Source organism: Eleutherodactylus coqui, chromosome 4, assembly GCF_035609145.1.
Source record: "Eleutherodactylus coqui strain aEleCoq1 chromosome 4, aEleCoq1.hap1, whole genome shotgun sequence".
In the NCBI taxonomy this organism is placed as follows: domain Eukaryota; kingdom Metazoa; phylum Chordata; class Amphibia; order Anura; family Eleutherodactylidae; genus Eleutherodactylus; species Eleutherodactylus coqui.
Genome location: NC_089840.1, coordinates 230,113,990 through 230,186,078, shown reverse-complemented (window position 1 = coordinate 230,186,078; position 72,089 = coordinate 230,113,990). Strand labels below are relative to the sequence as shown.

The 72,089-nt window shown below is 47.4% G+C and overlaps 1 long non-coding RNA gene and 1 pseudogene across 1 annotated transcript; one reads left to right on the top strand and one right to left on the bottom strand.

The window, feature by feature from the left end:
- Positions 1-27,625: 27,625 nt before the first annotated feature.
- Positions 27,626-43,315, bottom strand: LOC136626090 (uncharacterized). The gene is made up of 3 exons (XR_010792630.1): positions 42,939-43,315; positions 41,196-41,305; positions 27,626-27,636 (listed from the first exon to the last, which is right to left on the bottom strand). It is a non-coding gene; the product is annotated as an uncharacterized lncRNA (long non-coding RNA).
- A 26-nt stretch (positions 43,316-43,341) lies between these two features.
- LOC136626631 (nuclear pore complex protein Nup155 pseudogene) lies at positions 43,342-47,607 on the top strand (annotated as a pseudogene).
- Positions 47,608-72,089: the final 24,482 nt, after the last annotated feature.

Sequence of the window (72,089 nt, the reverse complement as noted above, 5' to 3'; positions counted from 1 at the left end):
CACACCCTCCACCTTTCTATTACAACGTGTGAGCACGTCGCCGGCAGTCGGTAGCTCGAGGTGCTGTAGCACTGCGGTGGGCATGCGTCAGCAGGCCATGCTGAAACTATTCAGCTTGGGAGAGAAGAGGCACACCGCCCAAGAGCTGTTGCAGGGTTTGACAGAGCAGACCGAGCAGTGGCTTTCGCCGCTGAACCTCCAACCAGGCATGGTCGTGTGTGATAATGGGCGTAACCTGGTGGCAGCTCTGCATCTTGGCAGGCTAACACACGTGCCATGCCTGGCCCACATGTTCAATCTGGTGGTTCACTTTCTGAAAAACTACCCCCATTTGTCTGACCTGCTCACCAAGGTGCGTTGTGTGTGCGCCCATTTCAGGAAGTCCACCACAGGTGCTGCCACCCTCAGGACACTGCAAAAGCGCTTCCAGCTGACAGTGCACTGACTGCTGTGCGACGTGCCCACGCACTGGAATTCTACATTGCACATGTTGGCCAGGCTGTACGAGCAGTGTAAAGCCATTGTAGAATACCAGCTGCAACATGGCCAGCGAAGTGGTAGTCAGCCTCCACAGTTCTTCACAGAGGAGTGAGTATAGATAGCAGACATCTGTCAGGTCCTAGGAAACTTTGAGGAGTCTACACAAATGGTGAGTGATGACGCGGCCATTATCTGCATAACCATCCCGCTGCTTTGCCTGCTGAGAAGTTTGCTGCTAAGCATAAAGGCTGACGCTTTGCGGTTAGAATAGGAGATGGGGATGACAGTATGTCGCTTGATAGCCAGACCACCTCCACGCCTGTTTCTCAGTGTGTATGGGAAGAGGAGGAGGGGGATGAGGAGGAGGAGGGGGAAGAGACTGCTTCCCACACTGCAAAGGGTACCCATACTACTTCCCTCACATTTGTTTAGCGTGTATGGGCTGAAGAGGAGGAGGAGGATTATGAAAGTCATCCTCCTAGTGAGGACAGCGATGTGTTGCATACTGGGACTCTGGCACACATTGCTAACTTTATGTTAAGCTGCCTTTCCCCTGACCCTCGCGTTAGACGCATTCTGGTTAGCAAGGATTACTGGGTGTTCATCCTTCTCAACCCACGGTATAAGGAGAACCTTTCCACTCTCATTCCCGAAGAGGAAAGGAGTATGAAAGTGATGCAATACCACAAGGCCCTGGTGGGAAAGATGAGGCTAAGGTTCCCATCTGACAACGCTGACAACACTAGCGGTACAGGACGTACGTCAGTGGGCCAACTAGCAGGGCACATGCAGGAATCAGGCAGCATGTCCAGCGCAGGCAAGGGAACACTCTCCAAGGCCTTTGCCAGTTTTATGGCTCCCCAGCCAGACTGTGTCATCACTCCCCAGTCTAGGCTGAGTCGGAGGGAACAGTGTAAAAAGATGGTGAGGGAGTACATAGCTTACTGTACCAACGTCCTCCGTAATCCCTCTGCTCCATACAATTATTGGGTGTCAAAGCTGGACACGTGGCACGAACTTGCACTGTATGCCTTGGAGGTGCTAGCCTGCCCTGTCACTAGCGTCTTATCAGAGAGGGTGTTTAGTGCTGTTGGGGGGATCATCACGGATAAGCGTACCCGCCTGTCAACTGTCAGCGCCGACAGGCTTACACTTATTAAGATGAACAAAGGCTGGATTTCCCCAGACTTCTCTTCTCCACCGGTGGAATGCAGCGGAACATAAAGGTTCTTTCAGCCGGAACAAGAGAACCATTCATCCTATATCACCCAAAAAAGGAGAGAAGTTGCTTAGTCTATCCCTTTCTGATCTTCCTCCTCCTCCTCTTCTTAAACCAGCATGTCATCACGCTGAACAGCCAATTTTTCTGAGGGCCAAAAGGCTCCGTTAAAACAATTTTTTTTCCGAGGGCTGCCTCCAGGTATTGTTAGCAAATTAAGCAACTATGAGTTGTATCTTTAAAATATGTTTCTGGGTTTCACCTGCACCGTGGGTAAACCAATTTTTCAGGGGTACACCTGTACTCTTGGTACACACATTTTTACGCGCTTCGTCTATACTCAGAGCAAAACAATTTTTTCTGGGCTTTGTCCAAACTCATAGCAAACTAATTTTTCAGGCCTTCGCCTATACTCATAGCAAACCAACTTTTCCGGGCTTCGCCTATACTGTTAGTAAATAAATGTTGGAGGTGTTTGCCTATACTCTTGGTACAACAATTCTTCAGGGGTTCACCTATACTCTTGGTACAGGAATTTTTCCGGGCTTCGTCCAAACTCAGAGCAAAACAATTTTTTCTGGGCTTTGTCCAAACTCATAGCAAACTAATTTTTCAGGCCTTCGCCTATACTCATAGCAAACCAACTTTTCCGGGCTTCGCCTATACTGTTAGTAAATAAATGTTGGAGGTGTTTGCCTATACTCTTGGTACAACAATTCTTCAGGGGTTCACCTATACTCTTGGTACAGGAATTTTTCCGGGCTTCGTCCAAACTCATAGCAAACTAATTGTTCTGGGCTTTGCCTATACTCACAGCAAACCAATTTTTTAGGCCTTCGCCTATACCCTTAGTAAATAAATGTTTGAGGTGTTTGCCTATACTCTTGGTACACCAATTTTAGAGGGGTTCACCTATGCTCTTGCTACACCAATTTTTCCGGGAGTCAGCTATACTCTTTGTACAGAAATGTTTCAGGGGCTCGCCTATACTCTTGGTACAGAAAGGTTTCAGGGGTTCGCCTTTAATCTTGCTACTGAAAGGTTTCAGGGGTTCACTTATACTCTTGGTACAGAAATGTTTCAGAGGGTCACCTATACTCTTGCTAAAGAAATGTTTCAAGGGTTCGCCTATACTCTTGCAACAGAAAGGTTGCAGGGGTATGCCTACACTCTTTCTACAGAAATGTTTCAGGGGTTTGCCAATACTCTTGCTACAGAAAAGTTTCAGGGGTTTGCCTATACTCTTGCTACAGAAAGGTTTCAGGGGTTCGCCTATGCTCTTGCTACAGAAAGGTTTCAGGGGTTTGCCTATACTCTTCCTACAGAAAGGTTTCAGGGGTTCGCCTATACTCTTGCTACAGAAATATTTCAGGGGTTTGCCTATACTCTTGCTACAGAAAGGTTCAGGGGTTCGCCTATACTCTTGCTACAGAAAGGTTTCAGGAGTTCGTCTATACTCTTGCTACAGAAATGTTTTAGGGGTTTGCCTATACTCTTGCTACAGAAAGGTTTCAGGGGTTTGCCTATACTCTTGCTACAGAAATGTTTTAGGGGTTCACCTATACTCTTGCTACAGAAAGGTTTCAGGGGTTCGCCTATACTCTTGCTACAGAAAGGTTTTAGGGGTTCGCCTATACTCATGCTACAGAAAGGTTTCAGGGGTTCGTCTATACTGTGGGTACACAAGGGTTTCCCATAGCAGTGTTCAACTATCTGACACATACACAGAATAAATTGTGTGGGTACACAAGGGTTTCCCATTGCTGTGTTCAGCTATCTCACACATACACAGAATGAATTGTGTGGGTGCACAAGGGTTTTCCACTGCAGTGTTCAGCTATCTGACACACACACAGAGCGAATTGTGTGGGTTCACAAGGGTTTCCCAGCGCAGTGTTCAGCTATCTGACACATACACAGAATTAATTGTGTGGGTACAGAAGGGTTTCCCATTGAGGTGTTCAGCTATCGGACACATACACAGAATGAATTGTGTGGGTACACAAGGGTTTTCCATTACAGTGTTCAGCTAACTGACACATACACAGAATGAATTGTGTGTGTACACAAGGGTTTCCTAGCGCGGTGTTCAGCTATCTGACACATACACAGAATTGTGTGGGTACACAAGGGTTTCCCATTGCGGTGTTCAGCTATCTGACACATACACAGAAGGAATTGTGTGGGTACACCAGAGTTTCACATTGCGGTGTTCAGCTATCTGACACATACACAGAATGAATTGTGTGGGTACACAAGGATTTCCCATAGCGGTGTTCAGCTATCTGACACATACACAGAATGAATTGCCGTGCTTTGTCCACGCCAACTTCTTCGCGGTTCATACAGCAGTACTAGCATCCGAATCCGCTTTATGCCCACGATTGTTGAGTATGTGGGCAGAGGCCGAGGTCCTGGGGCAGTGGGGGTGCAACTGTGCCAGGTTTGGCCAGTGGAATTTCTTGGTGGTTTATCCAGTCTTTGGAGCGATGAAAGGAACCGTAACTGACGGCACATTGGGTCAACCAGGTGGAGGCTGGGACCAAGTCTGACCCTGGGCCTGCTCACATGTTTCTCACACAGAGGATTGCGGGTCCTACCTCGGTCACAGTTTCTCGGGCTTATTATGCAACCTCCTCCTCCAGCTTGGGGTCTGGGGATCAGCGCTGGTCGACATGTATTTGCCCTCATGTTACCACAGTTATCCGAGACACTGGTTTGGGCCAATCAAAAGAAGCGTATCTGAATTAATGAGATGTTCACAGCAGTACTATCATCCGAGTCTGCTTCATGCCCACGCTTGTTGTGTCTAGTAGTGCGCACTAGGCTTTTGCAAGCATTCCGGCTGTTTAACAGGTCAACTCATTGTACATTGCCTGTCCCTGACAAGCCTGTTTTTGGGTGTCCGCTGACGTATAATGCCAGGAGTTGTAAACTGCCGGATTGGTTTAGGTGTGATAAACGCACGCATCCCTAGGAGTCAGCATTGGTCGGCATGTATTATCTCTCGTGTTACAACTTACCACAGTTATCTGAGATACTGGATTGGAGCGTTCACAGGAAGCGTAACTGATTTAACCCTTTGCAATCCAGTTTTGGATTCAGGGTTTCCTAGGGGGCTTTCTCTTTTTGCCATTATACAATGGCACCATCTGTTGGCTAAAGCCAGTACTGTGGTATGGGACATGCTGGAGAGGCCCCCGACAACAGAGCGGCCAGTAATATACAGTAAGAATACACTGCCGGATGTCTTTTGACATCGGAGCTGTACAGCCTTCAATCAGAATGTCTTCAGACATCAGACAGTGGATTGGAAAGGGGTAATGAGACTTTCACAGGGTAACAGTATACCTGTGATGGCTACTTTTGTGACACCTCCTGCTTCAAACCAATCTTTGGTCTTAGTATGCGCTGCTGCAGTGTGGAGATGTGTAGAAGTACTGGCACCTGAGTCCCCTTTATGCCCACGTTTGCGGCTCCTGACAATTTTGTGATGGAGGTGGCACGGGATTGGAATTATGATTGTACGTTAATTTATTATCAGTTCTCATCAGCATTGTGGGCTATCGCCCACGATTTCAAAGAGGGTCGCTGGCAGGCACTGCCAACCCTCTGCAGTGTGTGTCTCCGGTTCCTCCTCATCCAAGACGCACTTATAAATAGACATAAGGGTAGTGTGGCTATCAAGCGAGCATGTGGCATGAGGCTGAGCCCTGGCTGCTGAAGGTAGGTGAGTATCATTTTTTTTATTTTTTAAACTGTTCTTCATGGTTTTTCAGGGAAGGGCTTATATTTAAAGCCCTTCGCTGAAAAACCATCAACTGCCGGGGCTCAGCCACGTCTTAGCCGCGCTGACCCCGGCTCTGTAGCGCCGTTGAACTTTTTAGCAGGTGGGGATTGAAAATCCCCGCCTGCTGATAGATCAGGACTACAGAGCTGGGGACAGGGTGGAGAAGATGTGGCTGAGCCCCAGCAGCTGAAGGGAGGTGAGTATCATTTAAAGCCCTTCCCTGAAATCCAATAACGGGTGCAGGCAGCAGAATCCTCTACCGCAGCTGTAATGTGTGACAGCTGTGGTAGGGAATTGAAGAATTCATCTGCTGCATCTGTCACAGATGTGGCAGATATAGCAGCAGGGAATTGTTCTTACTAGCAGGGATGAAGGAAACATCTGATGCATGCGATAGATGTGTTCTTCATTCCAGCGGGGGACGCGGCGGCGGGTTCGTTTTTTTAATTTTTTTTCTCTTTTTACACTAAAACTATTGCTTTTCAGGGAAGGGCTTATATGGAAATCCCTTCCGCGAAAAACAATTTAGGGGTGCCAGCAGACCATTGTTTTCAATGGAGCCACTGGCAGCAGCCGCGGCTCCATTGAAAACAATGCATGCTCCGCCAGGATCATCGGTCACCCTGAAAAGTGCTCGACTCTCCCATTGACTTCAATGGGGTTCGTTACTCGAAACGAGCGCTCGAGCATTACAAAAAGCTTGTCTCGAGTAACAAGCACCCGAGCATTTTGGTGCTCACTCATCTCTACCCAGGTGTAATAGCATCCAACACAGTAACTCAGTAGCAATAGTGACCCCCACAGTTTCCCCAGTAGTAATATTATCCCCCACAGTTGTCGCAGTACTAACAGTGACCCCCTCATTAGACTCAATAGTAATAGTGTCCCTTCACAGTAGTATCAGTAGCAATAGTGACACCCACAGTGGCCCCAGTAGTAATAGTATCCCCTACAGTTGCATCAGTTGTAAGAATGACCCGCACATTGGCCTCAAAAGCAAAAGTGTCCCCCACAGTAGCCTCAGTAGCAATAATGACACCCACAGTGGCCCCAGTAGTAATAGTATCCCCCACTGTTGCATCAGTTGTAAGAATGACCCGCACAGTGGCCTCAAAAGCAAAAGTGTCTCCCACAGTAGCCTCAGTAGCAATAATGACACCCACAGTGGCCCCAGTAGTAATAGTATCCCCAACAGTTCCCTTAGTAGTAATAGTGACCCCCACAGTGGCCTCAAAAGCAATAGTAACTCTCACAGTGGCCCCAGTAGCAATAGTGACCCGAAAGTAGACACAGTAGCAAGTGTCCCCCACAGTGGCCCCAGTAGCAATCGTGACCCACACAGTAGACCCAGCAGTAATAGTATCCCCCAGAGTTGCCTCAATAGTAATAGTGACCCCCACAATAGCCTCAGTAGTAATAGTGACCCCACATATCAGCCCCAGTAGTAATAGTATCCCCTATATCAACCCCAGAAGTAATAGTGCCCCTACAGTGGCCTCATTATCAATAGTGTCCCCCACAGTGGCCTCAGTAGTAATAGTGACCCCCACAGTAGCCTAAATAGTAGTAGTGACCTCCTATAATGGCTCTAGTAATAATAGTGTCCCTTATATCGACTGCAGTAGTAATAGTGACTCCCCACAGTTGCCTCAGCAATAGTGACTCCCACAGTGGCCTCAGTAATATTAGTGACTCCATATATCGACCCCAGTAGTAACAGTGACCCCCAAAGTGGCCATAGTAGCAATAGTGTCCCCCACAGTTGCATCAGTAGTAATAGTGACCCCCCCCCCCCCATAGTAGCCTCAGCAATAGTGACTCCCACAGTGGCCCTCAGTAGTAATAGTGACCTCCACAGTGGCCTCAGTAGTAATAGTTACCTCCACAGTAGCCTCAGTAGTAATAATGACCCCCTATACCAATCCCAGTAGTAATAGTGAGCCTCACAGTGGCCTCAGTAGCAATAGTGGCTCCCACGGTGGCCCCAGTAGTATTAGGGACCCCCACAGTGGCCCCAGTAGTAATAGTGTCCCCCACAGTAGCCTCAGTAGAAATAGTGACACCCACAGTAGCCTCAGTAGTAATAGTGACCCCCTATATTGACCATAGTAGTAATAGTGCCCCCTATATTGACCGTAGTAGTAATAGTGACCTCCACAGTGGCCTTAGTAAAAATAGTGAGTCTCACGGTGGCCCTAATAGTGACTCCAACAGTGGCTCCAGTAGTAATAGTGTCCTGCAGTAGCCCCAGGAGCAATAGTGACCCCCACAGTGGACCTAGTAATAATAGTGTCCCCTACAGTGGCCTCAGTAGTAATAGTGACCCCAACAGTTGCCTCAGTGGTAATAGTGACCCCCCACACTGGCCTCAGATGCTAAAGGGACTCACACAGTGGCCCCAGTAGCAATAGTGAGCCTCACAGTAGACCCAGTAGTCATAGTGCCCCCACAGTGGCCCCAGTAGTAATAGCAACCCACACAGTAGCATTTCAGTAATAACATCTGCCACAGTGGTCTCATTAGCAATTGTGACCCCCACAGTTGCCACAGTAGTAATATTATCCCCCACAGTTGTTGCAGTAGTAATAATGACCCTCATGATAGCCTCAGTAGTGACAGTGTCCCCTACCGTAGACTCAGCAGCAATAGTGACACCCATAGTGGTTCCAGTAGTAAAAGTATCCCCCACAGTTGCCTAAGTAGTAATAGTGACCCTCACAGTGGCCTCAAAAGCAGTAGTGTCCCCACAGTGGCCCTAGTAGCAATAGTGACCCCTACAGTAGACCCAGTAGTAATAGTGTCCTCTACATTGGCCCCAGTAGTAATAGTGACCCCCGCAGTGGCCTCAAAAGCAAAAGCAACTCTCACAGTTGCCCCAGTAGTAATAGTGTCCCCCAGAGTGACTCTAGTAGCAATCGTGACCCCCATAGCAGACGCAGGTGCAATAGGGTCCACCACAGTGGCCCCCGTAGTAATAGTATCCCCCACAGTTGCCTCAATAATAATACTTACCTCCACAGTAGCCTCAGTAGTAATAGTGACCCCCTATATCAGCCCCAGCAGTAATAGTGTCCCTAATATTGACCCCAGTAGTAATAATGTTCCCCACAGTGGCCCTAGTAGCAATAGTGACCCCCCACAGTAGACTCAGTAGCAAGTGTCCCCAACAGTGGCCACAGTACTAATGGTGACCCCCACAGTTGTCGCAGTACTAACATTGACCCCCTCATTAGACTCAATAGTAATAGTGTCCCTTCACAGTAGTATCAGTAGCAATAGTGACACCCACAGTGGCCCCAGTAGTAATAGTATCCCCTACAGTTGCATCAGTTGTAAGAATGGCCCGCACATTGGCCTCAAAAGCAAAAGTGTCCCCCACAGTAGCCTCAGTAGCAATAATGACACCCACAGTGGCCCCAGTAGTAATAGTATCCCCCACAGTTGCATCAGTTGTAAGAATGACCCGCACAGTGGCCTCAAAAGCAAAAGTGTCCCCCACAGTAGCCTCAGTAGCAATAATGACACCCACAGTGGCCCCAGTAGTAATAGTATCCCCAACAGTTCCCTTAGTAGTAATAGTGACCCCCACAGTGGCCTCAAAAGCAATAGTAACTCTCACAGTGGCCCCAGTAGCAATAGTGACCCGAAAGTAGACACAGTAGCAAGTGTCCCCCACAGTGGCCCCAGTAGCAATCGTGACCCACACAGTAGACCCAGTAGTAATAGTATCCCCCAGAGTTGCCTCAATAGTAATAGTGACCCACACAATAGCCTCAGTAGTAATAGTGACCCCACATATCAGCCCCAGTAGTAATAGTATCCCCTATATCAACCCCAGAAGTAATAGTGACCCCTACAGTGGCCTCATTAGCAAAAGTGTCCCCTACAGTGGCCTCAGTAGTAATAGTGACCCCCACAGTAGCCTAAATAGTAGTAGTGACCTCCTATAATGGCTCTAGTAATAATAGTGTCCCTTATATCGACTGCAGTAGTAATAGTGACTCCCCACAGTTGCCTCAGCAATAGTGACTCCCACAGTGGCCTCAGTAATATTAGTGACTCCATATATCGACCCCAGTAGTAACAGTGACCCCCAAAGTGGCCATAGTAGCAATAGTGTCCCCCACAGTTGCATCAGTAGTAATAGTGACCCCCCCCCCCCATAGTAGCCTCAGCAATAGTGACTCCCACAGTGGCCCTCAGTAGTAATAGTGACCTCCACAGTGGCCTCAGTAGTAATAGTTACCTCCACAGTAGCCTCAGTAGTAATAATGACCCCCTATACCAATCCCAGTAGTAATAGTGAGCCTCACAGTGGCCTCAGTTGCAATAGTGGCTCCCACGGTGGCCCCAGTAGTATTAGGGACCCCCACAGTGGCTCCAGTAGTATTAGGGACCCCCACAGTGGCCCCAGTAGTAATAGTGTCCCCCACAGTAGCCTCAGTAGAAATAGTGACACCCACAGTAGCCTCAGTAGTAATAGTGACCCCCTATATTGACCATAGTAGTAATAGTGCCCCCTATATTGACCGTAGTAGTAATAGTGACCTCCACAGTGGCCTTAGTAAAAATAGTGAGTCTCACGGTGGCCCTAATAGTGACTCCAACAGTGGCTCCAGTAGTAATAGTGTCCTGCAGTAGCCCCAGTAGCAATAGTGACCCCCACAGTGGACCTAGTAATAATAGTGTCCCCTACAGTGGCCTCAGTAGTAATAGTGACCCCAACAGTTGCCTCAGTGGTAATAGTGACCCTCCACACTGGCCTCAGATGCAAAAGGGACTCACACAGTGGCCCCAGTAGCAATAGTGAGCCTCACAGTAGACCCAGTAGTCATAGTGCCCCCACAGTGGCCCCAGTAGTAATAGCAACCCACACAGTAGCGTTTCAGTAATAATATCTGCCACAGTGGTCTCATTAGCAATTGTGACCCCCACAGTTGCCACAGTAGTAATATTATCCCCCACAGTTGTTGCAGTAGTAATAATGACCCTCATGATAGCCTCAAAAGCAGTAGTGTCCCCACAGTGGCCCTAGTAGCAATAGTGACCCCTACAGTAGACCCAGTAGTAATAGTGTCCTCTACATTGGCCCCAGTAGTAATAGTGATCCCCACAGTGGCCTCAAAAGCAAAAGCAACTCTCACAGTTGCCCCAGTAGTAATAGTGTCCCCCAGAGTGACTCTAGTAGCAATCGTGTACCCCATGGCAGATGCAGGTGTAATAGGGTCCACCACAGTGGCCCCAGTAGTAATAGTATCCCCCACAGTTGCCTCAATAATAATACTTACCTCCACAGTAGCCTCAGTAGTAATAGTGACCCCCTATATCAGCCCCAGTAGTAATAGTGTCCCTAATATTGACCCCAGTAGTAATAATGTTCCCCACAATGGCCCTAGTAGAAATAGTGACCCCCCACAGTACACTCAGTAGCAAGTGTCCCCAACAGTGGCCCCAGTACTAATGGTGACCCCCACAGTAGACGCAGTAGTAATAGTGACCCCCACAGTGGCCTCAAAAGCAATAGTGACTCTTACAGTGGACCCAGTAGTAATAGTGTCCCCCGAAGTGACCCTAGAAGCAATAGTGATGCCCACAGTAGACCAAGGTGTAGTAGAGTCCACTACAGTGGCCTCAACAGCAATAGTGATCCCCACATTGGCCCCAGTAATAATAATATGCCCACAGTTGCCTCAGCCTTAATAGTGACCCCATATATTGGCCTCAGTAGTAATAGTGTGCACTATATCGACCCCAGAAGTAATCGTGACCCCCACAGTGGCGTCAGTAGCAATAGTGTCCCCCACAGTGGCCTCAGTAGTAATAGTGACCCCCACAGTAGCCACGGTAGTAATAGTGACCTCCTATATCAGCCCCAGTAGTAATAGTGTCCCCTATATCAACCTCAGTAATAATAGTGACCCCCACAGTGGCCTCAGCAATAGTGACTCCTACAGTGATCCCAGTAGTAATAGTGTCTCTTACAGTGGCTTAGTAGTAATAGTGATCCACACATTAGCCCCAGTAATAACCTCCTCAGTAGCAATATTAACCCGAAAGTAGCCACAGTTATAAAAATAACCCCCTAAGTAGTATTAACCCCATGTTAGCATCAGTAGTAATATGAACCCCTTGCAGTATCCCCAGTCAGAGGCGTAACTTGAAGCTTCCGGGCCCCAATGCAAAACCTGTAACAGGGCCCCAACTATAATGGTTTAATAATAGTACTGGGCTCCCTATATGGAGAAGAGAGGCCCTTTGGGCCCCCTAAGGCTCCTGGGCCCGGGTGCAACCGCATCCCCTGCACCCCCTATAGTTACACCCCTGGCCCCAGTAATAGTAGTAACACCACAGTACATTGTTACGCCTGTCAGCTCATAGTTTATTTTGCCAGCACACCTCGTTCTGTCCAGACAAGCCAGGGTTAACATCTCCCGTGCCTCCTAGTCAGGTTAATTATCCTGCTATGTGTCTGAGGAGTGTGCTGGTGATTGACAGGTCTATTTACCTATCGGCTCCTCCCGCCTTCCTATAAGATTCAGCTCATGCTGCCTGGAAGTTGCCAATTATTGTTCTGTTGTTCTAATTTTCTTGTCTGTTGGACCTTGCTATTGTCTGCTTTACTTTCTGTTATCTGCCAGGCCTGTCTGCTAGACCTTGCTTTTATTTTCAGTTTTCAGTGTCTGCTGTGTAGTTCAGCTACTCTGATCTGCTGGTAATCTGGCCCTGGTACTTTGTGTCCTTCCCTCAGTCTGCTTGCTAGTCTGCCTCGTTTTGGTATCCTGCTTCCGTCAGCTTGTCCGCTAGACCTCACTGTTATCAGCCACTGTTTTCCAGTCCACCTCTGTTTGTATCTTGCTTCTGTCAGTTTGTCTGCTAAGCCTCGCTGTTATCAGCCACACCTTACCATCTGCCTTTCCTGTCGGTGCTAGTGGGTAGTAGTCTCTTGCATAGGTACTGCGGTCCCTGTCTGTCCCCCCTAGTAAGCGTAGGGTTACAGTTGGCGGCCTGGACGAGTTCACCATCAGGGATATCTCCAGGAAGGGACAGTGGCGTGGGTGTAGATCAGGGAGCCCCGCGCCTTGCATACCTAAGCACCCCACTAGTACCGTAACATACATTGAGTAATAGTAACCCCCTCAGCAACCCAAGTAATAATATTACCCCTTCCAGTAACCCCAGTAATTAACTCCCTCAGTAGTAATATTATTTCCCACTGTAGCCCCAGTATTAATAGTACTCACCCAACCCATATACTTACCTCCTCCTTACAGTCAGCGCCGCTTCTTCTCTTCGAGAAGTAACAGCCGCCTCCCACTGTGGGATAGCGTTGGCTCAGCTTCTGAACCACCGCCATGCACAGGACTTAATTTATGTCCTGTTCCGTTAAGTATATGACAGCTAGGACATAAACTTACGTACTCTAGAGTTAAGAGGTTAAAGGGCCATTCCAGTGATTTTTTCCCCCATTCATTATATAGCTGTCCCTCCAGTATATAAAAGTGAGCTAGTTGATCAGATTTTTCCAAGGGTCAAACCAGGACAAAGGGGTGTGGTCAGGGGGTGGGGCTTATCCGATGTATGATTCTCATCACGTGTTACAAAACGTACAGGGCCCCCACAGTAGCCCCAGTAGTAATAGCGACCCCCACAGTGGCCTCAAAATCAATAGTGACTCCCAAAGTGGCCCCAGTAGATAAAGTGTCCCCCACTGGCCCCAGTAGTAATAGTGACCCCCACAGCAGACTCAGTAGTAATAGTGACGCCAAAATCAATAGTAACTCCCACAGTGGCCCCAGTGGATAAAGTGTCCCCCACTGGCCCCAGTAAAAATAGTGACCCCACAGTAGACCCAGTAGTAATAGCGACTCCCACAATGGCCCCAGTAGTAATGGTGTCCCCTATATCGGCCCAAGCAGTAATAGCGACCAACACAGTAGCCGTAGCAGTTATAGTGTCCCCCCACAGTGGCCTCAGTAGTAATAGTGACCCCCACAGTTGCCGCAGTAGTAATATTATCCCCACAGTTGTCACAGTAGTAATCGTGACCCCCACAGTATCCTCAGTAGCAATAGTGACACCCATAGTGGCCCCAATAGTAATAGTATCCCCCACAGTGGCCTCAAATGCAATACTGTCCCCACAGTAGCCTCAGTAGTAACAGTGACACCCATAGTGGTGCCAATAGTAATAGTACCCCCACAGTTGCCTAAGTAGTAATAATGTGCCCCACAGTGGCCTCCAAAGCAGTAGTGACTCCCACAGTGGCCATAGTAGTAGTAGTGTCCCCCACAGTGGCCCTAGTAGCAAGTGACCCCCACAGTGGCCCTCAGTAGTAATAGTGACCCCCACAGTAGAACCAGTGGTAATAGTGACCCCCACACTTGCCTCAGTAGTAATAGTGACCCCCTATACCGATCCCAGTAGTAATAGTGAGCCTCACAGTGGCCTCAGTAGCAATAGTGGCTCCCACGGTGGCCCCAGTAGTATTAGGGACCCCCACAATGGCCCCAGTGGTAATAGCATCCCCCACACTTGCCTCAGTAGTAATAGTTACCTCCACAGTAGCCTCAGTAGTAATAATGACCCCCTATACCGATCCCAGTAGTAATAATGACCCCCACAGTGGCCTCAGTAGCAATAGTGGCTCCCACGGTGGCCCCAGTAGTATTAGGGACCCCCACAGTGGCCCCACTGGTAATAGTGTCCCCCACAGTTGCCTCAGTAGAAATAGTGACACGCACAGTAGCCTCAGTAGTAATAGTGACCCCCTATATTGACCATAGTAGTAATAGTGCCCCCTATATTGACCATAGTAGTAATAGTGACCTCCACAGTGGCCTTAGTAAAAATAGTGAGTCTCACGGTGGCCTTAGTAGAAATAGTGTCCACCTTAGTGTCATCAGTAGTAATAGTGTCCCCTATATCGGCCCCGGTAGTAATGTCTCTGATATTGGCCCTAATAGTAATAATGTCTCCCACAGTGGCCCTAATAGCAATAGTGATCCCCACAGTATACCCAGTAGTAATAATGACCCCCCCACAGTGGCCTCAAAAGCAATAGTGACTCCCACAGTGGCCCCACTAGTAATAGTGACCCCCACAGTGACCTGAGTAGCAATAGTGATTCCCACAGTAGACCCATGTGTAATAGAGTCCACCACAGTGGCCTCAGAAGCAATATTAACCCCCACAGTGGCCCCAGTAGTAATAGTATCGTGCACAGTTGCCTAAGTAGTAATAGTTACCTCTACAGTAGCCTCAGTAGTAATAGCGAACCCCTATATCGGTCCCAGTAGTTATAGTCCCCCCAACGCATATACTTACCTCCTCCTTGCAGTCAGCGCAGCTCCTCCTCTTCTTGGCGCTGATCCCGGGTACACACTGACAGCAGTGCAAGTGCCCGGAACATTTTTTCCCTTGTCCTCTCCTGCGGAATGAAGGACAGGACTTAGGGGAGGAGGATCCCGAATGCTCACGTTTACATCAGAACATGCGCCGTGATCAGCGCTGCCAGCGGCACAACTATGAAGGGCTCTGCATGCCACCTCTAGTACGCGTGACCTACCCACTGACCTAGGTGTGTGTGAAGACTTATAAGACGATCGATACTCTTTTGGAAATATGCAAAAAGGGAACATGGAACAATACCTCTGCAGCACCACCTATTGGAAGACAACATTCATGCAAGTCATTGTTATAAAGACTTACATAAAGAGTCAGACAATGCCTTGCAGGAATGCTGGTCTCCTCACTGACCTTCTAGGTTATAACTTATAACCTTAAGGAGAAACGATACACTTTCTGAGGGTGCCTTCCCACTTGCAAACGCGATATTGCTGCATTTTTTTAACGCGAATGTCAATGGGACTTTGTAATGTTAAAAATGCATCGCACAAAAATCGCAAGTTTATGCTTTGTGATTTTTGTGCAATGCCTTAACATTAGAAAGTCCCGTTGACATGCACGTTAAGAAAGCGCAGCGATATCGCGATCGCAAGTGTGATGGCACCCTGACCGCCATTCCTATATAAAACACTGACTGGGGAGTGTTTAAATCCACCGAGAAGTGAGCGAGCCAAAGATGATCATTGTGCTGGCTGAAACTGAACAATGAACGATAGGTTAGTCGTTGGCTCGCATTTAAACTGAGCGATTTGTTCACTTTCATTAGGCCTCCTTCACATGGGCGACAAAGTCGCGCGATTTTGTAGCACTGCTACGATGCTACAAATCGCATGTATGAGAAGCCCATGCTTTCCTATGGGTTCCTTCACACATGAGATGTTTTGTAGCATGCTACAAAACGACACACAAACCTCACAGGTCCGGCGATATGCCCGCGACACGCTAGGTTTTGTAGCCCATGTTTCTCTATGGAGCCTTCCTCTCTGTTGCATCGCATCGCACGAAAACGCGGTTTGCATGCGATGCGGTGCGACTTTGACAGTAGCAGATGCTACAAAGTCGCGTGACTTTGTAGCGTCACTTGCGACTTTGTAGCGCTACAAAATCGCGGTATTGCTGCGAGAAAATCGCAGCCATATCATACAGTGCAGCGATGCGATATCGCTGCGATTTTCTCGCAGCGATGCGGTGTCGCCCGTGTGAAGGAGGCCTTAGGCTTAACAATTGTTTGAACGATAATTGTTGCGTCTTAACGCACCTTTAAGCGTACAAGGAGAGCGGTGTGCAATGCATATTCTAACATTTCCTCCCTTATGAAACAAAACTGCTCATATTCCTTATTAATAGATTTTATTACTCTTTTGTATTGTTATAAAACACCTAGAAAAAAATTAAAGAAAGAAACCCCAATACATTTAGGTCAGTTTCACGCGACCAAGAAACTCACATGAGATTTGTGCGTTGCACACAAATCCCGCATGAATATGATCCCTATTCTTTGGAGTCATACGCATAAGCAATGTAAAACGCGCTGCATGTTCTATCTTTTCACGTTCCTTGGAACGCATTGCCATTGTTTCCAGTTGGACAGTAAACCACAGTGCACTTGTCGATCCTCCGACACGGCTGAAAGCTGCGCCGGAGGATCGCTACTTTACTGAAGTGATTTGAGGCATTTTTGCCGTGGATATCGCGTTCGCCCCTGTGTATAGGTAGCCTCACTGATTAGCTATAAAATTAATTAAAATGAAAAGTCCACTGGAGCTCTGTTTAATAAATCTATCTAGTTCACCACAGAGGGCTCTGTTACTTCCTAGTACATCCTACGGACCTCACCAGTCCACACACCTACACATGTCCATCCCTAGGCAGTCACATTTGGCACTATACGGGTCACCCTGAGCGCAGGAGTCATCCTCTTTTTCTCTTTACTTAACCCCTTAGTGACCAAGCCTGTTTGCGTCTTAATGACCAGGCCAAATTTTGCAAATCTGACATGTGTCACTTTAACATGGAAAAACACCAGAAAGGTTTTGCATATCCAAGCGATTCTGACATTGTTTTTTCGCCACATGTTGTACTTCATTTAGGCGGAAAAAAAAGACCGATAGAATTTGTGTTTATTTATTAAAAGCGCCAAAATTGGGAACATTTTGAAAAAATCATCATTTTTTCACATTTCCAACTGCAATATCTCAAATAATCTGCAAACATTATCCAGAAATTTTTGCTGAGATATATATTTCCACCCGTTTACTTTATTTTGAGCACACATTGGAAAAACTTTTGTTTTTTTTAACCATTTAGGAGACGTATAAATTTAACATTACTTTTCAGCATTTTGAGGAACACTTTGTTTTCCTACACAAAGCCAAGATTGGAAAGGCTCATAGGAGTCAAAATGATAGATACCCCCACAAGTGACCCCATTTTAAAAACTACACCCCTTAACATATTCACTGAGGGATGTCATGAGTATCTTAACCCCACAGTTTTTTCTCACGAGTCAATGCAATTTAGAAGGGAAAAACAAAAATTTCATATTTTTGCAAATATGTTATTTTAAAGACAGGACTAAGGATGAGCGAGTATACTCGCTAAGGCACTACTCGTCCGAGTAATGTGCCTTAGACGAGTATCTGCCTGCTCGTCCATAAAGATTCGGGGACCGCTGCGGCTGACAGGTGAGTCGCGGCGGGGAGCAGGGGAGAGCGGGCGGGAGAGAGAGATCTCCCCTTCGTTCCTCCCCGCTCTCCCCCGCAGCTCCCCGCTCCGCGGCGGCCCCTGAATCTTTAAGGATGAGCAGGGAGATACTCGTCTAAGGCACATTACTCGGACGAGTAGTGCCTTAGCGAGTATACTCGCTCATCCTTAGACAGGACGTTTTTCCATAGTACACATGAAAATGAGGATTTGCACCCCAGAATGGATACCCCGGTTTGTCCCGTGCTCAGAAACATACCCATTGTGGCCCTAGTATTACGTTTGTATGCACAATGGGGCCCAAAATGAAAGGAGCAACCGGTGGCTTTCGGAACAGAAATTTTGCTTGAAGGAGATTTAGGCCCTATTGCACACTTGTAGAGCCATTGAGTGACCAAAACAATGGAGAACCCCCACAAGTGACCCCATTTTGAAAAGTAGACCCCTTAACAAATTTATCTAGGGGTACGATGACTTTTTTGACTTCACAGTTTTTGAATGAATCTAAGCGAAGCAGAAGGAAAAAAATTACGATTTTCATTTTTTTGATAATTCTGTCATTTTAAAAGCAGTTTTTTTTGTACAGCACATATATGAATGAAGACATTCACCCCAAAATGGGTACCCCTGTTTGTCCTGTGCTCAGAAACATACCCATTGTGGCCCTAGTATTACGTCTGTATGCACAATGGGGCCCAAAATGAAAGGAGCAACCGGTGGCTTTCGGAACAGAAATTTTGCTTGAAGGAGATTTAGTCCCTATTGCACACTTGTAGAGCCCTTGAGTGACCAAAACGATGGAGAACCCGCACAAGTGACCCCATTTTGAAAAGTACACCCCTTAACGAATTTATCTAGGGGTACGATGATTTTTTTGACTTCACAAATTTTGAATGAATCTAAGCCAAGCAGAAGGAAAAAATTATGATTTTCATTTTTTTTGGCAATTGTGTCAATTTAAAAACAGGTTTTTTTTGTACAGTGTACATAGGAATGAAGACGTTCACCCCAAAAATGGATACCCCTGTTTGTCCCGTGTTCAGAAATATACCCATTGTGGCCCTAATCTACTTAAAGGAAACATAGCTAGGCCTATAATGGAAGGAGCACCTGTTGGATTTCAGGGTACAACTGAATAAATTCCAGGCCCATTGCCCACTTGTAGAGACATTGAGCGGCCAAAACATTAGAGAACCCCCACAAATGACCCCATTTTGAAAACTAGACCCCTTAACGAATTTATCTAGGGGTGTACTGCGTATTTTGACCCCACGGTATTTGAATGAATTTAAGCAAAGCAGAAGGAAAAAATTACGATTTTCATTTTTTTGGCAATTTTGTCAATTTAAAAATTGGGTTTTTTTTGTACAGTGTACATAGGAATGAAGATGTCACCCCAAAATGGATACCCCCATTTGTCCCGTATTCAGAAACATACCCATTGTGGCCCTATTCTACTTACAGGACACATGGCTAGGCCCATAATGGAGGGAATGCCCGCTGGATTTCAGGGTACAACTGAATAAATTCAAGGCTCCATTGCCCACTTATACGGAAAAAAATTGACTTCCTAAAAATAATCCCCCCCGCCATCCCCATTTTTTTTGGCATTCCCTAAATATTAGATAAAAGTAATAATATAAACTGCGTTTTATGTCCGAAGACAGGGGTAATTACAGTGGCTGGTTGGGATGGGCAAATGGGGCAAGAAAACCGGGTATCCCCCCTTCTCTCTCGCTTGGGGATATTTCGTGACCTCAGCGGCAGGGATGGGGGTGTAAAAAGTGGCGCTCTGTGAAGCTTCGTAAGCTTGCTGTGGTGTGGCGGTCTCACACAGAAGGCGCTCAACAAGCTGCTCCTGGAACTGCAGGTAGTCGAGCGTTCCCGGGGCTTCTTGTAAATTACGGATTACAGGTAGCGATCTGAATAACGCCGGGCTCTCACGGCCGTATGCAGAATCCGCTTGCGGAGGCCCGCAGCGGATCCCAGCTGTGAGCCCGGACGTGACCCTGCGTATGGCTGCGTAATGTACTGCGCATAACTGCCTACTCACACAGGCGGTCATGCGCAGTACACCGTTTTTTGTTTATATTTCCCGTGCTGTTGCTTAGAGATGACCCGGGTACCCGCAGCCCGTACACAATGTATTTACACATGGGCTGCGAGTATATCCGCGGTCATAGAGCACAATGGGCTCTAGGTCACGGATATCCGCGGTAAAATATAGCATGCAGTGTTCTGTTTCTGCGAGTGGATTACGTAATTCCAACCCGCTAATTGGGGGGAATTGTGTAATCCAATGCATGTGATTGATCCGTGGATTACCGCTGATCAAGCGCATGCAGAACCCAGAATTCCTCTCCAGTCATGCGTGACCGGCCTAATGTTATATCGCTAATTTATCACATGACCGGGGACCGCTCAACGAGGCCTCCGATCACTGCTGCAAGCACTCAGCGACCAACGCAAGGAGATTTAAAATTTCCTGGGCTCCCCGGCTCCTGTGAATGTGTCCGGCATTTTGCCGGCGGGTGCATACCCAGTAGCCGGCAGGATCCATGGAGGATAATCGCATCTGGATTCAAATGCGGAAGCCTCTGAGAAGATGTTTCATCTCCTCTCACCGATCGCATTGGTGAGGGAAGATGAAACTTCCACTTTTTTAAGAACTTTTACGTGATCGCCATTATGCATTGGATAACGGCGATCACGTGATCAGTAACCGCATACCGCAGCTCCCCGTGACATCTCCAGGCTCTTGGCTACGTTTGGTAGCCAGGAGCAGGGAGATTTTAAATTTCTTGGGCAATCTTTCACTTTTGCGCATGCATCCGCCATCATGCTGACGGGCGCATGCGCCGAAGCTGTGGTAAGGTCCGCGGATCAACATCCCACCAGGGAACAAATCCGGGGATCTTGGGTACGTAATTTCATCCCCCCTTACAGATACGATCCGTAAGCGGAGATGAAACTTTAACTTTATAAACTTTTAACTTTTTTTTAAAAACTTTTTAACGTTATATGATCACCGTTATACGATTGATAACGGTGATCATATGACTAGAAACCGCATACAGCGGTCCCCAGTCATATCTCCCTGCACTCGGCTATCTGTGACAGCCGGGTGCAGGGAGATTTTGAATTTGACGGACGGGCTCACCGGCCTTCTGCGCATGCGCGCCACATCGGCGTATGCGCAGAAGCCAGAGGAGGGTCCCGAGACTGACCGGAAGACATGGAGAAAGCAGGGTGAGTATTTTCACCTTCCCTCATGGATCCGATCCATGAGGGGAGGTGAAGCTTTTCTTTTTTTTACATCTTACTTCCCTTTTCCCCGATCGCCGTTATCCATTGGATAACGGCAATCGCGGTACCGGGGACCGCTCACCGCGGTCCCCGCTGACATCTCCTGCCTCCCGGCGACCTACAGGAGTCGGGAGCCAGGAGATTTTAAATTTCCCGGGCCGCCGGGGCATGCGGCTGACGTAATCCCCCCTGGCGCGCATGCGCAGAAGGCCGGCTTTAGGGCCTGGAGGACCAGGAGAGCGGGGAGCAGTGCGGCGGACTCGGGTGAGTAATTTCAGCTGCCCTGATAGATCCGATCCATCAGGGCAGCTGAATCTTTAACTTTTTAAAAACTTTTTTTTAACTTTAATGCCGATCGCATTGCCGGGGGGGAGGGGGGTCCCTGCAGCCTGGGATGACAGCTCCATGCTGTCGGCTACCTGCGGACACCGACAGCATGGAGCTGTCACGTCCAGAGCCCGAGGGGCTTTATTCTCTGCAGGACACATGTTTTTACGTCCTCAGAGAATAAAGCCCACTTGGGCAGGACGTAAAAACACTATGGGCTGGTCGTTAAGGGGTTAAAATTAAAACCTGTCACACGTGAAGTGTGAAGTGAAAAACATTTTCTTGTTATAATCTCACCTGTCAAGGGGTGGGATATATTAACCCCTTAAGGACATGACCTATTTGGGGTTTAGAGACGCAACGATTTTCTGGGGATTTTCGTTTCTGCTTTTCAAGAGACATAACTTTTTTTTATTTTTCCATCGACACGGCCAAATAAGGGCTTGTTTTTTGCATGGCGAACTGTAGTTTTTATTGGTATCTTTTTTGGGTGCATATAATATATTGTAAAACTTTTATAATGTTTTTTGAGAGCACGGAGAGAAAACATCAATTCTGCCATTCTTTTTTAATTCTCATCAAACAGCATAAATGACACAATATATATTTTTTGCGAAACAGTACGATTACAACAATACCGAAAACATAATTTTTTAATGTTTTCCACTTTGCATAATAAAACCCTTTTTTGGAATTGATGATTATTTTTGCATAATTGCATTCAAAGTCGCATAACTTTTTTATTTTTCCATGGACGGAGCTCTGTGAGGGCTTGTTTTTTTGCGTCACAAGCTGTAGTGCTTTATATACCATTTTGGGGTACATATGGCTTTTTTGATTGCTTTTATTTTGCTTTTTTGGAGGTAAAGGCCGCCTGCAGACAGGCGGAAATTCTGCGGCGGGATTTCTGCCGCTGGAAGCCTGCATAGGATTGCGTTAACAAACGCAATCCTATGCAGACGGCCGCAGTTAGGCTTTGTGAAATCTCGCGTGGCAAACAAACCGCAGCATGTTCTATTTCTGCGAGCCCCGCACAGAAACGTCACTCACCCGCTGCTGGCTCCGGTCTGCGCATGCGCCAGCTGCCGGTACATGAAAGATCCGGAGCTGCGGGGCATGGGTGAGTATGCGCTGCTCTCTGCAGGCGCTCGGGTCGGGTCCCGCGGCGAGAATTCTCGCTGCCGGATCTGATCCGTCCGTCTGCAGGCGACCAAAATAAATAAAATAAGCATTTTGCCTCCATTTTTTTTTACCATTTTTTGCTGTGCAGGATAATTAGTGTGCTCAAATTGGTGCTCAAACAGGTCATTAAAGACACGAGGATACCACATTTGCGTTTTTTTTTCTATAGAAATAGGGGAAAATGAGCAGGAAAGGGTTTGCTTTCTTTCTGTATTTCGGTATTTTTTTACACCATGTCTTTTGTTTTTTACACTGTTTATGTCCCTGAAGGGGACCTCATTCATAACAGCTATGATAGGGCATTGCAGGACTGCTATGGCTTTTCGCTGGTTTTAGCGAACATAGGCAATGGCAAAGCAGGATGCCTGTATCTGGCGTCCTGTTGCCACGACAACCCGACGGTCCTCGCAATTACATTGCGTGGGTCCAGTAATGTCCAGAGGCAGCGCACTCCCTCTGTGAACCCTTTAAACGCAGCGATCTACATAGATTGCAGCATGTAAAGGGTTAACATCGGGGATCACTGTCCCAATGCACCCCCGCTGTTGCAGGCTATCGGTATAAGCCAGCTCCTGCTGCCAGATGGCGCAGGATTGTTTTAGATCCCGCGAGATCCACATGACGTAAGGTTATGTAATGTTGCCTTAAGTACCACCCTGCCATGACATAACCCTATGTCCCATGGCGGGAAGGGGTTAAAGGTGTTGTACCAGGATATAAAGTTATTCCCCTATCCACAATATATGATTGGTTAGGGTCCTAGTGGTTGGACCCTGACCAATCGCAAAAATGGGGGTCCCAATGGTCTCCACGTGAATGGAGCAAAGGACACACGAGCATGCCACAGCTACGTTTATTTCAATGACAGTGCCTGAAATTGTCGAGTATGAGCGCCAGAGATTGCTGAGCGCTGTCACTGAAGTTAATGGAGCTGCAGCACGCATCACACTCATCCTCACATCCAGCCATGAGGGGTTCATCGGAACACCCATTATTGTAATCGGTGGTCGGATCATAATGTTATCCCCTATCCTGTAGGCAGGGGAATAACTTTATATCTTGGTACAAGGATATAAATATTAGGTTAAGTGTCAATCCTGGAATATAGGCAGGTAGGAACTATTAGGGGTTGATCCAGGGAACAGTCTGATTGCCATTAGGGAGTCGGGAAGGAATTTTTTCCCCAAAAGGGCTAATTGACTTCTGGCCTTGGGGTTTTTTGCCTTCCTCTGGATCAACACAGTAGGATAGACAGGCTGGACTAGATGGACAATGTCTTCATTCGGCCTTACATACTATGTTACTATGTTACTATGTAACCCTTTAAGCATCAAGTGAAGAGTCAGCTCTTGGTGTGGGAAGCAGGTAAAATGGGCAAGTGTAGGAAACTGAGTAACTTTGGCGAAATAGTAATGACTAGACGACTGGAACAGAGCCCTCCAGAATACCAGGGAGGGCGGTTCCCAAGATGCAATGGTTAGTACCTACCAAAAGCGGTTCGAAGAAGGACAACTGGTGACAGGGTCATGGGCACCATAGGCTCATGTATGCATGTTGAGAGAGACTTTTGTTAAATGTAAATGAGCAAATTAAAGAAGTATAGGGATCATCGCACTGTAAGAGGTCATTAGATACCTCTACACCCTGGACAGTGGATTTCTAAATTACACTTTAGTTTTTTCTTGCTGGCACAACATTACATCTTTCCTCACAATTAAAACACTAATAAAAATGTAACTAAAATACTCATCTTTATTTTAGAAAATAAAAACATTTAGCAAAAATGTAACATTATACACAAGTTTTCACTGTATACAAATCTGAAAACAATCGTCCCTGTTCATTCCCAGTGAAGGTACAATGGTAAACGGCTTTATGGGTCCGGATAGTCACAAATGGTAGAAGACTTCAACGTGTAGCGATTTGTAGACTAATTCTATGGAGCGGCAACGACTGCAGTATAAGATGCTGGTTTTAGAAGAACAACTGAAGACATGGTAGAGGATGTTGAGCCCTGGTAGTACCTTCTCATGCTTGCACACAACAGTTTAATCGTTTAGTATGGTCCGGCTCAGGGGTGGAAGTGGGCTAGGGGTCATCTGCTTCCAACTCTTCCACTAATCCGGCCAACTTCTCCATCCGGGATACTTGTTGATCTGAAAAGATTAGACCTAAACAAATGTTACTGCAATTAGAACAGGATTCTCTCCAGTCTCTCCAGGTTGCTCCATGATGTCGGGTAATCACTGAGAAGGATCATAAGAAATCACTGCTTTTGACAGGAACATAGTCTTATAACAGTGTACATTGACACTTACAAGGTGCTCTCAAGCTGGTGACAGACTGTCTGAGCAGTTAGAAGACTTAGAAGGTTCTTTAGGGATGCTTCTTTACCCAATTAGTGTAGGCACAGGTTAGACTGTTCATATCTGTGCAAGCGTCTTCGGCACACAGCTGACATAGATTCCCGAGCAGCCTGGCGGAAGCCCGGAGGACACCATGCTAGTCAACTGGGTCCTATGGACATCATTCATGTCAGTTAAGCATGGGGTCCAGCACTTCCAATGTTTAGCTCCTATGATGGAGCCAAACAATGGAAATAATAGTGCAAATGTGAATCCAGCCTAGATTTTGGCTGTGGATGGAGGGTTTATTATACTATCAAGATCAAATATGGCTGGATATTCAGAGGAAGTGGATAGTTTGATTGAGAAAAGAGGTCCATCCAAGTGTAAAATACCCAATTTTTAATTTTGCATAAAATGCCTTTATCAAAAATACAAATAGTGGGTGCCTTACTTGACTTATGGTCAGTAAATTATGGTGTAGCATAAGCAGAGGCAGTCAACGATAGCAAAGTACAACTCAAATGGTGCATTTCCTTGAAAGCCAACAAAATCTTGGAGATTTTCTACAGTGTAATTGGCTGTGAAAATCAAGACTTCTAGACCAGCTTTTCTCAACTCCAGTCCTCAGAGACCCCTGACAGGTCATATAGGGGGGTCCCTGAGGACTAGAGTTGAGAAACACTGTTCTAGACCAGTCAACGCCTTGATGGGCTGCGCCAGCTGTCTTGGCAATGCTGATTGGAGGACCGTCTCTGACTGATGCATATCCCAAGATATGGTGCATATTTCAAAATGTTGGTGCAGAAAATGAACATGGCATGGGGTGGAGGGGGAAGGGGAAGGAAATATCATACTGCAAATGTTCTGCTAATGTAAGCCTTTAAAAAGCTAAGTTGATATTTCTGTTGCCAAATTTTGTGCCTTCTGAAGTGTCTCTCGTTTTGATTGGAAAAATAGCTCTGCATACAACGCTGTTTTTCCAGTCAGAATTAGTGATGAAGGCTCCAAATGTAGCCCAACCTTTGCAGAAGTCCTTACCACCTCATGACATTAGCACAGTCTAGTCTTATAGTTTTCTTAAATCATAAGTCATAGGAGTACAAAAGTAACCAGTCATTTGTAGTAACTCATACCTCTTGTTATAGTTGTATATCTCAAGATCTGTAAGTTATAGCATTAACCTCTTCAGTGGCACGCCCGGAAATTTTCCAGGACTAGCTGCGCTGCCCATAGTGACATAGCCCAGAAGATTTCCTGGCTATGTTTCACTATAGGACCATGCAGAACACAATGCCATAAGCTGTGGCATTGTGCTCTGCCTGCACAGTCCCACAAAGAACCAGTGTAGGACTTTAAAAAAAGAAGCGGGAAGATATAACCGATCTACCGGCAACTTCCCGATTCTTCCCTGCACTGTTTACATCTGGCCACGGAAACCATTGGCTTTTCAGACGCCGGCTGATGGCCCGCGTGCAGGGAGAGCTGGTGACCAACTGTCAGATGATAGCCGGGCACCAGCTCTTACAGCAGAGAACAAAGAAAACCTCCAATCTCCGCTGTTTAACCCTTTACATACCGCAATCTCTGTGACCGCAGCATGTAAAGTGCTGACAGCTCAGAACGGAGAAAACCTCTGATCTCCGCTGTTTAACCCTTTAACATGTTGTGGTCTGTGCGACTGCAGCATGTAAAGGGCTGACAGAAGCAGAGGGCTCCCTCTGTCACCATTGGACAGCTCTCCCTGCCACGTGGACCATCGGCTTGTCAGAAGCCGGCCGATGGTCTCCATGGCAGGGAGAGCTGGTGATCGGCTGTCAAATGAAAGCCATGTCACCATCAGAACCCTCGCAATGTGATCAGGCGGTTCTGAAGGGTCTCAGTTGCATCCGGAGGCTTGAATATAGCCTCCGGGTCTGCCAGCTAAATTAGGCTATGGCGCTAAGACTCTTTCTGAGCTTCATAGCCTGTCTAATACCCTACTATGCCTCAGCATTCCAGAGTACTAGAAGAATAAAAAAAAGGATTATGCAAGTTCCCTAAAAAAGACAAAAATGTAAAAAAAATGAAAAAGTTAAAAAATTATAAAAAAAACAACAATAAAAATGCCAAAACCCCACCATTCTCCCTTTAGGGCTTATTTAGACGGGCATATATCGGTCAGGTTTTCACGCCCGGCTGATATACGCTGCCCCTTTCTGCAAGGGGAGGAGCTAGTGCATTGAACTCCCGCCCCCTCTCTGCCTCTTGCTACTGTTTGCAATGGAGGGTTGGGTCAGGGGCGGAGCTATGTTCCATCCTGTTCTGCCCCCTCCATTGCAAGCAATGGCGAGGGTCAGAGAGGGGACGGGATCTCAGTTCACCAGCTCCCCGTCCCATCTCACCTGTTTCTGGGCTGGTGCACTGAGCTGATTTCTGCAGGAAGCAGACAGCTCCATAATCACTGCAGTGGCAGGGCTCGGTATTGCATCAAATTTTCCATTCATTTCAATGACTGCAATGCCAGGGCTGGCCACCACACTGAGAAGGAAGCTGTCTGCTTCCTGCAGATTTAAACTTAGTGCATTGGCCCTACAAACAGCTGATCGGTGGGGTTCCTGGTAACGGACTTCCACCAAGCTACTATTGATGATCTATCTTCAGGATAGGTCACCAATAGTTTACAAACTCTTTAATTCACTTCCCTCAGCCATAAAACAGGCATGTATTACTTAATACAGTTTGATAGAAGAGAAATCTGTAGGATGAGTTTCTGTTTGCTGGTGTAGACTGGATTATGGTCATGATTTGCACTCGTTACTTACCATGTTTCACCTGCTTCAGCGCTGATGCGACTTGATAACTGAACACGGATTCACAAACGAATCCCTCTGAGCCATCTGCAAACAGAAGGATAGAAAAACGCATAAGCAACGTTCTTGACCAGACTGCACTATTGTATGTCCTGCCTACAAGTTGTAGAACATCTACTGACACTGGCCAGGATTCCAATCATTTCCACCTACTTTTACTGACATGTGCATATTATGGCCCCCCGTGCACGCTTATGGACTACTAGCGCCAAACACATGTCTAGGTTAAATGGCCGTTGATGAAACTGTCCCGCATCTGCAGGCGCGTGTAGTGTGTGTTTGCGATAGAAACATTACATTGTGAGCGTTACCGGCGACCATGACAGATATTAGGGACGACAATCTCTGTACATTGCTGCAGAATATGTTGGAGCTATAGAGGTAACAAGAAAATGAAGACCAGCACAAGTAACCATTTCTCCGCATTCACATGGGCGCTTGCGTATTTCGGTCTGTAAATACGCTGTTGCCTTGTGCTTTGCGGCGTATTGGTATTCTTTTACTTCACATAAATATGCAGCGTATTTCCGCATGTAATAGAAACGTGCGAAATCTTCTTGATTTTGTGGGTAAATACGTAGCGATTACGCAGGTTTCCTGTGTATTTTGTGTGCATTTGCGCATGCACATTGATTTCAATAGGCTTCTACAGTGCGTAATAGACACTAAGATACCGTGCTTCCTTAAAAAGAAGACCCTGTCTTATATTAACCCCTTAAGGACACGGCCTATTTTGGGCTTAAGGATGCAGCTATTTTTGGCAGATTTTTATATCCATTTTTCAAAAGCCACTTTTTGTCGCCGCGGCCATATAAGGGCTTATTTTTTGCATGGCGAACTATAGTTTTTATCGGTGCCATTTTTTTTTACTCTAAATCATCACTGTTATCTATTGGATAACAGTGATCACGTCCCCGATGACATCTCTCTGCACATGGTACCCAGGAGCAGAGGGATTTAAAATTTCCCGGGGCACGAGCCCCTCTGCGCAGAAGGATACTTCAGGTCCCAGAAGATTGGGACATCGCGGAGGACCCGGAGTGAGTATTTTCACCTCTCCTTATGGATCCGATCCATGAGAGGAGATGGAACAAACTTCTTTCCAACCTTTTAAAACTTTTTCGTAATCGCCACTTTCCATTGGATAGTGGCAATCACGTGCACAGGGGACCGGTCACCTCGGTCTCCAGTGACATCTCCTGGTTCCCGGCTACCTTCAGGAGTCGGCATCCAAGAGACTTTAAATTTGCCGGGGCTCCTGGCCTTCTGCTCATGCGCGTGACGTCATACATCTGGCACACATATGCAGAAGAGCGGTGACGGGTCCCAGAGAACCAATTCCCCGTGGGACACCACGGACAAGGCGGGTGAGTAATCTCAGCTGCCCTGATGGATCGGATCCATCAGGGCAGCTGAATCTTAATCTTTTTTTAACTATTTATTCATTTAATTGCGATCGGCGCTATACACCGGATCACATTGCCGGGGAGGGGGGGGGGGGGCAATAGGGCTTTAATTCTAAGAGGATGCATGTTTTTATGTCCTCCAGGATTAAAGCCCACTTAGCTAGGATGTAAAAAGGCAATGGGGCCGTCACTAAGAGGTTAAAGTTGAAAGTGTAAATTGTTACAGATGCCCATAATCCCACTGACAGATGATGTCACAGGAAATCAGGTGACCGCTGCAGCCAATGAGAAGCTGCAGTGTCACCATCCATTCTCCTGGCATCGGCGCTCAGACCCTGATAGCCGCGATGCCAGGAGTTCAAGAACATGATGCTGCATTTATCATTGGCTACAGAGGTCACGTGACTTCCTATGCCCCTCCCCCTGAGTCTGCAGCAGGCTGCAGTGCTGAGTCCTGGCGTATGCGTGTATCTCTGTATATTATTTTCACACAGGGCGTCCTACTGAAAAGGGGTTGTCTGGTAACCGGAGAGTCCTTAAACATAGACATATACCTTATATTTACTATCTACAATGCAGTAACAATAAAGCAATATGACCGTTGTTCTCAAACAGCTGAGCGATCTCTCCGAATATAAGTGCGAGATTTACTAAACTGAATAAGGCAAAATTCTGGCTCAATCTTAGGCTGAAGCGGTGCGCCCCCTGTGTACGTATGATGTAACTACACGCTATGCCTCACACTCACTCATCATCACCATAGCATCTACAGGGTGGTCCACGGAAAAGGACGGCAGCCCACACTGTCTATAAGAAAGTCTATCAATGTTGTCCATAGCAACCAATCACAGCGCAGCTTTCATTTCTTATACTGCTGAGGTAAGATGAAAGCTGCGCTGTGATTGGTTGCTATGGCAACAAAGATTTTCTTTTAGACAGCTTTGATGAGAGTGTGGTGACGGGCTAATATTCCGTGGCCCATCCTGTACAAGAAGCTTCATTAGAATATTGCTTACTGGGAAATATTGTAATTAGATGCGCCAAGAATATAACAAAAGTCTGGAAGCTGCTGAACAGTCCCCCCGTGGCTACAGAAATATGGCGGAGGGGGCATGCAGAGGGACCTCCATGTTGGTTCACCCCGAGTACTTTGTGGATTAGGAACAGAGGACGCCTTTACATTATAACTATTATTCCTAAGGGCTCGTGTCCTCGGGTGGTCTTTCACCGCCTATTACACATGCGTTGCACGGCCACGTAATGCGTGCTGAATGGAGCTAATGAGAGTAAATGGACCTTCATTAGTCCTTGCACATGAGCGTATAGACACTGCATGTAGATACCAGCGAGAACTAGATCGCAGCATGCTCTATTCTCCGGCGTACCACGCAGAGTGAGCCGTATACGTTTGTATAAGCAGCGTATGCAAACCTGTCCATACACAATACATTATGTACGGGCGGCGATTCATACGCAACGCAGATATGACACAGCGGGGGATTAAAAAAAAGACAGCCACACTGCGCATGACCGCGGCCGTGAGATACGCAGATATGCGCAGTACACTAGCTGCCCGTACGCGGTATCACAAACACTGGTAAAACGCTGCGAGGGCACCTGTGGACATGAGCCCTAAGGCCGCTGAGTAATTCTCCCGAGCATGGAGATATGTATATAGATTGCAGTCGCCGTCGGGACGGGCTTCCCAATAATACACCATATCCCTGCAGCACATCATATATTCTGTCACACAAGTACCACGTCCGCTGCCGGATATCCATACTAATAGTATACATGCTAAAGTAAGGCCCAATGTCCACAGGCGGATTCGATTTGTGGAACCAGCGCTGGAGAACCGCAAATCAAGCCGTCCATAGGGATGCATGGATGTCCGCAAAGCAATGACAAGCATGCAGATGTGATTTTTCCCACACACCGCATACAGGGCTCAGGCAGGCAGATCAGCTGGAAGGTCAGTTTCTTACTCTGATATCTGATGTTCAAAGCAGCTTTCAAAGATGGCACCGTTGTGCTGACTTTCCACAATGCCCTGCGCTCTCCCCCCTCGGTGTGCGAGCTCCCAATGACTGGCCTCGCTCAGCTCCCGTCCTGGCCACGCCCACCTCTAGTGAACTAATCTAAGTCTCTTCCCACCCAGGCCCCGCCCCCTCTAAGTCCCTCCACAGGACAGCATGTTCTCCTGCTGTACAGTGTACTTAGAGGGGGCGGGGTCAGGAGAGACTGTCTATACTCACAGGATAAAATCCTGAACGACGAGAGTTCAGTGTAAACAGCAGCCGTTCAGTACTGAACGTCCGCTGTGCAAAGTGAATGGAGAGGGGCGGGAGAGAGCGGGGAGAGAAATCTCCTGCAGCCGCCCCACTGTGAAACAAAGATACCCGCTTGACAGGCACCTCCCCCCCGACCGTGACAAGTTATGGTGACAGCCCCCTCCCACCGTGCAACAAGTTATAGCAATAGCCCCTTCCCCCCTGCGACAAGTTATGGTGAGAACACCCCTCCGCCTCTCCCAGTGCGACAAGTTATGGCGACAGCCCCCCTCCCGTGCGACAAGTTACGGAGACAGTCCCCCTCCCGTGCGACAAGTTACGGATACAGTCCTCCCGCGCGACAAGTACACTGACAGCCCCCTTTCCCCCCACATGACAAGTAACACTGACAGCCCCCCCTCTTCCCCGCGGCGACAAGTTGTCAGCACCCCAACTCTCGTGGCGACTAGTTGTCAGCACCTGAACCCCCGCGGCGACAAGATGTCAGCACCCAAACCCCATGGCGACAAGTTGTCAGCACCCCAACCCCTGCGTCGACTAGTTGTCAGCACCCCAACCCTCGAGGCAACTAGTTGTCAGCATCCCAACCCCCGCGGCGACAAGTTATCAGCACCCCAACCCCCGCGGCGACTGGTTGTCAGCACCCCAACTCCCGCGGCGACTGGTTGTCAGCACGCCAGCCCTCGAGGCAACTACTTGTCAGCACCCCAACCCCCATGGCGATAAGTTGTCAGCACCCCAAACCCCACAGCGACTAGTTGTCAGCATCCCAACCCCCGCGGCAACTAGTTGTCAGCACCCCAACCCCCGCGTCGACAAGTTGTCAGCCCCCCCAACTCCCGCGGCGACTAGTTGTCAGCACCCCAACCCCCGCGGCAACAAGATGTCAGCACCCAAACCCCCATGGCGATAAGTTGTCAGCACCCCAAACCCCACAGCGACTAGTTGTCAGCATCCCAACCCCCGCGGCAACTAGTTGTCAGCACCCCAACCCCCGCGTCGACAAGTTGTCAGACCCCCAACTCCCGCGGCGCCTAGTTGTCAGCACCCCAACCCCCGCGGCAACAAGATGTCAGCACCCAAACCCCGTGGCGACTAGTTGTCAGCACCCCAAACCCCGAGGCAACTAGTTGTCAGCACCCCAACCCCCGCGGCGACTAGCTGTCAGCACCCTAACTCTCGCGGCGACTAGTTGTCAGCTTTTAACCCGCGCGGGGACTAGTTGGCATCCCCCAACTCCTGCGTCCACTATTTGTCACCACCCCAACTCCTGTGTCGAAAAGTTGTCAGCACCTGAACCCCCGCGGCGACAAGTTGTCAGCACCCCAACTCCTGCGGCAACTAGTTGTCAGCACCCCAACCCCCGCGTCGACAAGTTGTCAGCACCCTAACCCACACAGCAACTAGTTGTCCGCACCTCAACCATTCAAAATAGTCATGGCTCTCCTCCCTGCACAAACAGGATTACACTGAGATGAGACACGTCTGTATAGATAACACAGGACCACTATTCACAATACTCACAGCTCACCTCCTCTCCTCCCTGCACATACAGGATTACAGTGAGAGGTGACACCTATTTGTAGAGAACACAGGACCCACCATTAACAATAGTCACAGCTCACCTCCTCCCATCCCTGCACAGACAGGATTGCACTGAGAGGTGACACCTATATATAGATAACACAGCAGCCACCATTCACAATAGTCACAGCTCACCTCCTCCCCTCCCTGCACAGACAGGATTATACTGAGAGGTGACACCTATATATAGATAACACAGGACCACCATTCACAATAGTCACAGCTCACCTCTCCTCTCCCTGCACAGACAGGATTACACTGAGAGGTGGCACCTATATATAGATAACACAGGACCACCATTCACAATAGTCACAGCTCACCTCCTCTCCTCCCTTCACAGGCAGGATTATAGTGGGTGGGTTGGTGGCTCGCTGGGCTGGTCGGTGGCAGGGGCAGTTATACAACCCACTCCCCTCCTCCCCTGCAATAAGTTATGGCAGCCCCCTCCCCCACTCCCATGAGAGAAGTTATGACAGCCCCCGCTCCCAGTAGTAATACTTACCCTCCAGCTGATGACCGGTGGACACTCCTGTCCGGATCGTCTCTAGTACGGACTGCGCATGCGCAAATAATCTGACGCGTGTTCCTGAGCCGGCAGGCGCTGCTGCGCATGCGCAAAAAAACAGGCGCGCACCCCTGGCCCGAGGAGTGCTACTACGTATGCCCGAAAAAAAGAGAAGTGCGTTTACGGCCCGACAAGAGGAGAAGACTGAAGATAGGGAGCACTCCTGTAGGTAAGTATATATCTTTTGTATGGCTGATTTACAAAGCACAAAGTATATTACAAAGTGCTTTGTAATGGCCATACAGAAGTGCATACATACATTTGTCAGGGCCAGACAACGCCATAAAGTGCGGTGGAGCGGAGTGCACATCATAAGCTAGGCCTCCACAAACGGGCAGACACCTGAGGGCAGACGTCGTTGCCGCACGTATGTGATTATTAGGCTAGCAGGGGTACCAGCGTTGCCCTGGATTATGGGTGGGTTCACACAGGGCGGATTCCCGTCGGAAATCTCGCGGTTTGGCCGCAGTAAAAACCGCGAGATTTCCGCCGGGAGAACCGCCGCGGTTTAAGCTGCGGAGGCTTTGAAGCAGCTCGGCCGCATGCTTTTCCGTTGCGGCCGGCGCTCCCATAGAGGAGAGCGCGGCCGCGGTTTCAACCGGATTTAATGCAGCGGATTAGCCGTCCCGTGTGGACGAAGTTTCTGAGAAATCTCATCCACATGGCTGGCTAATCCCGAGATTAGCGGCCGCGGGCGGATCTGCTGCGGCAAATCCGCGGCAAATCCGCCCTGTGTGAGCCCAGCCTAAAACTTGAATGAATGCCACATTAACATGGATTGAGATTTTAAAGAAAATCTGGGTTTCCCATAGCAACCAACCACAGCGCAGCTTTTATTTTACCTCAGTAGTATAAGAAATACCAACCAATCACAGCGCAGCTTTTATTTTACCTCAGTAGTATAATATATACCAACCAATCACAGCACAGCTTTTACTTTATGTCAGTAGTATAATACATACCAACCAATCACAGCACAGCTTTTACTTTACGTCAGTAGTATAATACATACCAACCAATCACAGCACAGCTTTTACTTTACGTCAGTAGTATAATACATACCAACCAATCACAGCACAGCTTTTACTTTACGTCAGTAGTATAATACATACCAACCAATCACAGCATAGCTTTTACTTTACCCTAGCTGTGTAAGAAATGATTTTGACAATTGTATTTCCCATCCATTTTTTGCTCTTCCTGTAATTCGCCTCACAAGGACAAGTCAATCACGGAACATGGCCGTTACTTACTGAGTGAGGAGTGCATATAGACAAGTCAGCTCTAGCGCATCTGATGACCAGAGCATTTGTAATGACCATCAATAAGGCTCAAGGGCAAACACTGAGGCCCAATGTCCCCAACCGAAAGATACACAAAGGGAAACATGGCCGTCCGCAATGAAATAAAGCATGTGGATTTGATTTGCGGACCTTTCGGTCCAGAAACAAGTTGGAGCATGCTCCATTTCAGTGCGGATCCCTCATGGACGACTTCCATTGCAGTCAATGGAAGCAGTCTGACCCGCGGCCCACGCGTATCTAACTGTGCCGCCGGGCAGCGGATCCCGCGGGAAAGCAGGAGACTTGAAAAAAATCCTCCACTGCGCATGTACGGCGGCACGCCAGCCGGCACTGCCGCACACATACGTAGTGAAGAAAATAGAAGACCCGGATGGGTAAGCAGTGTCCTCGGCCAGGGACAGAGTGGGAATCCACTGCGGGCTACTGCCACGGAATCCGACCCGCCCGTGGACATGAGGCCTTATGGTAGGTGGTGTACATTTTCTCATGGGCACCTATGCGCCGCGCTCACATGTATACAGGCCACAAAACCTTTATATCCTAGCAAAAGATGACAAGACCAGAAACGTACAGAACTGCGCTGACAGCAGATCGCGGCTACATTCCTTTCACTATTTCATAAAAAACACAAATTCCACGCAGATGGAAATATGCTATAGCCCTCCCTTGGCTCATGTGCTGGGATAGCGCTGCCGCCGCACATGGCTGGGGTCAGGGGTTGGCCACGGCAGTCATGTGTGTATATGAACATGTCACCCCAGCAGCATGTCAACAAAAGCCAGCGAAGAAGCCTGGAGCAGTGGAGAAGACTAACCACTTTACCCCTCATCCGCTCCATCCATGGCAGGGCGGCTGTCTCTGACAGCTGACACCCGCCTGTAACAGCCGTCATCAGCGTTCACATTGATCGCAGCTGTTAATCCTTTAAATCGATCTGACAGCGGCATTTAAATGCCCAAATCGGCATTTAGTGGTCCAAAACAGCCCCCTCGCGATGAGATTGCAAGGTGCGGTTTGGTTGCCATGACACCCTGGGCCTCCTGAAGATTCCCAAGGCTACCATGAAGAGACTGACTGTCAGCATACAGCATAATGCAATACTATGGTACTGCATTACACAGTATAGCCTCATGCCCATGGCCGGGTCCATTTCCACCTGTGAAATATCGCAGCAGAATCAGACCTGGCGTCCCCCAGACACCCTATAGCAGTGATGACGAACCTTTTAGGCCTCATGTCCACGGGGAAAATCAGATCCGCTGCAGATTCTCAATGGAGAATCTGCAGCGGGTCCCTCCTGCCCCGCGGACATGAGCGCCGAAAATAGCAATTTAAAAGCATTTACCTATCCGACGCGGGCGGGGAAGGTCAGCTGTTCCTCACGGCCGGATCTTCATTTTCGGCCGGCGGATGAATTCCTGACGCCGGCGGCACGTCGCCGGCACGTCGTCGATGTGCCGCGCGCATGCGCCGGGCACATCCGCCGAGCCGAAGCAAGGGAGATGCGGCCGTGAGGAAGAGCAGAGCTTCGCGGCCCGCTGCGGGTGAGTAAATGCTTTAAATTCCTATTTTAGGTCTCCCGCGGATCCGGACGGCTTCCATAGGCTTCAATAGAAGCCCGCGGGAGACGTCCCCGCGGGAGACCCGCATGAAAATGGAGCATGGTCCAGATTTTTTCATGCTCCATTTTTTTTTAAATCACTTTTATTGACGATCCGCGGGTATTTATGTACCCGCGGGTGGTCAATGCATCCCTATGGGATGCGGATCCGCATGCGGGAGATCCGCTGCGGATCCTAAATCATATTTTCCCCGTGGACATGAGCCCTTAGAGACCGAGTGCCCAAACTGAAACCCAAAACCCACTTATTTATCGCCCCAGCGGTAATAGTGACTGCGCACAGCGACCTCAGTGTTCATAGTGACATCCCACAGCGGATTTATTTAGCTTCACAATACATTATATGGTGCATTAAAGAGAACCATAAAAAACTACAATTCGCCCCACAAGAAGCAACAAGCCCTCAGACAGCTGCGTTATCGGAAAAATAAAACGGTTAGGATTTTCTGAATGTGGGGAAGAGAAACGAATCTTATATAAAACCGCCTGCAGGCTTTTCTTGCACCGCACTTTGACCCCTTTGTGTGACCTTTGGTGGATGATTTTGGTGTCATTAGATTTGTGACATCCTCACCACCGCCGTAAAATCATGAAATTAGAGTTTGATGCATTGAGTGACTCTCAGGCCGGGTCAAAGCTCCTATGTTAAGTCTAGCGGCGCTGTTGTGCTTCACCCATTGATTATGAGCGCTATAACCAGCGATAAGGTATTGCTGTACAGAAGTCATGGAATGCCTTACCATAGCAATCACTGCTGCTATGGAGCAGGTCCGCTTCAGGGCTTATTCACGCCTGTCCGATATACGGTGTCCCTTTCTGCAGGTGGAGGAGGTGGGCTGGTCCAGGAGCAGTGCACTGAGCTCCCGCCCCATCTCTGCCCCTCGCCACTATATGCAATCGGAGGGGGCAGGATGAGGTGGAACTTATCTCTGCCATCCCCACCCTCCTGCCCCTCCCATTGTAAACAGTGGCGAGGGGCGTAGAGGGGGCAGGAGCTCAGTGCACTGCTCCCGGCCCACCTCCTCCCCCTGCAGAAAGGGACACCGTATATTGGGCGGGTGTAAAAACCAGGACAATATACGGACGTCTGAATAAGCCCTCAGGGAAATATACAGTGTAAATAAACTAAAGAAATAATGTAAAGAAATAAAATAAAATACCTTGGTTTCTTACTTGTTTACCGCTATTTGCAAGAAAAAAAATTACTAATTTCAGAAAAACCTCACATATGTGGTATCATTGTGTCCGTAATGAGCACACGAACTATCCTGCGCAGCAAATACCTCCAAAAAAGAGCAATAAAGGCAATCCAAAGAGCCATATGTACCCCGAAATGGTACAAATAAAAACTACAGTTCGTGACGCAAAAAACAAGCCCTGACAAAGCTCTGTCCATGAAAAAATCAAAAACGTTATGTGACTTTGAATGTGATGAAGTGGAAAAACCTAAAAAAATTATGTTTTTGGCATCGTTGTAAACGTATCGAACCGCAGAAAAAATGTATTGCGTCATTTATACTGTTAGGCCTCATGTCCACGCGCTTAGAATCCGCAGCGTTTCTCCTGCACGCGGATCCGCGCCTCATAGGGATGCATTGCACACCCGAAGGTAGTTAAATACCTTTGGATGTCATTTCCCGCGTCAGGCGCGGATCCGTGTGCGGGAAAAAAAATGGACATGCTCCATTTTCGTGCGGGTCTCCCGCGGGGACGGCTCCCGCAGGCTTCTATTGAGGCCTATCGAAGCCGTCCGGATCCGCGGGAGACCCGTACCAGAATTAAACTCACCTGCTCCGGACGATGCGGTTCTTCCCTTCTTCGCGGCCGGATCTTCTTTCTTTGGCCCGGCAGATGTGCCCGGCGCATATGCGCGGCACGCCGCCGGCGTGTCGAGCACATCCGCCGGGTCGGAGAATGAAGATCTGGCCGCAAAGGAAGGAAGATCCGCATCCTCCGGAGCAGGTGAGTTTATTCTGATTTTTAGGCATCATGTCCGCGGGGCAGGAGGGACCCGCTGCAAGATTCTACATGAAGAATCCGCGGCGGGCCTGATTTTCCCCGTGGACATGAGGCCTTAGATTGTCGCTGTAAAAAAAAAAAAATTAAAAACAATGGCAGAATTAATTAATAAAAACTATAGTTAACCACGCAAAACATAAGACCTTATACGACTGTGTCGACTGGAAAATTAAAAGTTGTGGCTCTTGAAAACTGTAAATGAAAATCCCTCAGAAATCGTTGCGTTCTTAAGCCCAAAATAGGCCATGTCCATAAGGGGTTAACCGCTTAACATCACAGGACCACAGATCGCGGTATGATGTAATGCTATACATTAGATCATACTGTAGGAGCGATCAACGCATCACAAGTTGTTGTCCCCTCTGGGGACTAAAGAAAAAGGTAAAATTACATTTTTACTGATTATTAAATTAAAAAAGCTAATAAAAGTTAAAAAAAACCCTTTTGCCATATTTATAATAAAGGGATCTAAATAGTAATACAAAAATACATATTTAGTATCGCAGTGTCCGTAAAAGTCTGATCTATCAAAGTAATGCATTATTTACCCTGCATGGTGAACATCATCAGAACTAGAGATGAGCGAGCCTACTCGGCCAAGCCCCTTTTTTGCCTGAGTACCGCGATTTTCGAGACCTTCCGTACTCGGGCGAAAAGATTCGGGGGGCGCCGTGGGTGAGTGGGGGGTTGCAGCGGGAGTGGGGGGGAGAGGGAGAGAGAGAGGGATCCCCCCTGTTCCCCGCTGCTACCCCCCACTCCGCCACGCCGCCCCCCGAATCTTTTCACCCGAGTACAGAAGTACTCGAAAATCGCGGTGCTCGATTGAGTAATTACTCGAAACGAGTAGGTTCGCTCACCTCAGAACATAAAAATAAAGAACACCAGAATTGTGCTTTTTTGGTCACCCCTATATCCAAGAAAAAATTTAATAAAAAATGATCAAAAAGCCGTATGTACGCCAGAATGGTAGCAATGGAAACAACGGGGCGTCCCGCACAAAATGAGATGTCACACAACTATGTCGAAAAAATGAAAAAGTTATAGTTGTCAGACGATGGCAGCAGGAAATAATTTTTAAAAATTACATATCTTCGAAAAACAAAAAAAAGGAGTACAGCCCAAAAAAAACCTATATAACTTTGGTATTATAAGTATTCGTACTGACCCATAGAATAAAGTTATCAGGTCATTCTTGTTGCAGTCTGTACGCCGTAAAAACAAGACACACCCAAGATGGCGGAATTTAGTTTTTTTTCCATTTCACTCCACTGAGAAGTTTTTCTGTACATTATATAGTACATTATATAGTACCACTGAAAAACACAACTCGGCCCGCAAAATACAAGCCCTCATAGAGCGACGTCGATGAATAAATGAAGGAGTTATGATTTTTTAAAAGGGGAGAGGAAAAAGCGAAAATGGAAAAACAAGGGCCGTGTCATTAAGGGGTTAAAACACATATATACAGAGCAAAAAATATATAACCATCACTTGCATCATATATACACTTCTGTACATCCCATATGCCCCTGTATATACAGATAACGACAGTTATCACACATTTTATATATAATGTGAGCCCTCACTGACCGACTCTGAGGCTGACTTCACACTGCGCTCGTCAACGTGCGATTTCACCGCGGATGCGAGGCGTCTTTTGTATTAAAAACATCTGGCATCACTTCGGAGAAGTAGCGATCCTCCGCCGCGGCTGATCACGGAGTTTCTCCCATCGTTCTCATTGGTGAGACGCCTCATTGCATCGCGTGCATCTAGCACATGGAGCGATGCCGCCGCCGGCCCCACTGACAACAATGGCCGCTGCGATGTGAAGGCGCGCCCAAAGACGGTACGTGTCGCGATTCTTTTCCTGTATCGCTTTGTGGTGCAATGTGGGTAAACAATCGCTCATGCGTATGACCCCGTTCAAAAGAATGGGGATCATATTCACATCCCGCAAGGCACAAGACTCGTGGGAGAATCTTGCCCGTGTGAAGCCGGCCTGACTCATCACTAATTCCCTAAGGCCGCTCTCACGCACGCATTAGCACATCATGGCGTTTTACTGCGATTTCGCGCGGCCTTTTCTTAGGCATTCCACTATTTGTCAGCGTTTTTTGAAGCGCCCCACTATGGGTGATGAGGTGCGTTAAAAAGTGCTAAAATGCACGAAAATAGAGCAGACAGCGCTTGAAAATCACAGCGTTAGACATGCTGCGTCCGAGCGCTAGTCGGCAGAACATCACTGAAATCAATGGAGGCGTTGTGCCGCGATTAAGCATCGCAGTAAAAAGCGGGCTGTGTGAGAGCGGCCTTACTCCCCATGGCGGACAAACATGACATTTGGCGCAACTGTTCCTTAGATCCTAAGTAGGAAAAGTAACGGGGTCACAACTGGATTATACAATTCTAGCCAAGGAAGCACGCGGTCACCTCCACGCGGTGTTTCCTGGGTAACGTGAAGAACCAGGCAAAATGGGGAACATACTATAATCCTCGGTTCCTGTTCTCTGTACCAAACTAACTGGGGCGAAGCCGAGTATATCAGCCAGTATATATATATATATATATACACACACACACAACACCCGTATGCGCATAGCGCTCACACCATACATACAGCACCATCATCCACCGGCCATACACGCCTTCTACACAGGAATATGGGGTTGGACACATATACTCTATCATATATATATATATATACAGAACAGAGATCAGAAGGCAGCGCCCCAGAGTGGGGGGGGGGGGGGATTTATATTTACCAATTTAATAAATATAATATTTTTATCTCACCCTGCGGTAACCGGGTTTCCCTGGGGAGCGCCGCTGGGTCAAAGATCCAGGCCGGCAGGAAGAACCAGATAATCGGGTGGTTGAGGTGATAGATATGCTGGTCGCCAGTCCTTACGACATCACATCATGGAGAGCATCGGAGGGAAATACGAATATATAAGTATAAACCGGAGAGAGATAGACAATAGCAGAAACTAAATAAAAATCCCCAGCAAGCGATCCGGACCATGCGGAAGGGGCGGGCCCAGGGGATTATACAACGCTTCTTTAGATGAGGGGTGCACTCGGTGTGAGGCACCCTGTGAAGTAGGTCCGGCACATTTATATGTCTGTTGGAGTCCGTTCACTGCAGCGCTGGGAATATTTATATAGAACACACATATACAAACGTTATACAACATCCAGAGCATCATATACAGACAGTATGCACACAAGGTATAATGTGCATTCACAGCATGCACACGGTGTATTATTTAGGCCGCCTGCAGACGGCTGGGTCGGAGAATTCTCGCAGCAGGATCCGACCCGCACCCCGGCAGTGAGCAGTGCGGCTCACCTTCTTCCGCGTCTTCTCCACTCTGTGATGTGCAGGCTGCCACCCAGCGGGCACATGCGCAGAGCGGAGGCGGCGTGCCAGGGGTGACATCTCTGTGTGGGCCTCTGTGAGACCCGCACAGAAATAGAACATGTCATGATTTGTTTACCGCGTGTGATTTCACACGGACAAATCACGGCCGTCTGCATAGGATTGCGTTTTGCAATGCAATCCTATGCAGGCGGGCACGGGCGGAAATTCTGCGAGAAATCCCGCCGTGGAATTTCCGCCCGTGTGCAGGGGACCATAGTCATATACAATGTATACCAACTATATAGTGTAGTATACAGGCATATCTATATACAGTGTACTACATATAGAATATACACACTATGCCCACAGTGTATTATACTACCATATACACACACTGCACACTGTAGTATACAGCCATATATACACACTATACATACCGGTAGTATACAGCCATATAGACACACTATACATAGCATACAGCCATATACACACACATACATAGTATACAGCATATATACACACACTATACATAGTATACAGCCATATATACATACATACATAGTATACAGCCATATATACACACATACATAGTATACAGCCATATATACACACTATACATAGTATACAGGCATATCTATATACAGTGTACTACATATAGAATATACACACTATGCCCACAGTGTATTATACTACCATATATACACACACTGCACACTGTAGTATACAGCCATATATACACACTATACATACCGGTAGTATATAGCCATATACACACACATACATAGTATACAGCCATATACACACACACACACTGTAGTATACAGCCAAATATACACACATACATAGTATACAGCCATATATACACACTATACATACCAGTAGTATACAGCCATATATACACACTATACATAGTATACAGCATATATACACACTACACATACTATACAGCATATATACACACTATACATACCAGTAGTATACAGCCATATACACACACATACATAGTATACAGCCATATACACACACAAACATAGTATACAGCATATATACACACTATACATACCAGTAGTATACAGCCATATACACACACAAACATAGTATAGAGCATATATACACACACTATACATAGTATACAGCATATTAACACATACATAGTATACAGCAAATATACACACATATGAGCAGACTACATACACCAGACGTGCAGCAGAGTGAAGCTTCTCTCCTTCGGCAGTAGGAGCTCCGAGGCTCCGCAGAGCCGCTCACCATGATGTAATCCTGCGGAGGGCATATTAACTTTTTCTTCCCCAGTTCTGCCTAAACTCAGCAATTCAAGCAACCTTAGGGTTAGGGTTTAGGCTTGGGCTTAGTTGCCGACCCTCCTACGGCCGTGCTGCTGCTTGTTTAACTACCCGGCCACACGTGCACATCTCCAAAGGGGGTGTGTCCCCAACAACCAATCAGGTCGCTGGAATCGCTCACTGCTACTGAACTGCGGCTGAAATCCCAAATATGCCTCCCGGCTACTCTGTGTTGCAGTTCTGCAGGAAGAAGAGACAGTAGTCACGTGAGCTGTCAAACCCCGCTCGAGCTCCGCGGGTCACGTGTCCTCCCGCGCGCACCTGATGTCACAACAGACTGCACACGGCTCAACTGACAGTTGAGAGTCGCGCTCAACCCGTATGGACGACGCGATGGACGCAGCCAAGAAGAGGATCCAGCGCCTGCTGCACGAGGCCTCAGCCTACAGGGACTTGTCATCCGCCCTGGACCTTCGGGACAGCCCTGCTCTGTCAGGTAACTCCCCGGCTGATTACCCTCTGCAGGCCCCTCATCTGCTCGGTGTCGCCCCCACACTCCCGGTGGTCAGCGCTGTGCACACAGTGCCGCTTCCCCCGGAGATGTTAGATTATTTTAACCCCATGAAGAACACTCATTGCATGATGGGAGTGTTCCCTGAGATCAGCCAGGCTTGGCTGGCCATTAGCAGTGACCTCTTCCTGTGGGACTTCCGCACCGGCCGGAATGTCACTCGCTTTGGTGGCCTCAGGGACACAATCGTGTGTGCTGGACTGGTCAGACCTCAAGAAGGTGTCGTCCAGCCACAGACATCCCATCTGCTAATCATTGCCACTCCGGTCACACTTGTTGTATTAGGAGTGAGCTGTCTGCAGCCTGAAGATCCCCATGACAACCCTTCTGGGCAGATCCAGCTGCTAGAAGAGCCCTTGTATTCTGCCGCTGCAGAAGATACCTACGTATCTGTCGCCGGCACACACAATGGGCGCATCTTTCTGTCTGGTACATCCGGCTGCTTGTATGAAGTGGTCTACCGGGCTGAAGCCGGCTGGCTTAGCCCCAAGTGGCAGATTATTAACTGTACGCGGAGCGCGGCCGGCGTGCTGCTCGCCTCCTGGCTTCTAAGCAGCCATGACCCCGTCGTTCAGATCGCTGTGGATGACAGCCGGAACATCTTGTATACCCGCTCTGAGAGCGGCGTACTACAGGTCTATGACTTGGGTCCAGATGGCAGCGGAATAACCAAAAAGGCGTCAGTATTCCAGGACGCCATTGTATCCGCTGCTGTAGGGATCGCCAAGACAGCCGACCCGTCACTCTTCAGGCCCATCATTCAGATTGCTGTCATTGAAGATTCAGAATCTGTGAATTGTGACTTGGTGGCTATTACTGGCGCCGGCGTCCGCCTTTACTTTACATCCGCCCCGTCAAAGCGGCCCGCAGCTCAGCCCTGGCGATTGGATTTAGTCCATATTCGCCTACCGCCCGGATTTATAGACTCTGCCACCGTGGACAAGCCATCAAACGTCCATCAAGTGCTTTATAGCGATGGCGTTTTCCTTATGGCAGCTGCTGAAAACGCCGTCTATGACCAACTATGGTGCATCAACCATAACTGCGTCCCATTTCAGAACCAATTAATGGAAACACATGCCGTAAAACATCTGCGGGGTCATTCCTGTGTAATTGCGTCTGTCAAGGACTCTTCCGTCCAACAACATATGGTTCCAGCCAAGATGTTTGTTGTGCTCTCCGCACATGGAAGCCATATCTTCTCTCTGGTCAGACCGGTGGAGCAGCTTCAGGATCCTCTCATCGACGCTTATGAAGATGAAGATGAGCAGAAGACTGAACAACTTTTTAAGGTGTATCACCCGGACCAGGCCTGTGCAGCTAGTTTACACCTTGCGTGTTCTACTGCTGCCTCCGATCAGAAGCTGTCTACCTGGGCTACTGAGGTATTTTTCAGATATGGAGGAATAGCGCAGGTGAAGAATAACTCTTCACTTCCCGCACCCAATAACACCAGGGCAAATAACACCATATCTGTTGGGTCACCCTTACCCACACGTAGCCAGATACCAAATAAACGCTTCCAGGGTTCAACTCAACAACATTTTTCTGGAGGACACAATGGGATTTACATCTATTTTACCAGCATTATTCACCTCATCTGGGATAAAGACCTCATAGTCGAAAGAACATGCAAGAATGACAACGGTGACTTCATAAAAATGGATAGTGGCATCTCCGGAGAACTTCTGCAATCAGCTCTACGAGACCTCAGAGACTTACAAGAATTTCTGGAGAGAAATTTTAATTTTGGAACGGGCACACTCAGAGATCTAAAGTCTAAATATGAGAGCACGATCCCTCGTGGCAACAGGGCGACCACCGACACAAGGCAGAAGCTGAAGAACAGTTCTGGAAAAGCCTTCAGTTTCCTAAAGCGTGATACCAACACCTGCCATCACCAAGAGGTACATGACGAGTGTCACACTGAGGCCCCGCTAACGGAGAAGACCTCCCTTCAAGGAATTCACCAGTTGGTGAAGAAGACCTGCCAAACCTTAGCGGTGTGGAACCAGTTCTGTGAGCCCCACTTTCACCAGGTAGTGTCTGGGCTTCGCAAGGAGTTGCAGAAGCAGCTGAAAAACATGACATTTAAAGATCTAGTCATCCGGGGGAAGAAGCTGACCAAGACTCTCATCGCATCATTGATCGACTGCCATATCCGTCACAATGTAAATACGGATGAGGTGATCTCTTACCTGCAGCACATGTGCCCGATATTTTACAGCAGTGAAGATGCCATATTGTCCAAGGCTTATGTACTTATACAACGATCCCTTCAAGTCAACAACAAGTATGATAAAGAACAATTGCTGCGCGCGTCACTGCAGGAGTACCAGAAAGTATGTCACCTTCTTGACTTGGCTAGTGTTTGTGGCAAGTACAGACAGCAGTGTTTTTATGAGGGTGTAGTACAGCTGTGCCTTACATATGCTGGAAACAAGGATCCGCAAGGCCTTGGTTTGCGCTATCTGAAGAACGGTGAGCCCGAAGGCGATGAGTTGGGCTTACAAGCATTTGAAACCAAGATGCACAGCTACAAAATCATCATTGATTTACTGCAAGAGCTGGTCAACCAAAGGAAATCTGCTCCCCGAAGAGTAACCACAAAGCACGGCCCCTCTGGACTTCTTTTTCACCAGATACTGGAATTGCTTCCGCGCTCTGCAGATGAATTCTTCCATATTGTGTTATTCAACTGGCTCATCAAGGTTGATCTCACAGACGTCCTGCTGGAGCTGAAGTCACCTTTTCTGGAGTCTCATTTGGTGCGCATGTCCAACCATGAGGACAACGAAGTGCGCTACATGAATTTATTGTTCTGTTACTACCAGAAGAAGGGAAGTCCCATCAAAGCTGCCAGGGTGATGGCCAAACTAGCGGACTACGAGAGCCCCAACATCTCTCTGAAAGGAAGGATTGAATACTTATCTAGAGCCATCTTGTGTGCCAGAACCACCAATGGCCAGTATGGACGTGCTGAAGATTCAGAACTCATACATGAGCTGGAAGACTTAATGGATGTCGCTAAAGTACAGCTTGAAATCCAGAAAGTGCTACTCAGGAAATACTCCCAACATCCTCCAGCACAGACTGCTGCGGCGCAGCTTGATTCACAGGTAATGGACCTTACAGCTCTGTATGAGAAATTTGCAGACCCATTCCAGCTTTCAGAGTGCAAGCTTGCAATCCTTAGATGTGCTTCTTTTTCTAATGCTTTCTTGGTGCAGCAGATATGGAAGGAAATCATACAAACAGAGTTGAAGGACAGCGTAGAGATGGATGCTGCCGACAGGATGCAACTGCTGAACCTGAAGTTGGTCTCACTGGGCAAGAGCTATGCCAGCACTCCCATGTATCTTCCTCTTCAGTTTTTGGCTCAGTACCTGGAACAACAAGTCTGCTCCTTGGATTGGCCGGCAGACTTTGGGTTAAAGACAATATTGGAGATGAATGTGCCGTTTCCCACGTGATTTCAGAATTGGGAATCCCTTCTGGACGGAGGTGAAGAAGCCTTTCCTTCTGCCGCAATGTATTCATGGGCTGCTCCCCGCATATGGAAATGACCATAATATCGTCCAGAGCCTTGACAGACAGCAATTTAACACAACCTGTGTTCCAATGCATCAGATCACACGGGCGTATTTCCAAGCCAATATAGCTCCGGGCGTTTTTACATTGGGCCCAAAAGATAGTCCAGGAACATCGGCCGCTGCATGGGCTCCTATGCTTAGCTCCGCCCCTTCCATTGCACAGAACCAGCGGGGAGGAACAAGAGGTAAGCCTGCGATTGGAAGGGAGGGGAAATGGGCAATGATAAAACATCAATCTATTTTATGTTGATCCAGGGATTATTTTGGATCAGCCGCCATTCTCCATGCTCCACATCTTACTCTACTGCGAGAAATATTGGGCATCTTGTCCTGCTGCATAGACAACATCGATCTGCCGTACCAACTTTCAAAATGTTGATCCAGGGATTATTCTGACTGCCATTATGGAGTCAGGAAGGATTTTTTTCCCCCAATGGGCTAAATTGGCTTCTGCCTCATTGGGGTTTTTTTGCCTTCCTCTGGATCAACAAGATAAGGTGGTACAGCAGAATGATGGTATTCATGCATCAGGACAACATGTGCCACATTTAGAGCAGTAGGGAAAGATTTTGAGCATGGAGAACATGGACTTAAATGACAAGCCGAGGGAGAATGTGTAGAAGTTGGGAAAACATCAATCTAATTTACTCCCTTTTCTCAACAACCACTCATTCCACATTCACCATTGGCTTATCAGTTCAGCCGACATTCTCCATGCTCCACATCTTACTCTACTGCTAGAAATATTGGGCATCTTGTCTTGCTGCATAGATAACATCGATCTGCCGTACCAACTTTCAAAATGTTGATCCAGGGATTATTCTGACTGCCATTATGGAGTCGGGAAGGAATTTTTTCCCCCAATGGGCTAATTTGGCTTCTGCCTCATTGGGGTTTTTTTGCCTTCCTCTGGATCAACAAGATAAGGTGGTACAGCAGAATGATGGTATTTATGCATCAGGACAACATGTGCCTCATTTAGAGCAGTAGAGAAAGATTTTAATCATGGGGACTGTGGACTTAAATGATAAGCCAAGGGAGAATGTGTAGAAGTTGGGAAAACATCAATCTATTTTACCACCTTTTCTCCACTTCCACTAATTCCACATTCTACATCGGCTTATCAGTTCAGCTGACATTCTCCATGCTCCACATCTTACTCTACTGCTAGAAATATTGGGCATCTTGTCCTCCTGCATAGATAACATCGATCTGCTATACCAACTTTCAAAATGTTGATCCAGGGATTATTCTGACTGCCATTATGGAGTCGGGAAGGAATTTTTTCCCCCAATGGGCTAAATTGGCTTCTGCCTCATTGGGGTTTTTTTGCCTTCCTCTGGATTAACATGATAAGGTGGTACAGCAGAATGATGGTATTTATGCATCAGGACAACATGTGCCACATTTAGAGCAGTAGAGAATGATTTTGAGCATATAGAACATGGACTTAAATGACAAGCCGAGGGAGAATGTAGAATGTGTGGAAAGTGACAAAAGGTGGTTCAGCACATTGATGTTTTCTATACAGCAGGAGAAGATGCCCCATGTTGGGAGCAGAAGGGAAAGATATTGACCGTGGAGAATGTGGGCTTAATTGATAAGTCGATGGAGAATGTGTAGAAGTTGAGAAAACATCAATCTAATTTACTACCTTTTCTCAACAACCACTCATTCCACATTCACCATTGGCTTATCAGTTCAGCTGACATTCTCCATGCTTCAACTCTTCCTCTACTGCTAGAAATATTGGCCATCTTGTCTTGCTGCATAGATAACATCAATCTGCTGTACCAACTTTCAAAATGTTGATCCAGGGATTATTCTGACTGTCATTATGGAGTCGGGAAGGAATTTTTTCCTCCAATGGGCTAAATTGGCTTCTGCTTCATTGGGGTTTTTTTGCCTTCCTCTGGATCAACAGGGGGGGGGGGGCAGGCTGAACTAGATGGACATTGTCTCTCTTCAGCCTGTGTTATTATGTATTTGTGGGCAGCATGGTGTCTTAGAGATTATCACTGCTGCCTTGTAGGGCCATAATTAAAAGGGGTTGTCCATTTGCAAATGATTGATAGCCTATCTTTAGAATAGGCCATCGCTAGCATATCCGCCAGGGTGTATTCACAGACATAGGTTAATGTAGTCAAGCACTCAGCTGATTTCTGCAGAAAGAAGACAGCTCTATTCCCAGGGCAGTTTTCAAAGGGAATTTGGACTGCACCACAAAGCAAGGCCGCTACAATGTGAAAGGAGCTATATGCTTCCTACAGAAATCAGCTCAGTGTACAATCACCCTGGCCTGGTAAACAGCTAATTGGTAAGGGTATTGTGTGATGGATCCACATCACTCTACTATTGATGACCTAAACTGATGATAGGCCACCAAAAGTTCACAACTAAACAACCCCTAGAAATTTGGCTATGGCAACATCTGCTGTGCATGGAGCTTGTTTTCCGTGTGTTTGCCTGGTTTTTTTTTTGTTGTTTTTTTTTTAGGATAGGGAACTCGCAAGGTAATGAGGACCCTTGACGTGGGTTGCGAGCTTACATATCTTGGCCAAAAGCGGTGGAAACTAACACCTCTGTATTGCATTCTACTTTGTCCATACACTTTGATTTTATATTGGCATAGCGTGGTGTTAGTACGTTTGGTGCACTTGGGGTGTTGGAGTATCTGCCAGGTCATATATTCATGCCACTGCATTGTCAGTACATGACTTTTTTTTACTGGCAGACCATACCCAGTGCATATATAAACACACTGAGCAGTCACTGGCATCTCCTCAATATATTATTTATTGTTCATTTGCATCCACACAATGAAGAATAAGTTTCAGTGATGAAAAAACGTGCACAAACACGGCCATGTGAAGAAGCCCTAAGACCTGGATAAGTTAACACAATGGTGGAACCTGACATGTTTGCGTATTTTGGCCAACATATAAACCAATACCTCATGTTATTTAATGAAGGAAGATAGAACAATTACGAGATTGATATTTTCTTTATTTAAATGAGTAAAAAGGTTATGAGTTCATGGGTAAAATGAAAAGAGGAGCTTCTATATGAAGGTATTGTGATGTGCAGATGGGTTCACATGGCAGCCCAGAATCAAGGGAAGGTTCCTGGGTCTGCCATGTATTGCAGTCTATTAAGCTCTGTCACAGTCAGCTCTCAATAAAGCATCGTTAATAATACTATATACTACTGTAGAAGTGACCAAACTGTTGCAAGGTCAAATCACCAATGGGGACCAAAAAAAATTAGGATTATTAATTTTTTTTTTAAATATTACAAAAATAAAATCTATTTAAATAAAAAAAAAACCTTAAAGGGGTTGTCTGGGCAAGACAAGTGTATGCATGCACTTCTGTATGGCAATTACAAAGCACTTTGTAATATACATTGTGCATTGTTAATGAGCCATACAGAAGATATATACTTACAGGAGTGCCCCCTTCTTGTGTTGACGGTCCTGTTGTCCCTGGTTCCGACAAATTTCTTGCTTCTGTCTTCTCCTCTAGTCGAACTGTGGACTCGCGTCCCGTTTGTTTGCACATGCGCAGTAGCGCTCCTTGGGCTGTGAGTGCGTGCCTGTGTCTTCGCGCATGCGCAGTAGCGCTTGCTGTCTCGGGTTCGCGCGGCAGTTCGCGGTGAGGGTCCGCCGGTCTCAGCTGGAGGGTAAGTATTATTACTAGGGGCGGGGGCTGTGTCGGTGTGGGGTCTGTCACCATAACTTGTCACACAGGGGGGTGGGCTGTCACCATAACTTGTCGCACGGGGGAAATTGGGTGGTGGGATGGGGGGCTGTCACAATTACTTGTTGCACAGGGGGTGTGTAGGGGAGGTGGGCTGTCACCATTACTTGTCGTTTGGGGGGTGGGGGTGTCACCATTACCCGTCGCACGGGGGTTGGGTGGGGGAAAGGGGTCTGTCACCATTACTTGTTGCATGGGGGGGATGTCACCATTTCTTGTCGCATGGGGCGTGGGTGAGTGTGGGGAGGGGGGCTGTCACTATTACTTGTCACACGGGGGAGGGGGCCTGTTACCCTAACTTGTTGCACAGGGTGTGGGGAGGGAGGGCTGTTACTATTACTTGTCACACAGGGGGTGGGGGGGCTGTCACATAAACTTGTCGCACGGGGGAGGGGGGCCTGTTACCCTAACTTGTCGCACGGGGTGTGGGGAGGGAGGGCTGTTACCATTACTTGTTGCACAGGGGCGGGTTGGTGGCTGGAGGGGGGGCTGTTGCTGTAACTTGTTGTGCCGAGGGCGGGGTGGTCGCTGTCGGGCTGTCACTGTTCGGTTCGGGTGCAGTACTGGGACAGGTTTGTAATTGCCCAAGCAGTGATAGTAATCCCCAATAATTGCTACAGCAGTGATGATCACTTGGTGTCATTATCACTGCTGGGTAATTACTGTGTGTCACAATTACTGCTGGAGCAATTATTAAGGGGTAACTGTCCCAGCAGTGATAGTGATCCCCAATGATTGCCCCAGCAGTGATAGTGAAGCCCCATATTATTACTGCTGGGGCAATTATTGGGGGTCACTATCACTTCTGGGGCAATTATTGGGGGTCACTATTATTGCTAGGGCAGTTGCCCCAGCAAAAATAGTGACTCCCCTAGCAGTGATAGTGACCCCCAATAATTGCCCCAGCAGTGAGTGACCCCTCAATAATTGTCCCAGCAGTGCTAATTACTGGGGGTCACTATCACTTCTGCAATTATTGGGGGGCACTGTTACCGCTGGGGCAATTATTGGGGGGCACTATTAGTGCTGAGGTAATTGCTGGGGGTCACTATTAGTGCTGGAGCAACTATTGGGGGTCACTATTACCGCTGGGGCAATTATTGAGGGTTACTATTACTGCTGGAGCAACTATTGGGGGAGCACTGATGCTGCTGCGGCTGCTATTGTCGGGGCAGTGATGTTGCTGAGGCTAATATGGAGGGGGCGCTGATGCTGCTGTGGCTATTATGGAGTGTTTCACTATGCTATGTGGGGGCACTATGTTAGTTGGGGGCACACTGCACGATCACCATGTTGGGGCACTGTGGGGGGGGGGCACTGGTAGCACCATGTGGGGGCACTATGTGGGAGCACTATGGGGGCTCTATGTTATGTGGAGGCACTAGGTGAAGTCACTGTGGTAGCACCATGTGGGGGCACAATAAGAGTTGTGAGGGGTAGTATTACTGGCGCTGCCACTGACTGACCCAGCCAGCCTCCCATCCAGTGTAATCCTGCCTGTGCAGGGATGGGAGGAGGTGAGCAGTGACTATTGTGAATGTTGGGTGCTGTGTTATCTATATATAGGTGTCTCCTCTCAGTGTAATCCTGCCTGTGCAGGGAGGCGAGCACTGTGGGGATACTATGTTATGTGGGGGTGCACTGTGGGGGTACACTGTGGGAGCACTATGTGGGAGTAATATGGCAGCACTATGATATGTGGGCAGGCTCTATGGGAGCACCATGTGGCGGCACTGTATGGGCGGGCACTATATAGGTGCACCATGTAGAGGCACTGTGGGGGCACTATGTAGGTGCACCATCTAGAGGCACTGTGGGGGCACTATGTAGGTTCACCATGTGGGGGCACTGTGGGTACGCCGTGTGGGGGCACTATGTGGGAGCACCATGTTATGTGGGGGCACTGTGGTAGCACCATGTGGGAACACTATGTGGGAGCGCTATGGGGCTCCATGTTATGTGGGGGCGCACTATGCGGGAGCAGTATAGGGGTACTATGTTATGTTGGGGGTGCATTATGGGGGTACTATTTGGGAGCACCTCAGTGTAATCCTACCTGTGCAGGGAGGGGAGGAGGTGAGCTGTGACTATTGTAAATGGTAGGTCCTGTGTTATCTATATATAGGTGTTCTCGCTTAGTGTAATCCTGCCTGTGCAGGGAGGGGAGCTGTGCTTATTGTGAATAGTGGGTCTTGTGTTATCTATATCTAGATGTCACCTCTCAGTGTAATCCTGTCTGTGCAGGGAGGAGAGGAGGTGAGCTGTGATTATTGTGAATGGTGGCTCCTGTGTTATCTATATATAGATGTCACCTCTCAGTGTAATCCTGTCTGTGCAGGGATGGCAGGAGGTGAGCTGTGACTATTGTGAATGGTGCCTCCTGTGTTTTTTACATATGGGTGTCTCCTCTCAGTGTAATCCTGTCTGTGCAGTGATGGGAGGAGGTGAGCAGTGACTATTGTGAATGTTGGGTCCTGTTTTATCTATATATAGGTGTCTCCTCTCAGTGTAATCCTGCCTGTGCAGGGAGGCGCGCACTGTGGGGGCACTATGTTATGTGGGGGCGCACTGTGCGAACAGCATGGGGGCACCGTGTTGTGCACCATATGGGGGCACCATGTAGGGGCACTTTGTAGGAGAACTGAGGGGAACACTATGCATGTGCACCATGTGGGGGCACCATATAGGGGCACTGTGTGGGGGCACTATAAAGGTGCACCATGTAGGGGCACTGTGTGTGCACCATGTGGGGGCACTGTGCAGGTGCTACTTGTGGGGCCACTATCTAAGTGCACCATGGGGGGCACTAACTAGGTGCACCATGTGGTGGCACTGTGGGTACACCTTGTAGGAGCACTGTGGGGGCACTATGTAGGTGCATCGTGGGGGCCACTGTGTGTTTGTGTGGGCCACTGTGGGAATACTCTCACTTTTAAATAGTTTCAATGGGAGAGCATTGCGATCTCCTGCTCCTGCTGGTGACAACTGTAGCAGGAGATTCCTTCATCTCCCCAGCATGTCTCCATATCACTGGACACTGTGACAATGATGTGACAATGATGTGATAATGATGTGACAATGATGTCACAGTGTTCAGTGATGAGGGGACATGCTGGGGAGTTGAAGGAATCTCCTGTCAGAGCTATCACCAGCAGTGGTAAGTGATCGCAATGCTCTCCCATTGAGGGCAGACACCCACTGGTGACATTTTCTATCTTGCGCTGCGAGAGCAAGTGAAAACGCTTGCCTCACAGCGCAAGAAAGAAGCCGCAATGAAACTGGGATATCGCCAGTCTTTTCAATGGGGCAAGCGGCAGCTACGCTAGCCCCATTGAAAAGATGAGGAGAATACCGTGGACTTCTGCCACAGCTGTGGCAGAAGTGCAGCATGCTATCCCATTGCTTTCAAGGGGATCGGCGCTGCTGCCGGTCCAATTGAAAGCAGTGGTTTTTGGCAAACCCTGCAGCATGATTTTCGGGGAAGGGCTTGAAATATAAGCCCTTCCTTCCCTGAAAATCATCAATAAGTGGTAAAAAAATGTAAAAAAAAAAAGTACTCACCTATCCGCCGCTCACACGCGTCCTCCGGCTGGCTCCCCGACACTGCTATCCAGCACTTTCAGCAGGCGGGGATTTAAAAATGCCTCCTGAAAGTGCTGTGCTGCTTGGCTGAGCGATTAGCCAATAGCAGCTAGTGCTTAGCTATTGGCTGAGCGCTCAGTCAATTACAAATAGTGCTTAGCTATTCATTAATGAATAGCACTATCTCAGCTATTCATGAATGAATAGCTAAGAACTATCTGTAATTGGCTGAGCGCTCAGCCAATAGCAGTGTCGGGGAGCCAGCTGGAGGACGCGTGTGAGCAGCGGATAGGTGAGTACTTTTAAAAAAAATTTTTTTACCACTTATTGATGATTTTCAGGGAAGGGCTTATATTTCAAGCCCTTCCCCGAAAATCATGCTGCAGGGTTTTCCAAAAACCACTGCTTTTAATGGGATCGGCAGCAACGCCGATCCCATTTAAAGCAATGGGATAGCATGCTGCACTTCTGCCACAGCTGTCACAGCTGTGGCAGAGGATTTCTTCATCCCCGCCGTGCCCGGGGCTGCCGCTGGCCGCATTGAAAAGACAGGCAATGTCCCGCACGGCTGCCGGCCCCGTTGAAAGCAGTAAAGGGATTCCCCGCAGGGGTACGTGGCTGTTTTCACATGAAACGCCGCGCATCCAGGAGACTCACATGGATGGAGAGAGCGATACCAGGCCGTCACTCACAGCTTGATATTGCTTTTCCCATCACAGCACGCGCCTCTCTTAATGACGCCAGTCTTTCAGTCATGTGACCGGCATCGTCAGGAGCACGCACGCTCAAGAGGAGAGAGAGCAGCGCATCATGGGAACTACCCTGGTGGCGCCATCTTTAGGTCAGCTTTACAAGGAGAAGATAAGGAATAAAAAGGTTAGCAGAATATCGTTTTTATGTGTAATGCTGCATAGTATGATCCTTTTAATCTACAGGGCATTAACCCCTTGAGTGGCGGGTTTCCTACCACCCTGTCGTGCCCACCAGGGCAGGTTTTTTAAAATGGTCTAATTGTCTGATCACATTCCGGGGGTCCGATGGTGACAGCCCTTTACATGATGCAGTGACAGCCCTTTACATGCTGCAGTCACATAGACTGCAGCATGTAAAGGGTTAACACAGCAGAGATCGGAGGTTTTCTCTGATCTCTGCTGTAAGAGCTAGTACCTAGCTGTCCTCTCACAGCCAAGCGCTAGCTCTCCCTGCCACAGAGACCATCGGCTTGCTTCTGACAAGCCGATGGTCTCTATGGCAACCTGTAAACAAAGCAGGAGATTGTTGACAGGACTGTCACAGTGTTCAGTGATGACGGGGCTGTAGCTGGGACGAAAGAATCCTGTCACTGCTATCCCATTACTTTCAATGGGGCCAGCACTGCTGCCACCCCGTTGAAAGCAATGGGATGAAGGCAACCCCTGCAGTGATGATGTTCAGAAGGGGTGCTAGACATATAAGCCCTACCCTGAAAATCATCCCTAGCTGTGAAAAAAGAAAAAAAAATGTCCCCCCCCCCCCCTTCCTGAACCGCTATTCGGCTCTTCTCCCCATCCCTGTCAGTCTGCATCTGTATCTGGGGGTCGGGGATTGAAAAGTCCTTGCCTCCTGAAAGCGCAGCCTCTGATTAGCTGAGCGCTGTGTCCAATCAGAGTGAGCGATCAGCTATTCATTGAATGACAGCTGAGCGCTGCCTCTGATTGGTCAGAGAACTCAGCCAATCAGAGGCAGTAGTCAGCCATTCATTAAATTCGTCTGAATGAGCCCTAGACCATTTTTCACTTAAAAGTTAACTAAATATAATAAACCTATTTGGTATTGTCACGTCTGTAAAAGTCCAAGCTATTAAAATATATAATTATTTGTCCTACACAGAGAACGTCTTAGGAAAAAAAACAATGCCAAAATTGCTTTTTTATTGTGCATCCCATCTCCTAAAGAAATTGGAATAGAAACACTGGTTAACAAACGTTTACAAAATTCATGTTATTGAAATAAAATGAGTCATTTCTTATCACTTCACATGTGTTCAACACAAAATGCAAAATTTTTTTTGTAATCTGCAATAGTCGTTTACATCACAAAATGCATGCCAATAGTAATAGGCCTCTGGTTAAAGGGGTTGTCCCGCGGCAGCAAGTGGGTCTATACACTTCTGTATGGCCATAATAATGCACTTTGTAATGTACATTGTGCATTAATTATGAGCCATACAGAAGTTATAAAACGTTTTATACTTACCTGCTCCGTTGCTGGCGTCCTCGTTCCCATGGAGCCGACTAATTTTCGCCCTCCGATGGCCAAATTAGCCGCGCTTGCGCAGTCCAGGTCTTCTGCAGTCTTCTATGGGGCCGCTCGTGTAGAATGCCGGCTCCGTGTAGCTCCGCCCCGTCACGTGCCGATTCCAGCCAATCAGGAGGCTGGAATCGGCAATGGACCGCACAGAAGCCCTGCGGTCCACGGAGACAGAGGATCCCGGCGGCCATCTTCAGCAGGTAAGTATGAAGACACCGGACCGCCGGGATTCAGGTAAGCGCTGTGCGGGTTGTTTTTTTAACCCCTGCATCGGGGTTGTCTCGCGCCGAACGGGGGGGGGGTTAAAAAAAAACAAAAACCGTTTCGGCGCGGGACAACCCCTTTAACACCTGTAAGAACATCACGTCATAGACTACGTCTTAGATTTCCTTGCTTGTCTCTTGTCCAGCTGTTCGGGAGCATCTCTGTGGAGTGTCCAGCAAGAGTCTGCCAGCATGGGAATTCTTCATGAAGGTATCGGAAAGCTGGCGAAGTCCGGTCTCTGGCTTTTATGAAATTCTTCATCAAACCTAGTTTGATGTGAAGGGGTGGTAGCAGGATTTTGTGAGCCTTGACCAAAGCTGGGTGCTGGATATTCTTCTCTCCAACTGCTATATTTTGTCTGTGAGTCCATTCCTTCCGCAAGTAGTGCAGTGCCCTTGCTCGGCTATCCTACTCACATAAGAAGCATATGTATCTTGTATATCCCTGCTGCAGTCCTATTAAAAGGGCAACTACCTTCCAATCACCATAGAGGTGTCAGCTGTACTTGGAATTCAGTAGCTGCTCTAAGTTATTGTACGTCTCTTTCATGTGGACACCATGCGCTGCTGGAATTGATAGAAGATGGTTTCCATTGTGCAAAAGCACAGCCCTAAGACTCAGTGTCCAAGAGTCTACAAATAGTCTCCATTCTTCTGGGTCATGAGTGATTTCTAAGGCATTCATGAGGCCCTCAATATCGGAACAGAACACCAGATTACCGTCCTTTCTGAAACGTCAAAACGAGAGCCAATAAAAAATGTTCACGGTCATATTCATGTTCAGCACACCAAGATACTACAGATTAGGGCCTTTTAAAGTCAGTAACAATTTCAGTGTTGACCAGTGAAAGTGATCAAAAAGTCATACGTACCTTCAAATAGTACAAATAAAAACTACAAAGTCGCCCTGCAAAAAGCAAGCGCCCACACAGCATTACCAACGGAAAACTAAAAAAAGTTATGGGTCTTAGTATATTGCCATAGAAATAATTTTTTAATGGTGCAATGGTTAGCGGGCTCGGTCGCAAAGATCCAACGATCACTCTGAAATTGCTTCCTAAATGCAATGAGACAAACTATCCCCAGAAAATGGAGATTCCCCCACGCCTCCATGAGGTTGATGTGACTGGAGGCTATGGATAATCTTAAATACATGGAGACTTATGTGCGGGAGACGAAACAAACTTACTAAACACAATAGTAGCTGGGCGACTTGGATTCAGTTCCGTTCTTCTTCTAGAGTCCGGGCTTCATAATGGTGTTTAAACATCATAATCGGCGGTCTGGGTTTCTAAGCTTCATTCTAACTTAGTTGTTTGGAGATGGGTTCACATTGGGCAATTCCCATCATCCCCAGGATATAATTATCCTTTTTTAGTCACTTTCATCTGCTATTTTTTGTTTGTGTTTTGTTCTCGCCTTAGGTGTTTATTTTCCTTTTTGAAATACTCCCTCGTTTTTACGTAGGGCCTTTTTTTCTTTGGTCCTTGTATTTCATGCGGAGGGATAGGGAACATTATTGGCGCCTGCAGACGGCCGGGTCGGATCCCACTGCGAGAATTCTCGCAGCCGGATGCGGACCCGTGCCCCTGCACAGCCCTGCGGCTTACCCGCTCCTGGCGTCTCTTCTCTGCCCTGTGTGCCGGCTGCAGGCCAGCCGGTGCATGCGCAGAGAGGAGCCGGGCAGTCACTACTGACATTTCTGTGTGCCTCTGCGAGACCCGCACAGAAGGAGAGCATGCCCCGATTTGTTTTCTGCGTGTATTTTCACGCTGACATATCACGGCCATCTGCCTAGGATTGCGTTATCTAATGCAATCCTATGGCAGCGGGCAAGGGCGGAAATTCTGTGGGAAATCCCGCCGCGGCCATTGACTAGATAAACACTGGATTTCTTCATTGTTATATCTCACTTGATTTTATGAGGATTTGTATTGCATTATGTTTCCACAAAATGTTTGCGACAGTTTATGATGGAACCACTTTTGGCGTTTGTTAATAAAAATAACAATAAAATATTTTTGAACCGTAATCGTTAACCCTTTCCAATCCAATTATTTTTTCTTATTCATTCTCCCCAGCTCCAAATAAATTGGAGCTGGTGAGAATAGATGAGAAAAAATACATTGCCCTGCACCCTCCTGAACTGACAGAGTTCAGGAGGGTGCAGGTGCTCACTGCACCGTGGGGGGGGGGGGGGGGCTGCTTACCTGTCTGGCATCTTCCGCATTCTCCCTCTGCCTCCCAGCTCGGCGATCATGTGACCGCTGGGGTCAGGTGGCACCCAGTGGTCACATGATCGCCGAGCCGGGAGACAGAAGGGAGAATGCGGAAGACGCCGGACAGGTAAGCAGGCCCCCCCCACGGTGCAGGCTCCCAGCTCGGCATTCATGTGACCCCTGGGGATCAGATGACACCGGCGGTCACATGATCGCCGGCCGGAATCTCTGTGCATTACATAGCACTAATTGAGCGCTATGTAATGTGTAAAGGAGAAGGCAGAAAGGGTTAAAAACCCTTTCTGCCTTCTCCTCGGGGGTCCTCAATGAGGACCAGTGCAGGAGTGTATCTGTACCCGATGTGTCTGATGATCGGGTGCAGATGCACTCCTGCACTGCAGTGTCGGGCCTGCCCCGACATCGGAGCTGTGGAGGGAAATTATGATGTCGGGGCAGGCCCGACATTGGATTGGAAAGGGTTAAATGTGTATTTTTTTTCTATTTCATTCCACTTAAAAATGCTTAAAAGTTTTTCAATGCATCGTATGGCAAAATAAATAAAGCTTTTAAAAAATACAGCTTGTCCCACAAAAAACAAACCCTCATACAGCATGTTGACAGAAAAATTTTAAAAACAGTTCTAGCTCCTGAAAAACTTTGAGAGGTTTCTGTTCTTTAACGGGTTATCTGCAAGCCCTGATATTTATTCTCTTACCTCAAGTTTTTAAAAATTCTGTTTACCTGCAATAAAAAGAAACTTTTATAGATCTGAACCTCTAAATAAGATTCTAGATAAGAAAATGCTCTTACCAGACAATGAATTCAGTCTCATTCTGCGATTTAGGGCTAATGCCCACGGACGGATTTCTTCTGCGTTTCCGATGATGGAATTCCGCAGCTATTAGCTTCTATTGAACCTAATAGCTTTCTGCCTGCCAGTGCTCACATGCGGAACTTTGCCGCGGATTTCTGCTGTGGGAAAAAAACGCTGCATGCTCTATTTTATTGTGGATTTCCACAGCCGAAGGTCTCCATAAATATAGTATTAATGGAGCCCACGGAAATCTGTGGCGGAATTCCGCGACCACTCGCCGGCACCAGTGTTTTTAAACCTGCTACTTCCATGGCGTAAATCCACGAGCGTATACCGCAAAGCTTGTGGGTATGAGCCCTAACCTTGAACTGTTTCATGCAGATTAGGGACTTCAGTTATTAATCTCATCGCTCCACGGACAGATTATTTGGTGACTGACAACAGCAGCAGGAAATCTGTGTTGCTAGGGGCTCGTTCACACGGCATAGCTGCTGGAAAATTGCAGTGATAGCGCTTCGCTGGTCCATGCGATATCGCTGCTACTTATCGCGGTGATGCTGCAACTTTGTAGCGCTACAAAGTCACATGTGGTGCTACAAAGTCAGCCCGGCCGTATCTTCTCCTCGGGTCCCCGGCAGTGATCATCTTCCTCTCTTCTGGCTGGGGATTCATATCACAGCCAGCACTCGATGAATGGCTGTGATTTTTGAATCCCCGGCGAGAAGAGAAGAAGATCAATGCCAGGACCTGGGGAGCAGATGCGGCCGGGCTGACAGCGCAAGAGAGGTGAAGTATGTGTATTTTGTTTTTTTTTTCTGCAGCCAGGGCTTAAATTTTAGCTTTGGAAGCAGTATTTCCTACTGTCATAGTTGCATCGCACCGTGCAAAAATCACATTTTCGTGCAATGCAACAGAGAGAAAGGCTTCATAGGGAAACATGAACTATGAAACCTTACGAGTCGCGTGCATATAGCGGGACCCACGAGGTTTTTGTGTCTGATTGTCGCATGCTGCACAATATCGCATGTGTGAAGTAACCCATAGGAAAGCAGGGGCTTCTTATACATGTGATTTGTAGCAGTCGTAGCAATGCTGCAAAATCGTGCGACTTTGTCACCCGTGTGAACGTGGGCATAAAGGGGACTCAGGTGCCAGCACTTCTACACATCTCCACAATACAGCAGCGCATACTAATACCAAAGATTGGTTTCAAGCAGGAGGTGTCGCAAAAGTAGCCACCACAGCTATACAGTGACCCTGTGAAAGTCTCAATAAATCTGTTACGCTTCCTGTGAACGCTCCAATCCAGTATCTCAGATAACTGTGCTAATTTGTAGCACGAGAGATAATACATGTCGACCAGTGCAGATCCCCAAACCCCAAGCAGGAAGAGGAGGTGGCAAAATAAGCCTGAGAAACCATGACCGAGGTAGGACCCGCAATACTCTGTGTGGGAAGCATGTGAGCGGGCCCAGGGTCAGGCTCGGTCCCAGCCTCCACCTTGTGTGACCCAAGGTGCCATGAGTTACATAGCTATTGCAAATTTGTGTGTCCCCACACACTTCATTCTGTGTAGGTGTCAGATAGCAGAACATTGCACTGGGAAAGCAGCCTCCACCCTACCCAGTCATTCAGTGTATTTGTGCCAGATAGCTGAACATTGCGCTGGGAAACCTTTGTGCACCCACAGCATAGGCGAGCCCATGAAACCCAAAGACAGTATTACACATAAAGAAATCAGAGTGCCCAAACATGGCAGAGTTTCACCCCGCCCAGGACCTCGGGCCACACTTCTGCCCAAGTCATTCAGCGTATTTGTGCCAAATAGCTAAAACACTGCAATGGGAAATCTTTGTGCACCCACAGCATAGGCGAGTCCATGAAACCCAAAGACAGTATTACACATGAAGAACTCAGAGTGCCCAAATATGGCAGAGTTTCACCCCACCCAGGACCTCGGGCCACACTTCTGCCCAAGTCATTCAGCGTATTTGTGCCAGATAGGTAAAACACTGCAATGGGAAAGCCGTCTGCACCCTACCCAAGTCAGTCAGTGTATTTGTGCCAGATAGCTAAAACACCAAAATGGGAAGGCTTGTTATTTGTATAGCGCTAACTTATTCCGCAGCACTTTCCAATAATTTTTATTTATTACCCCCCAGCAAGCTGGGTACTCATTTTACCAACTTCAGAAGGATAGAAGGCTGAGTTAATCTTCAGCCGGCTACCCGAACCTATTACAGTTGTGCATCTGGGACCTGTGGTTCTACAGGCTTCCTCGTGCACACCTTCACAGGTAGGGGTTAATTGAGCTAGCTGGATGTGGTATCCTCCAGCAGCCAATCCCCCTGGTTTGCAGCAGATAAATACCAGCAAACTCTTGGGAGAGATTGCTGGTCATTTTAGTGCCTTATGTATCACTGTTTATCTCACACAGAGCTAGTGGTTGCATGCTTGTTTGAAGTGTCTCTCTCCTCCTCTGAAGATGGTCTGGACACCTACTGTCCCTCCCCTTCTTACAGTTTCTGGGGTCAGTGCATTGTGTAGTGTGCGGTACTGTGACCACATAGAAGCAGGCGACCTGCAGGTTTCTCCCTATCCCTGGGCAGGTGCGGCCCGCAGACGTCTGATGTCCTATGTGTGGGTCAGATGGGTGATGCCTGACACTGCTCCCTATGTCAGCATGGTGGCTGACTCTCCCTATTCCCCTGGAGTGGGGACACTTGGCTGCTTTGGTTTGCCGTTGGTATGCATGTGAGCTCTGGGTGGGGTCCGTGTTGTATGCACTACCTGTTGTATGTTAGTGTGAACAGTGACTTGTGTTGTATGTCTGTGCAAGTGGCCAGACATTTGATGTGTACAGTCCTGTTCTATGTGGTATGTGTTACACTATATGTTGGTGTTTACAGCGACGTATGTTAGGTCTGTGCAGTACTGTTCTGTGTACAGTGTGTGTGTGAACAGTGTTGTGTTCTGAGTGTTTAGTGCATCTCTCTAGCTCCCTGATTAGGGATAGCCAAGTCAGTAAAGAAAGACAGTGGGGTTATGGCTCCGCTTTATGGCTCCGCTTTTAGGCAGAGGTGCCCCTCTTTCCCTGATCAGTTAGGGAGAGTTGTTCATTCTTCCTCCTGGAGAGATGCAATTGGTCCATGCAAGTACTATATCTGTGTGGTTGCAGTTTCAAATGGACACGTTTGCATCCTACCTGTGGAGCAGCGCTTGAGTGCACCCAGCGGACGTAACAGAAGCATGTGGGGATTGAACCCGCAACCTTCAGTTTGTGAGCGAGAGCTTAAGACTGCATTCTGCTACCTTAACACTCTGCCCCACACAACATTTCCTCATAGCCACAGGATGCATCCCCAATGTTTCCTGTTTTCATACAAGACCTCTTCGTCTTCTGTACTCAGTTACTCTTCCTGTCCCAACCTTCAGCTATCAGGTAGTATGTTGTGTAGACTTGAGGACACACAATGTTAGTGCCCCCTAGTATAGAGACTAAACCCCATAACACTTGTAATGTAACTTAAGACAGGATTTGCCATTATGGGTGGAGTGATATGTTCTCTGCTCTGTATATGGAGTCCACCAGAGTTTCTGTCCCGCAGCAGCTGCCGCCATGTCTTTAGGAGATGATACACGTCTTTATGTATGCAGGATAAGTCTATTTGTACTTCTGGAACACTGATCAGCAGCAATCGCTCTCATTATGGCCAGCACGTAAGACGAGCGGATAAAAAACAAGCATCACAATATGTATAATTTTAATGTCTTTATTGAAATAGCAATAAGCAACATTGTAATAAAACATTACTGGCCCTTTAATAAATAACAGAAGGCTCTCAGAGACTCTAATGTCAGCCCGGTGGAGACCACAGAACTTGCTGCACCCGTTCACACCATTGTTCTGAGATGAGAATCCCTGGCCCCCGAGATCCAGAGGAAGGCGAAGAAAACCCCCCGGAAAGTTCTACATCAGGGGGAAAAAAAATTCCTTCCTGACCCCAGATGTGGCGATCGGATATCACCCCGGATCTAATCTGTCCTGCTGCATATTGCTGTATCTGTATATTATTATAAGCTCAGGATCCTGTAAAGAAAGCAACATATTATACAACCTGCTCCTAAGAGCTTACAATCTAGTGTACAATAGAAACTCTGCTCTTAAGAGCTTACAGACTAATACTATACAGTAGAAACTCTGCTCCTAAGAGCTTACAACCTAATGGCCCCACCCCCAGATGTACACCCTTTCTCAGCTATACGATGTGTGACGAGGCCTCAGCACTAAGCGAGGAGTCACATACTTGGATTCGTCCTCTTCAGGATGTCAGGCTGAAATGACACAAGGTGGTTCAGCATTAGAACTTTAACCATCTGCACCAATTGTGACATCACGTGATGTCTACATACATAGTATGTAAGGCCGAATGAAGACATTGTCCATCTATGATGCCATCTCCTTGTCATGTCGCTGCTGTTGTGTGTATAAAGTTTGAAATATTAACCCTTAGTGACCCAGACTGTTTGCGCCTTAATGACCAACTAGTTTTTCAGTTTTTTTCATCTTCGCATTCCAAGAGCCATAACTTTTTAATTTTTCAGTTGACATCGCAGTATGAGGACTTGTTTTTTGCGGGACAAGTTTCATTTTTTAATGACATCATGTTTACATACGTATAATGCCCTGTAGAACCTTTATTAATTTTTTTAGGGGGATTGGGGGAAAAAAAGGGAATTCTGTCATCTAGTTTTTTGGATTTTATCTTTAAAATATTTAGCAAAATAAATCCCATGATAACATTATTCTCGGGGTCAGCACGATCCGGAGACACAAAGTTTAGACGCAGCTCTATAAAGGCTTGGCTTGTGTTTTGTGAGATGAACTCTAGTCTTCATTTATCCAGTTTTTGGGAACATATAAGATTTTGATTGCTTTTTATTTCAGACTAACAAAATCTGCAGTTTTGAGTTAGACAGTATATCTGCTGAATGTAGTCCGGGAGCAAAAAATCCCTCTTAATTAAACAGAATCGTCCACTTTTAATTAGTTATTCTAATAATGCTCTGCATGTTCGCAGAGAAACTGTTTCTTGTTTTTCTTTCCCACATGCTTGCCGGGTTTTGATCCCAAGAAGTTGATTTCCTTTTTTTCTTCCAATATCCACCCCAAAATTTATAAATAAAGAAATTATACAAACAAATCTGCAATTTTGATATGTTTTTAATGTTATTTTTAACAGTGTTCACCATGCAGTATATGTAACATGTTAATATAATTCTGCAGGCCAGTACGATTACACCAATACCAAATTTATATAGTCTTGAGGGGGTTTTGGCGACAGTTTTTTTAGACTTTTTAAAAGAAATTTATTTTTTGTTTAGCTCATTTTGCCATGACCGCGGCGTGTGAAGAGTTTAATAGCGGGAATTAGATGTCTCTTCCGTCTCTGCTAGTAGAGCAAGTCTGCTGAGCACCCCACCCCCCGTGTACCACAATACATTACCTAAGAGGCGCTGTCTGCTCCACTGCACGTCTCCTTGCAGGCCCCTGGCACACTTGCTTGTAGTTTTTCCCCAGCGCTTCCTTTTCAGGGGTTCAAACCCCGCCTCCAGGAAGTACTGGCTCTGATTGGTTCCAGAGCGCCACGGCTCAGGCAATCACGTCAGCACTCGATGAACCAATCACAGCCATCATGACTTTGTAGTGCCATGCGTGACTTTGTAGCACTACAAAATCGCAGCAATATCGCACAGAACACAGATGTGATATCACAGCAATTTTCTTGCGGCGATATCACTGTTGCCCGTGTTAAAGAGGCCTAAAGCTGAGGCTCTTCAGCAGTATCTCCCTACAAAGGCGTTATTGGGGTCTCTGATTATTTCCCTCATTGTTACTACCTATAATTTTTGTATTACTTTTTTCTATTGATGCCTTTTAAGGAGTTTCATGAAGGTTTTATCATAGTATAACATATATTTATTTGCTTTGTCCATACTAATGACACTCACCCAACCCTTATTTTCTTTACACATCCAAATACGTACACACCTAAATATACACGTGCATTAGCCTGTAATGTCGGAGACCTTTTTGTCTGAATTGAAGGCACATTTCAGGTTTTATGTAATTGAGTATGCTGATTTCAAAAATCAAGACGAAAAAATTCTCAGAAAACCGGACACCTCCCTAAATGAATGGAAAAAGCAGAAAAAATCACTGCCATCTTTCGATACAAAAAAAGACTTTAACTATCCTTCTCCTAAATAGTATATGAGTAAATCGAGTAGGCTAATGAGTATATGACTGTTGGAAAGATTGGAATTTTTAAAAAATATAAATAACAAATAATATGGTTATGATTAGAGATGAGCGAGCACCAAAATGCTCGGGTGCTCGGTACTTGAGTCGAACTTTTCGTAATGCTCAAGAGCTCGTTTCGAGTAATGACCCCCATTGAAATCAATGGGCGACTCGAGCATTTTGTATGAGACCGATGCTCTGCATAGGGGTTGATTTGAGAAACTCCTGAAAACATCAGAAAGTCATGGAAACACCACAGAAATGGATAGGGAATGGCAGGGGCAGCATGCATGGCTGCATCTGAGGCTCCCAGGTCTCACTATTAAGCCAAAATGGGGTAAGAGCCTGGCGGTCACCCCCCTAACTATTTACTTGGGACAGACCCTCATTAGCAAGGCACACGCGCTGGCACATCTTAGCTAGGCACCACACTAGCTGCAACCAAGGACAATCACCGCCTGTGGGTGACACCGCTGCCTCTTCTCCTGGGTTACATGCTGGTATTGCTGTCCAACCCCCTGCACGAGCCTGCATCCACAACGCACACAAAAGTTTCCCTGCGCAGTGTTCAGCTGGCCTCATGCCACACATATGATAAATTGACGTACAATCATCATTCCAATCCCGTGCCACCTCCGTCACAAAATTGTCAGGAGCCGCAAACATGGGCATAAAGGAGATTCAGGTGCCAGCACTTCTACACATCTCCACAACGCAGCAGCGCATACTAACACCACAGATTGGTTTGAAGCCGAAGGTGTCGCAAAAGTAGCCAGCACACATATGCAGTGACCCTGTGAAATCAGTTACGCTTCCTGTGAATGCTCCAATCCAGTATCTCGGATAACTTTGGGAATTTGTAGCACGAGAGATAATACATGCCGAGCAACGCTGATCCAGAGGCCCCAAGCAGGAGGAGGAGGTGGCATAATAAGGCCGCGAAACCATGACCGAGGTAGGACCCGCAATGCTCTGTGTGAGAAGCACGTGAGCGAAACCAGGGTCAGGCTTGGTCACAGACTCCACCTTGTGTGACTCAAGGTGCCGCGAGTTACATAGCAATGGGAACTCCATGTGTCCCCACACACTTCGTTCTGTGTAGGTGTCAGATAGCTGAACACCGCAATGGGAAAGCCTTCTGCGCCCAACCCAGTCAGTCAGTATATTTGTGCCAGATAGGTAAAACTCAGCAATGGGAAATCTTTGTGCACCCACAGCATAGGCGAGCCCATGAAACTCAAAGACAGTATTACACATGAAGAAATCAGAGTGCTTAAACATGGCAGAGTTTCACCCCACCCAGGGCCTCGGCCCACACTTCTGCCCAAGTCATTCAGTGTATTTGTGCCAGATAGCTAAAAGACCGAAATGGGAAATCTTTGTGCACCCACAGCATAGGCGAACCCCTGAAACTTTTCTCTTGCAAGAGTATAGGCGGACCCCTCAAACCTTTCAGTAGCAAGTCTATAGGCGATTCCCTCAAACCTTTCAGTAGCAAGTGTATAGGCGGGTCCCTGAAACATTTCAGTAGCAAAAGTATAGGCGAATCCGTGAAACTTTTCTGTTGCAAGAGTATAGGCGAACCCCTCAAACCTTTCAGTAGCAAGAGTATGGGCGGAACCCGAAACATTTCTGTAGCAAGAGTATAGGCGAACCCCTAAAACTTTTCTGTTGCAAGTGTATAGGCGAACCCCTCAAACCTTTCAGTAGCAAGTGTATAGGCGGACCCCGGAAACATTTCTGTAGCAAGAGTATAGGCGAAGCCCCGAGTCTTTTCTATTGCAAGAGTATAGGTGAACCCCTCAAACCTTTCAGTAGCAAAAGTATGGGCGGACCCCGGATACATTTTTGTAACTAGAGTATAGGTGAACCCCTGAAACTTTTCTGTTGCAAGAGTATAGGCGGACCCCTCAAACCTTTCAGTAGCAAGTGTATAGGTGGACCCCTCAAACCTTTCAGTAGCAAGTGTATAGGCGGACCCCTGAAACATTTCTGTTGCAAGAGTATAGGCGAACCCCCTGAAACTTTTCTGTTGCAAGCATATAGGCGGACCCCTCAAACCATTTAGTAGCAAGTGCATAGGCAAACCCCTCAAATCTTTCAGTAACAAGTGTATAGGCGAACCCCTCAAACCTTTTAGTAGCAAGAGTATGGGTGGACCCCGGAAACATTTCTATAGCAAGAGTATAGGTGAACCCCTCAAACATTTCAGTAGCAAGAGTATGGGCGGACCCCAGAAACATTTCTGTAGCAAGAGTATAGGTGAACCCCTGAAACTTTTCTGTTGCAAGAGTATAGGCGGACCCCTCAAACCTTTCAGTAGGAAGTGTATAGGCGAACCCCTCAAACCTTTCAGTAGCAAGAGTATGGGCGGACCCCTGAAACATTTCTGTAGCAAGAGTATAGGCGAACACCTGAAACTTTTCTGTTGCAAGAGTATAGGCGGACCCCTCAAACCTTTCAGTAGCAAGTATATAGGCGAACCCCTCAAATCTTTCAGTAACGAGTGTATAGGCGAACCCCTCAAACCTTTCAGTAGCAAGAGCATGGGCGGACCCCGGAAACATTTCTATAGCAAGAATATAAGTAAACCCCTCAAACATTTTAGTAGCAAGAATATGGGTGGACCCCGGGAACATTTCTGTAGCAAGAGTATAGGTGAACCCCTGAAACTTTTCTGTTGCAAGAGTATAGGCGAACCACTCAAACTTTTCAGTAGGAAGTGTATAGGCGAACCCCTGAAACCTTTCATTAGCAAGAGTATAGGAGGACCCCTGAAACATTTCTTTAGCAAGAGTATAGATGAACCCCTAAAAAACATTTCTTTAGCAAGAGTATAGGCGAACCCCTCAAACATTTCAGTAGTAAGAATATGGGCGGACCCCGGAAACATTTCTGTACCAAGATTATAGGTGAACCCCTGAAACTTTTCTGTTGCAAGAGAATAGGTGGACCCCTCAAACCTTTCAGTAGCAAGTGTATAGGCGAACCCCTGAAACCTTTCATTAGCAAGAGTATAGGAGGACCCCTGAAACAGTTCTTTAGCAAGAGTATAGACGAACCCCTAAAAAACATTTCTTTAGCAAGAGTATAGGCGAACCCCTCATACCTCTCAGTAGCAAGTGTATAGGCGAGCATCTCAAACCTTTCAGTAGCAAGTGTATAGGCGGACCCCTGAAACATTTCTGTAGCAAGAGTATAGGCGAACCCCTAAAACTTTTCTACTGCAAGAGTATAGGCGCACCCCTCAAACCTTTCAGTAGCAAGAGTATGGGCGGACCCCGGAAACATTTCTATAGCAAGAGTATAGGCGAACCCCTCAAACATTTTAGTAGTAAGAATATGGGCGGACCCTGGGAACATTTCTGTAGCAAGAGTATAGGTGAACCCCTGAAACATTTCTGTTGCAAGAGAATAGGTGGACCCCTCAAACCTTTCAGTAGCAAGTGTATAGGCGAACCCCTCAAACCTTTCAGTAGCAAGTGTATAGGCGGACCCCTGAAATATTTCTGTTGCAAGACTATAGGCGAATCCCTGAAACTTTTCTGTTGCAAGAGTGTAGGTGAACCCCTTAATCCTTTTGGTAGCAAGAGTATGGGCACACCCCGGAAACATTTCTGTAGCAAGAGTATAGGTGAACCCCTGAACCATTTAGAAGCAAGTGTATAGGCGGGTCCCTGAAACATTTCAGTAGCAAAAGTATAGGCGAATCCCTGAAACTTTTCTGTTGCAAGAGTATAGGCGAACCCCTCAAACCTTTCAGTAGCAAGAGTATGGGCGGAACCCGAAACATTTCTGTAGCAAGAGTATAGGCGAAGCCCCGAGTCTTTTCTATTGCAAGAGTATAGGTGAACCCCTCAAACCTTTCAGTAGCAAAAGTATGGGCGGACCCCGGATACATTTTTGTAACTAGAGTATAGGTGAACCCCTGAAACTTTTCTGTTGCAAGAGTATAGGCGGACCCCTCAAACCTTTCAGTAGCAAGTGTATAGGTGGACCCCTCAAACCTTTCAGTAGCAAGTGTATAGGCGGACCCCTGAAACATTTCTGTTGCAAGAGTATAGGCGAACCCCCTGAAACTTTTCTGTTGCAAGCATATAGGCGGACCCCTCAAACCATTTAGTAGCAAGTGCATAGGCAAACCCCTCAAATCTTTCAGTAACAAGTGTATAGGCGAACCCCTCAAACCTTTTAGTAGCAAGAGTATGGGTGGACCCCGGAAACATTTCTATAGCAAGAGTATAGGTGAACCCCTCAAACATTTCAGTAGCAAGAGTATGGGCGGACCCCGGAAACATTTCTGTAGCAAGAGTATAGGTGAACCCCTGAAACTTTTCTGTTGCAAGAGTATAGGCGGACCCCTCAAACCTTTCAGTAGGAAGTGTATAGGCGAACCCCTCAAACCTTTCAGTAGCAAGAGTATGGGCGGACCCCTGAAACATTTCTGTAGCAAGAGTATAGGCGAACACCTGAAACTTTTCTGTTGCAAGAGTATAGGCGGACCCCTCAAACCTTTCAGTAGCAAGTATATAGGCGAACCCCTCAAATCTTTCAGTAACGAGTGTATAGGCGAACCCCTCAAACCTTTCAGTAGCAAGAGCATGGGCGGACCCCGGAAACATTTCTATAGCAAGAATATAAGTAAACCCCTCAAACATTTTAGTAGCAAGAATATGGGTGGACCCCGGGAACATTTCTGTAGCAAGAGTATAGGTGAACCCCTGAAACTTTTCTGTTGCAAGAGTATAGGCGTACCACTCAAACCTTTCAGTAGGAAGTGTATAGGCGAACCCCTGAAACCTTTCATTAGCAAGAGTATAGGAGGACCCCTGAAACATTTCTTTAGCAAGAGTATAGATGAACCCCTAAAAAACATTTCTTTAGCAAGAGTATAGGCGAACCCCTCAAACATTTCAGTAGTAAGAATATGGGCGGACCCCGGAAACATTTCTGTACCAAGATTATAGGTGAACCCCTGAAACTTTTCTGTTGCAAGAGAATAGGTGGACCCCTCAAACCTTTCAGTAGCAAGTGTATAGGCGTACCCCTCAAACCTTTCAGTAGAAAGTGTATAGGCGAACCCCTGAAACCTTTCATTAGCAAGAGTATAGGAGGACCCCTGAAACATTTCTTTAGCAAGAGTATAGACGAACCCCTAAAAAACATTTCTTTAGCAAGAGTATAGGCGAACCCCTCATACCTCTCAGTAGCAAGTGTAGAGGCGAGCATCTCAAACCTTTCAGTAGCAAGTGTATAGGCGGACCCCTGAAACATTTCTGTAGCAAGAGTATAGGCGAACCACTAAAACTTTTCTACTGCAAGAGTATAGGCGCACCCCTCAAACCTTTCAGTAGCAAGAGTATGGGCGGACCCCGGAAACATTTCTATAGCAAGAGTATAGGCGAACCCCTCAAACATTTTAGTAGTAAGAATATGGGCGGACCCTGGGAACATTTCTGTAGCAAGAGTATAGGTGAACCCCTGAAACATTTCTGTTGCAAGAGAATAGGTGGACCCCTCAAACCTTTCAGTAGCAAGTGTATAGGCGAACCCCTCAAACCTTTCAGTAGCAAGTGTATAGGCGGACCCCTGAAATATTTCTGTTGCAAGACTATAGGCGAATCCCTGAAAC